Source organism: Colius striatus, chromosome 6 (genome assembly GCF_028858725.1).
Source record: "Colius striatus isolate bColStr4 chromosome 6, bColStr4.1.hap1, whole genome shotgun sequence".
Lineage (NCBI taxonomy): Eukaryota > Metazoa > Chordata > Aves > Coliiformes > Coliidae > Colius > Colius striatus.
In genome coordinates, this window is record NC_084764.1 from 43,274,829 (window position 1) to 43,345,848 (window position 71,020).

General features: G+C 48.7%; 1 protein-coding gene across 1 annotated transcript; it reads right to left on the bottom strand.

Annotated features, from left to right (window-relative positions):
* Window positions 1-29,866: 29,866 nt before the first annotated feature.
* LBHD2 (LBH domain containing 2) lies at window positions 29,867-53,664 on the bottom strand. The gene is made up of 5 exons (XM_061998132.1): window positions 53,553-53,664; window positions 44,051-44,139; window positions 39,011-39,101; window positions 34,647-34,854; window positions 29,867-33,056 (listed from the first exon to the last, which is right to left on the bottom strand). Exons 3-5 carry the CDS (start codon window positions 39,098-39,100, stop codon window positions 32,980-32,982), a joined length of 375 nt encoding a protein of 124 aa, XP_061854116.1. The 5' UTR covers window position 39,101; window positions 44,051-44,139; window positions 53,553-53,664; the 3' UTR covers window positions 29,867-32,979.
* Window positions 53,665-71,020: the final 17,356 nt, after the last annotated feature.

Below are 71,020 nucleotides of genomic sequence, written 5' to 3' on the forward strand. Positions count from 1 at the left end.
GTCCAGCCCCCCTGCAGAAGCAGCTCCCACCTAGATCAGGTCACACAGGAACGTGTCCAGGTGGCTCTTGAAGCCCTCCAAGGAAGGAGCCTCCACACCCCCTCTGGGCAGCCTGTGCCAGGGCTTCCTCACTGAAACACTGAAGTTTTTCCCTATGTTTAAATGGAACTGTGTGTGTTCCAGCTTCATCCCATCACCCCTTGTCCTGTCACCAGATACAACAGAAAGAGTGCTGCCCCAACCTCCTGACACCCACCAGTGAGATATTTGTAACTGAGATCCCCCCTCAGTCTCCTCCAGACTAAACAGCCCCAGGTCCCGCAGCCTTTCCTCATAAGGGAGATGTTCCAGTCCCCTGAGCATCTTGGTGGCCCTGCACTGGCCTCTCTCCAGCAGTTCCCTGTCCCTCTGCAGCTGGGGAGCCCAGAACTGGACACAGGACTCCAGATGAGGCCTCACTAGGGCAGAGCAGAGGGGGAGCAGAACCTCCCTTGACCTGCTGGCCACACTCTTCTTGATGCCCCCAGGCTGCCATTGGCTTCTTGCCCACAAGGGCACATTGCTGGCTCATGGGTAGTTTATTGTCAACCAGGAAAATTTGACTCAAATTTTGATTGAAATCATGTCTTAAAATGTCCAAACAGGGCATTTCCTACAAAGCAGGGTGTCCTGCCCAGTCCAAACTCTCTTCCTCAGGTGGCCCAACCTTTTCACACCAATACTCCCATATTATCCCCCTGCAATGACTCCTGGGTCAAGTCAGCCCAAACCCCATCAATCTTTGGGTTAGTGAGGCTAGGTCTCATTTTAAGCATGGGCTCAGTCTTGATTTCTCCATTTCTCTGCCTATGAGGTTACCATTACCTTCTATGTGCTTGTGAGTTTAGCCCTGTCTTTGTGGTGGCAAAGTCATGGTAGGGCCAAGAGCCCCAGGACACCAGCCAGTTCCTGTGAAGAGCTCATGGAGGGAAGGCTCCTGCAGAGGAGAAGACAATCCTTTTTCATCTTTTTCTTTCTCTTCAAGTGTCCCAAAATAAATGCATCCCTACACAAATATTTCTGCAGCATCACGGGAGAGAAGGAAAGGGATGGGTGGCTCAAATCAGTCTGCTCAGCCCAAAAGAATAACAATTTCTTTCCCCTCAGGTTGCTCCAATTCAGATTACTTAAAATATTTGGATTTGGGATTAAAGCCAAAAGACCTCAGCTGTTTGCACAGCCCTAATTTGAGCTCTCTGGAGTGGGGTGTTGAACCATCTCTCTTTCCAGTAGACAGAGGCATGGAGCCACGGAAGTCTCATCGCTCAGATCTCCCCATAACAGCTCTCTGCTGTCACTCACATCTTGATGTTATCCCACACCACACGTTGTATGTGGTCTCTCAAAGTCTTCTGCCTTATGGAGAGGCAGAAGTTTGTGTGACTAGGGACTCTGTGGAGGTTGGACTGTGTCTGTGTTTGCATCTTGAGCACCTCATGAGAGCTGAGGGCATGGTAAAGTAACAGCTGGGAAAGTCTTGCCTGGATTTCTAGCTCTGTCCTTTTTCCTCACCTCTTCTCATCTTCTGTAGTTTCACTGCTCAGTGCTGACTGCACTGCTGCTGCCTGTCCAAACTTCTGCCACTTATTTCCTGAGGGTGAGCACATGAACCCTCTGAGGAGCTGTGTTGGCTCAGTCACCCAGAAACGGTGGCTGCCATGTGCAGATGACTCTCCCTAGAAAGGAGATGGTTACTCCCTGGTCCTGCTGCTGCCACACCGCTGTTGCAGGACCAGCTGAAGCTGCTTTCCCAGCTCTCCTTGCCCATTTGAATCAGTTGGTGCTAAGCAGGCACAGTCACACCTTGCAGTTTACTATGTCACGCTCAGCCTGGGCTTTCCTCCTGCTTCCTTTCATACAGCCACAAATCCAATAACAGTGCTTGTGATTGCACCAGAAAATGGAGAAGAAAAAGAAGAAAGAGTTGTTAGTGTTGGCTGAGAACACAGTGACAGGGAGACAAGGATCTACAACCCCATGGGAGACCACAGCATCACGTAAAGGCCGTTGGGTTGCAGGAGCCTGAGAAGCTGATGTGGACAAACCTGCAGCCAAATTGGTGGGGATTTGCACTGGGGAAAGGGGAGCCTGGCCCACCACCTTGGAGCATGGAGAGGGAACTGTGTGAGGATGAGCACCTTCTCCTGGGGCTGTTCATGCCACTACTCTGTGAGAATCAGTTGTGATGTGTGAGAAATTTGAGTTAAGACCCTACTGCAGTGGTAGGACTAGGGCTTGGAGCCAGGGTTATGGTACAGGGAAAGGGAAGGAGAGGCTGCCAGGCCTCAGGGTGACATGTGGGGCTGAGTCACCTGTGGCAAAAGATGCACTGGGCCTTCATTAGCATGCTCAATTAATGTTTTGCTGTATTTCGTGGTAAGGAAGCACCCCCTTGTAAACCACCTGTAGGACTTACCTGGAAACAAGTGTCTCCAGGTTATTCTTCAGAAGGATCAGGGTGCTGAAATAATTGGAGAAGCCATTTGTCTGAGCCTTGGCAAGGTGGGAGTTGTTAATTACCTTCAGGAGATCACCCTCAGAAGTATGCTGACTGTTTGCTAACAGGGTCTTCCACCTCCAGGTCTACACAGTTTCTTCAGTCTACTAAATATGGGGTGGATCTTATCTGGCCCACACCTCATGAATGTGCCATTTTCTGAGATCACTGGCATGCTCAGAATTTGTCTGTTTGGGGTAACTCAGGTCTAGTTTGGTTTTTTTCCCCATAGCTGTTCTCTGGTTTCATGCATGATCCATTTTATTGTAGGTTGAATGCCCCTTTCTGTTTTAGCATAGTACACTTTGGATGAGTTGAGGTGTTTAAGGATGGGGATTGCCCTTACAATTAACATCCCACTTGAATGGATGTATAGGCATGGCCTAAAAGTCAAACCAGGAGCTATGGAGCCAGCGGAGATGGTCCTTCGCTGGAACAGGACTGAGATGTGCTGATGGGGTTGGATCAGATCACCTCTGATCTGGTGAGGATGAGTGTGTGGCAGCAGCACTCAACATCTGTCAGGTCAGCAGTGAAACAGCAAGAGACTGAGCTGCATCACAGGATCTCAAGGGCTGGAAGGGTCCTGGAAAGCTCATCCAGTGCAACCCCCCTGCCAGAGCAGCAGCACCTAGAGCAGGGCACACAGGGACTCATCCAGCTGGGTTGGAATGTCTCCAGAGAAGGAGACTCCACAGCCCATCTGGGCAGCTCCTGCCAGTGCTCCCTCACCTCAACAGGGAACAAATTCTTCCTTGTGTTGCTTTGGAACCTCTTCTGTTCCAGCTTGTCCCCATTGCCCCTTGTCCTGCCATTGGACATCACTGAGGAGATGGTGGCTTACAAGGAGTTTATACCAAGCCTGGTCCATTTGCTGTCTCCTCCCAAACACAGGCTCATATGGCAGTCAGTTCTTTGTGGAGAACAATGGCCAGAAAGGGTCAGAGATTTGCAGCCCTGGAAAGTGACAGAGTAAGGCACATGATCCATATTAATGATGGACCCAGGTGATTGCTGGGTCCTCCTTAGAGAGGAGAATGAGTGCTGATAACATTCTCATCCTTAGCTATTGTCTGATCTTTCATTCCTTCATCAGCAACACTTCCCAGCCAGTCTGAGCTCTGTGTCCTGGAGAAGAGTGTGATTAAAGGAGAGGTCAATGCAATTGCAAGAGGTGCTAGAAGAAAAAGTGAGGGCAGGCTGGCAGCCAGGAATGGGAAAATTGGCCCCATTGTTAGAGGAAGAAAAGCACATCAGAGGGCTTTTAAAATGTCAAGGGAGGAGTATTGCTGTGTGCTCTTTGCTTATTGAGTAGAGTTTGAGGGAGGTTTGCCTTAAATATACCTTCCATACAAATATACAGAAACATGGTTTTTAGTGAGCTTTAAACATTAGCTATAATAGACTTTGGATCAAAAGGCAGTCATTATTGCTTTGAGCACACTCTCTACTGCAGAGCAAATGTTCCAATGCAGTAAGGTGGCAGCTTTAAAAATAGCTGCTCACTCCAGAGCCTCTGAGTGTGGCTGGGAGGTAAATGAAGTGTTTGACTGTCAGCAGTCATTGATGTGGTCTAAGACCTGCAGCCAGCAAGCCCTCATGTCACTGAAGCCAGGGGAAATACAAGGCAGTGGGAAGAGCTAGAGAAAGGGAGCTTTGGGCATCTTTGGGAAGCTCCAAAGCTTTTGGGAGCTGTTTTTAATAATCACCATGTGCTGAACAGTTATGACAGCCATCACAAACACCACAGGGAACTGGGTGGAAGGGCACTGACAAGGTGTTATCTTGGGTGACATACCTGTGCCATTTCACAATGTCCTTACCCAGTCTCCTCTTAAACATCCAGAGATGGAGACCTAAAGTGCTTTGGCTCAGCAGTTCCACTGACCCAAAGCTCTGCTGGGTTTTGTCTGAATCTCTCTCACTGTAACTTTTGTCCTACCCACAGTAGAAATGGGGAAAAATGTATTTCTTCTGGTCTTTATATCCTTTCTATTCATCCTCTCTTCTCCAGGCTGAACAGACCCACTTCTGACCTTCCCACACAGTCTGGTTGTGCATCCTTGCTCACCCAGCTGCTGGCTCCTCTGACCTTCCTCCAGTGAGCTCAAGACCTTAAATTGCCTTAAAACTGAACTCAGTAACTCACGTTAAAGTTTTACCAGCGTTGTGTAGACAAATTACTTCATGTGTCTTACCAGAACCTGCTTCTGCCAGGGGGGTTGCACTGGATGATCCCTAAAGGTCCCCTCCAACCCTACCAGTCTATGATTCTATGTCACAGGGTGGTATGTGACTGTTTTTGCAACAGGAACATTGATTCACAATCAAGTTGTGATCCATTAAAACCTTTCAGGTCCTTTCCTCCCCAATTGACACCAAACTAGCTTATCCTCCCTAAACATGAAAGCCTGCTCCTCCTGCACTTGGGGCTTTTGATTTGTCCTCACTGAATTTCATTCTACCTTCTTACAGGGTGTTTCTCTGCTTGTTTTTTTGAGGTTACTTTACACTCACTTGTGAACCAGCCTGGAGCAGCCTGTCCCATGATGGAACTGCAAATATAAGCAACATCTTTTCTATAGTAGCTACAACAGGACAAGGGGTGATGGGATGAAGCTGGAACACAAACAGTTCCATTTAAACATAAGAACAAGCTATTTCAGTGTTGAGATGAGGGAGCCCTGGCCCAGGCTGCCCAGGGAGGGTGTGGAAACTCCTTACTTGGAGGTCTTAAGACCCACCTGGACACGTTCCTGTGTGACCTGATCTAGATGACCCTGCTCCTGCAAGGGAGTTGGACTGGATGATCTCTAAAGGCCCCTTCCAACCCCTACCATTCTGTGATTCTATCCCATTAGCAACATTAGTGCTGAAGATCCTGAAGGATGCAGGACCCTGTGGAGATATCTTTTTGACTCTAAACACCTCCAGTCTCACCATGAGTACAGGTGACTACAATCATTGAGTACTACTGTACTCCTTGGTTATAATGGTCTGGTTCCTGCAGACAGTTGCCCAGTGCAGGGGTCTCCCAGACCCCAACACTCCAGCCTAGGGGAGCTGTGAGCCCACCAGTGCTGGCAGGCAGCATTCCTGCTGTGCTGGCCAGCTCTCCTGGGGGCATGGCAGCATCCCACTCACCGCTGCACCCACCCCTTCCCTGGGCACAGCACGCCAGTGTTGCTTTGTTCTTCATCCTATGACTCCACACATGTACCTTTTTCAATGGGAATATACTTCACAGTAACAAGAGGAATGTCTTTGGTGCCAGGGCTGTCAGGCATTGGAAGGAGGTACTGGAGTCACTGTCCCTGGAGGGGTTTCAGAGCTGGGTGGGTGTTGCACTGAGGGCAACGGGCTGGTGGGTGATGGGGCTGGGACAGAGGCTGAACTCCATGAGCTTAAAGCTCTCTGCCAGCTGCAACCATTCTATGAGGGAGAGAAGTCATGGGAAAGTTTATTTCTTTGGCAAAAACAGTGAATCCATGAGAAATGTCAGGAAATGTGAAAATATTGATTTTGTTTCCACTTGTCAATATTGAAAAGAGAAAACACAGAGCAATTTTCCTTCCAGTCAGGTCTTTCTTTTCCACTCCCTACTTTCATCACCACTCCCCCTCAGCTTTTCCTCCTTCTGCTTGCCAGGGAAAGTACAATGTTCAGATATTCTTTCCAAATCTTCCTTTTTCCACTGCCTAACCTTTCAAAACTGTAAGCTGGAGAAGTTAGAGAATGGAAAGAAGAGAGAACTGTGCAAACTGTGCTGGTGCTTCTAGGATGTGTGTGGAACCATTCTTGTGCAGGGACACAAGCAGGAGAGTAAAGGTAACATTGATGTGAGTGGTCAAGAGAGAAGGAGAAAGCAATGCCAAAGCAAAATGAATGAAAAGGTGAGGAAGGGGAGGTGCTGTGCTCTGACCTGGCAATGCAGAAACTCATCCACAGTTTGAAAGGGATTAGTATTCTCCCCTCTGTCTCCCTTTGGTTTTGCCCCAAGGAGATTCCTCTGATGGGCTGTATCTCCTCAGTCTGGTTCTGCTTCCCATGCTGGTGCCTGTGATGGGGAGACAGGTCTCAGGCACACTCCCTTTCTCTCCCATTGCAGTAGGACTAAGTGCCTGATTTTCCTAGCAGAGCAGCACTAAGGACTTTCAGTGAGCATACCACAGCATAAAAGCCAATCTCCAACCTCTTTAAAAATCATTATTTTCTAAATATTTCATGCAAAGAGCCAAGAAAGAGCTGACTACCAAAGCACAGGGGATAAACTCATCTGTGCACTTAAACAACAGCACTAATACTTTTGGAGAGGGCACCAAACGTGACCCAGAGCAAGACTGATGACTGGAGTTCAGCTGGCCCATGTGTCATCCCTGGGAGCAGCAAGGCTGCTAATCTCATCCTCAGTCAATCCCTCTCCTTGACAAAGGCAGGAATTAAGGGCTGTGTTTTCAGCAGCCCTGCAAGAACAGGTTTGTTTGACTGCAGGAACTGGCTGAATTGCAGCACACGGAGACAGCACAACTGCAGATTTGCTGTGTGCAGACACATGCAGCCAGGCACAGCGAGGCTTAGAAACGTGGCTGCAGGTAGCTGTGCACCCTGAGCTCCAGGTTCTAGCTGTACATACCACCCACAGTCCTGCATGGAGCACTCACTGAGCTGCAGAGGTGACTGTAGGGGTGGCAGGATTTCAGGATTCCCCTTTGCCACCTTGAAATGGAAGTTAGGCTTTGCAAGGTCTCAGTGGCACTGGTGCAGCACTGGGGGATGGGCTGCACAGCAGTAGCTCCCAGTCTCTGAGGACACTGAAGAGGATGGACTGGATGATCTCTAAAGATCCCTTCCAACCCCTACCATTCTATGATTTCTCTGTGTCCTCATGATCTCTACCCTTCCATAGGCTCAGATAGAGGCTATTTAGGGGTTCTTTTTCTCCCTTGCTTACTGTTTAAAGCATATCTTAACTAGAAACACTTTCTGGTTGAAAACATAAGATGGATGTGAACTGAGAAGCTACATTCCAAGCTTCCCTGGAGTCTGGGCCAGGTTGGATCAAGGCTTGTCTGTGCTCTTAAAAACACAAGCCAAGGAGCCCCATCCTGCTTGAGGGATGGAAATGCCTGCCTTGCTCTGCAAAAGGAGGCAGCTTCTTGTGTGTGAGGGTGAGGACAGGGGAGGGAAGGAAGCATCTTGTGGGTTTTTTCCTGCCTCACTGTCAGCTGCTTTGAAAACACTGTTTTGCTCAGATGGGAGTGCATAAATAGGGCAGCTTTTCTCTTTGTGCCCTAGAAGTGCTGAAGCAAGCCACCTTCTGACCTAACTCGTGGGTGCTGGTGCTCAGGTGACTATTGCTAGCCCCTGTGAGCCATCATCCTTTGTTTTGATCCAGAATGCTATAATAGGTGCTCCCCAAGAAGTTTTCAGTCCTGTTTCTCAGCCACCTCATCCTAACGTTTGCTCTTGTAATACCTTGCTGTAGGTAGTAGGTCTTGTTGAACTCTCACATAGAGAACAAAGAGCTTGCTGAGCTCCCTGCCACTGCCCCAGTGGCTCTCTGCAGCAGGGGAAGGAAGCCATACCAGCTTTCATGATGTTTGAGCAAGCTGATTACTGTAGCCTGGCTACTGCATTTTATCAGCCTGTTTGTACTTTCATCTTCAGCCTCTTCCCCAGCACCAAACAAACAGATCAGTGAAAGCCTGTTGCACCAAAGCTGTTGCAGTTTGCAGCAAAAGTGTTCTATAGAGAGAGACAGATGAAAGATGACAATAACTGACCCTACTTGGGCAAACCTTGCTGCAATTAGTCTGGTGTAAATCACAGTCCAGCCACAGGTTCTTAGAGGCTCCTTCAGACTCTTGCCACTTGAAATGACTGCCTACCTGAAATGTGTGCCTACCTTGGTTGGATTTGTTTGTCCTCCAGTGCTTAACAAAGTAGTTAAGAGATTTAGCAGTGTCTCAATATCCTGCCCCCTACCCAGGCCATGGCTGAGAGGGCATTGTCTTCACCTTTGTTCTCTCTTGGCTGGGCATTCAGGTTGTGACTTAAAACCTCCAGATTTCTTCTCATGTTGTGTTGCTACAAAAGGATGCATCTGGCTGTCCTGGGCAGACACGTGTTGTTTTGTGTTCTCTCTCTTGCAAGCTGCCTTCTGCTGCATCCAGACAAATGGCTTGTGTCCCTGCACCGCTGCTGCAGAGATCCTCACCACTGCTTGGAGTGTGCAGCTCCCTTAGCATCCTCCCCTTGCCTCCTTCTTCTCTGTGACCCTGCATCTCACTCCCCTGGCTTCCCTTCCAAGGTCCTTTATAGCCTTCAAGGGAGGAAAGCTGATGCCCTTTGAGATTCAAGGGGTCCATCACTGATGCTGACTTCTGCAGCCTTCTTGAGAAGCTGTGGCCAAGCATATGCATGTGTTAGCTGAGCTGTGAAGTGCTCAGGTAAATGTCCATAAAGAGACATCTTCCTCTTTTCTCCTGCAAACCCAGGCAGTAAGATCCAGGACACCACAGTAATGCTGTTGCTCTACAATAGGAAAGGAAACATAAACGAAGACAAGTCTGTTTTCAGGCAGCTGTAGAGGTGGGGGTTGTTTCTGTGGTGGATTGCCACAGTTTGGAAGGAACTGTCTTCCAAGCAAAATGCCCTTTCTCTTCTTCTGCTGATTTCTGTCTGCCTTAAACGTTTTCTGTATTTTCTCAGTGACCCTGGAAGAACGTTTCTCTACTCTCTGACAGCTGGAAAATCTTACACCCAAATGGAACAGCTCAGGTTAGTCTGTCCCAGTGTTAAGTAAAAGAACTTGATTCAGTTTTTATCCCATTTTATCCATGTGTTTAGTTGTTCCTTTCTTCAGAATGTATTCCAAAGCCTTTCATACCTTTTTTGCCCCCACCATCCTGGGATGTATGTGCTACATTTGCTCTTGCCTAGTCAGATGGGACCACATTGACTTCCCTCAGGAGCCTTGCTACTAGGAGATTGTTTGCTCTTATTCTCTGTCCATTCCTGCCACTACATTTGCTGAATCCAACACAGCATCTTCTCTTGCTGCTATTACTTTAGGTATGATATCAGTGGTGTTGTCTTTATCCCCACCACCTAGCCCACCTTCTCTGTTATTTTCAGCATCAGTGCCCTTACTCAAGCAAAGCATTCACTGCATTTTGGAGAGGTGCCTCAGTTACCTTTCATCTACCACACAACAAAACAGCTCTGTCTTTATTCTCCTTTTATTTATGTACCTGAATGACCTCTGGTTTTTTTCCCCTGTGCAAGGTTTAACTCAGCTGGATTCTTGGCAGTCTTCATCATTGATTTCTCAGCCTTGACAGCCAGAAACATCACCACGAGTTGCACTTACCTTCCAGGCTGCTGCTGGGGCAGTAGAGCCTCCCATAGTGATATGATTCTTTCATCATATTTGTGCCTGGTAACCATTAAAGCAATATTTGCCTGTGACCAGATGAATTTGCAGCAGGGGCCCAACACAGTCCTGGTAGACCATCATTCTCTAAAATAACATGACTCAACCAGTTTTTGCTCTTGCACATTCTGCCTCCTGATTTCTCTCCCATCTTTCACAGCATGACCAGAAGCTGTACCTTCACCTCCTGTACACTCACTACTGCATCTCCAGGAGAGTGTGTTTCCTTCATGTTGCAGGCTGAACCTTCATTTCTTCACACCCCACAAGCAAGACATTTTAACTCTGTATTCATACAGCTCTATCAAAAGAGGTCTTAAACACAAAGCATCTGTTTCTTCCCACTCTCTCCTAAGCTCAGTGTGACTGAACAGATTGCTCAGGGAGGCTGTGGTGTCTCCATCCCTGGAGATATTCAAACCCTGTTTGGGCATGGCCCAGAGCAACCTGCAGGTGATCTCCAAAGGTCCCTGCCAGGCTTGATCCGTTCTCTGAATGGCTCCAGAAACCTCTAGGCACTGTCTCCAGCCAGTTCTGTGTGAAAATGCTCTCTGTGCTGGCTGTTGCTCTGCCCAGGGCACGCTGGGGCTCTTCCTCTGCCTTGGCACACAGTGAGCACCACAAGCTCTGGGATTTTCTGATGCTGAACAACTTGAGTTCCCTCCACTTTCTTCCAAGAAGTCTGATGGGTTTCATGATGGCTGTTGATAAACTGCACTTATTTCAGAGTCCTTGGACATAGCCTGGTGATTTTGCTTTCTTGTTACAGGTGGTGTTGTTTCCATTTCTAGGTAAGCAAGAAAAAACACGACTCCCTCAGCCCTGTCTTGAGATTTGATGTAATCAAGTTAATTACTGACATTCTTTTTGATATTTGGTAGCTTCAGCCTAAAGACAGGTTGAACCTGACAGCTCTAAATACACAGATGTAGTGGAGAGGCCAATCCATTCTCAGCTACACTGAGGTGAGGGCATGATGTCAAAATACAACTCTCAATATGCTGCTTCATTTCACTGTCTCAGCAACCATCTGTTTACCAGATTTGTCCATTGCTTTGGATATGTTTCTCTTTCATTTCTTGCTGAATGAAGATCTCATTCTCTTACCTCTCAATCTGATGGAGCTGGAACTTGTGACTACTCAAGACAGCGTTTGGGGGGATAGGCTGGAGCAGCAGGAGGTAAATGGCTGCAGGCATCTCTGTTGTTGCCTGCTTTCAATTGGCACACCTGTGGCTCAGACCTGTTGGTACCACGGGGTGTAACAGTGAAAGATGAAATCCTGGTGATTGCAAGCTTCCCACCAGCTATCATTTCATTTACATTTCAATTCATTTTTAGAAGTCTCATAGTTATGAAACATGGAAGCAGTTAAAGGCATGAGAGAAGGAACGTGCCAGTGTCAGTTAAGGACAGTGAGTCAAAGAGGAGACTCTGGCTCAAGACAAGGTTCATGTGGAAAGTAAGGCTTTGTAATTTATAGTTACATAGAGTGACATTTTCTGAGTTCTTTGTAAGTATGAATACAATGAGCCATAGTTTTAGAGCCTTAGCCATTTTGACAGATCACTAGTTTCCTCAGCTTTCAAGCAGGGAGATTTGAACATCAGTTTGCTGAGCTTAAAGGAGAAAAGCTGCAGCAGAGCTGGGAGTCAAAGCCTGAGCTCTTGAGCAACTCAGGGAGGCATCTTCCTTACAAGAACATCCTTTCAGCTGGCAGGCAAAAAGGAATGATGAAAGGTGTGTGTGTCTTTGAGTAGGATGATGCCTTTGTTATCCAGATCTCATAACCTGGCCTCTGGCTACTCAGACATTTGATGTGTTGTGTGTTACTAATGAGAGTGTTTCTAAGTCCTGTGGTCTTCATACTTCTTGTTTTCTTTAAATCCCAGTTCCTGGACACAGAAACTTCACCTCTCTTTCATGAAAAGGTTTCCAGCTGTCAGGGTTGTGTCAAATACAAAACACTGCTCCTAATTGCACAGGAACCAAAACACCGAGTGAAGAAGAACTTCAGTGGATGTGAGGATGAGGTTCAGTGTACCTCACCTTGAGTGTTTCAAGCCTCCTTCACCATTCTGCAGCACAGGTCTGCAACTTTTGGTGTTGCTGATGTTGCAGGTCAGATGGGAATGAGCCTGAAGACACTGAGCAGTTGTGATCAAACTGACAGTGCATCATCTGGAAGAGGCTAGAAATTGGCTGCCAAAGAGCAAGGGATAGTGATGGTGATTTCACCTCTTTGGACTATATATTGGTGCAGATTTGAGTGCCAAACCAGGGAAAGAAGGAAGCTGGGTTTGCTCTCAGGAGAAATGCAAATGGCTGAGAATTGGGTGGTTTCAAAGCAGCAGCTGACACAGGCAACTGCTTGTGCTGGTGAGAGGGCTCAGCCAGCAGCAGGTATCAGGCTAAATCTGTGCTGAAGGGCAGATGATTTATGGTCTTTTCAGAAGGAGTTATCTATTCCTATGTTATATTCCTATAAAGGTGGCCAGGAGCAGCCAGGCTGGAAGGGCACTTCTGCCACTAGCTCAGGTAGCCTGCTCAGACGTGCTGTGCATCCTTGCTTGGGCACAGCATCAGTCCCTCAGGGAGGCAGGATGTTCATGCTCTCATGGGGGGACTTGCAGAGCCATCAATGTAGGACTTAATTCCCTTTTTCTGGTTTTCTTCACTGTATCTCCATCCTTCCCTGCTGCTACTTGTCCTGGGCAGGCTTTAGGTTGCTTTACCGGTGTTTAATCTCTGCCTCCTTCCAGAGCCCTAGGGATGCTCTCTCCCTGCTTATTCCTTGCCCAGATGGGCTTGCATTTGAGTCTCTAGTTACCCAGTATTTTCACACCATTGTAACCAGAGAGATGTGGGATCCTGGACCAGTCCTGGGCTGGGGAGAGGCTGTTCTTTGCCTTCACAGCAGAAAGCTGTATAACCAGGTGGCTCCTGGCTAGCAAAGGCTGGGAGCAGGCGTGAGCTTCCTATGGGGTTTCAGGTTGTGTCCCACAGTTGGCTGCCACGCTGGGAAATGGGCTGTGGGGGGGACAGCATGGCACCAGCTGCTGGAGGACCAGCCAGGGCAACCACAAGGAACAGCCAGAAAGAAGTAGATCTTTGTCCTAGGGGGAGGAGGCCAGGTGGAAAAAAACACGAGGTGAGAGGAAAACCAACAAGGAGAGTAAGGTCTGTGGACCAAACCTGTCCCAGCTGCCAATGTCATCAGCAGAGGCAGGGCAGGAGCCACCCTTTCCAAACACTGCAGAGGACATTGGATGCTCTCCCAGAAGCAGTGCTGCAAACCCACCCAGCACTCTCCCCACACAGGCAAAGAGAAATATTATTCCCCTGTTTTCAAAATAACCAGTTTGATGAGATACCCAGAAAACGGTGCTGTGTCAGCACAGCTCCTGCTGCCAGGGCATGCAGCCTATCACCCTGCTCTGGGGACAGGGACATGGGTGTTATGCTAGCCCAGGTGCCTGGGAAACAAAGGGCTGTCTCCTGTGCCAGGGAGAGTGAAGGCAGGATGGGATGCACGAGGCCTCTTGGGTCTTCCATCTGCAGGAGCAGAGCTGCAGCTCAGCCTCACAGAGTAACTCATCTGTGAGCTGCCTGGCTCACTGCTTCAGCACAGAGCATCTAACTCCTCTTCTTAACACAGCACCCTTTCTGATTCTGCTCATGCCCTTACCCTATTTCCACTTAGGTGTCCCTGGGCTGCTGCTGTGAGTGGGGAAGCTGACCTCCCAAGTCAGGCTGGACACGGGCTGTGCGTGTCTGCTCGCACGATTCACCCATTCCCCCTGGATTTTAAGCCACACAAAGCCAAGCTCCCAGTGTCTTCAGCCTTTCCTCCTCTGCCCCTGCTCCCATGCTACCCTTGTGCATCACCTTCCTTGCTAGCTGTGGAGAGATCTCTGTATCTTCCAAGCTCCAGATGCTGCATCACTGACACTTGTTCAGGTCTAACACCGCAGAGCATTGGCATGGGACAGCAGCTTAGTGAGGAGCAGAGGAGATGTTATTGATGCTCTTTTTGTGTTGAAATTACCCTCCTGCTGCAAAGACTGAGCAGTAAAAGAGAAGAGCTGTGTCATTAATCCATTATGGGAGGGGGAAAGAGCTGTTTACAACCATATTGGCACTTAGAAGAGGTTTAAAGGCTTTGTTTGAGGCTGTGCGTGGCTCCAGCATTAAAGTATTATGGGAGGGTGGGTCTTGCAGTTGTGCTCAGAGCACCTCCAGTCACTGTAAGCTACACATAACACTGAGCAGCAGGAGAGTCCTAAAAGGAGAGAACAAAGTGTCAGTGAAGATCAGAGCTCAGGTGCCAACCAAGATGCCCCATTTGGGACTTCCCGTGGGATGCACAATGTGCTCATCTATGCTGCTGGTGAGGAAGAGGGACAGATCAGGGCAGACCTCACTGAAGGAAGAAAGACAAATGTATGCAGAAATTTAATGCATGAGCTTTATCCTTGGGCTGGCCAGAAGGTCCTGAGCCATGTGTGCTAAAATAGAGGTTAAGAGCTGTGGCTGCCTGGTCCTGCAGTGACCATCGCCTGCAAGAGGGACTTGGACACACATCACCTTCAGCTGATCTGTGTAAGCTGGGGAGCATATTGAAAAGAACTAAACCTTTGTGGTTTTTTTTCCTTTCAGATTTTTCAGCTCCTTATTTACCCATTTTTTCCCACTGGATGCTCACCCATGCAGTAGATCTTCCTCGTTTATTTACTCCTCCTACAATCCCAGGATAGTAAGAATTGCTTACATTAGTGTTGAGGCTGTTTATTCCCTCCTTTTTTTAGCAGCCAAAGCCTTAGCAACACTGTTGTAGGTAAACTCCTGAAGCTGCATCATTTTAGGGAAGCTGGCAGGTGATGCAGAAAGTTTCACTGTGGAACTCAGAGATGTTGAATCAAAGAAGAGCATCTGTTTGTCCCCTAAATGAAGGGGGTTTTTGCCATGTAATACCCAAGGTGGTTATACCAGAGAGGAAATATTTCTGTGTTCTTTTCAGTTTTCTTGGCAATCCCTTCAGACCCCTGATGTCACAAGGTTTACAGGTAGTTTTCTTTGTCTGTTTTGGAGTGAGCTGCTTTGTTTCTCTTCATACTTGAAGATGAAATGGCTCTTTCTCTAGAAACTTCTGGTTTTCTCCATTGGCTCCAAAGGCAATGGTTTGGTGTGTGCAAATTGTTGAAGCTAATGTGGGAGCTGCCTATCTGCCTGGATACCTGTCCTCTCTGGCTTCCTCTCTTCTTGCTTTCCAAGAGCTTGCACTGGGTCTTAACCAGCAGCTTTACCAGAGGCACTATAGAGAGATTGATTACTTTGCTCTGCGTGTGGTTTGGGTCTGTCTTTCACTGTGCTTGAATGTGCTTGCAGACCATACAGCCTGAGACCTTCAGTAGCATGGTTTTGTCCCTCCTTGGGCAGCTGCTGAAGGCAAAGCTCACCCTGCTTTGTTATATCCAGCTTGCTGGTTGGTTGATGCTTGAGCAGCGGGTCCAGCAGCAGCCTCTCTTCCCAGCTGCATGGCTACCACTGGCTCAGCTGGTGACCAGGTAGCTGTGTGCTCTCAGGGCATGTCACCATGGGTCAGGGAGTGAGCAAACAGTGTGTGCAGAGAGAAAGCCCTCTCTGACCCCAGTTACATCTGACAACCCTGGTTTGTGTGTCCTTTCTGTTTCTGCCCTGCCATTGGCACGGTTTCGTGCAGAACCTCGGAGGTTCTGAGTTGTTTATTCTGGTAGTTTAGCTGCTCACTGCTCCTCTGGGCAAATCCACACTGCCTCTCTGTGGGCTGGGAGAAAGGCAGGAGTCCTTCAGAGCAGGATGGCAGAAATGAAAGATTGTCAGAGATGGCACTTGATGAGTGACCTCCTTCATGCCCTCTCCACTCTGCATTTGATGTGGGCAATCAGGGGAAGGTGTTGCCAAGGCTACAACATCTTGTCAGTCTGCCTTCCAGGTCCTCTGTGGCTTCCCTTTTCTCCCCTAATTGTGCTCAAACTTTCTGTTTAAATACCATCTGCTCCAGCTGCAATTTGCACAAGTGTCCCAAATGGCTTTGCTCTTGATTTTCTGGTAATCTGCCCTTTGTATGCTAACTCCCTACGAAGGTCTTGTTACAGAGAAAATACACTTGTCTTTGAAGAAGAATAAAGGATGTGTAACAACAAAAGACAAGCAGGTGAAATCTGAGACCCATGCTGCCTGAGCCAGGTTTTGCTGTGGATAATCCTGGAGACAACTTGTGATCAAAGCAGGAAACTGTGATAACCACTGAAAGGGTTAATGGAAGATCCAGTCTGGAATGATGTGTCTATCTGCTGCACATTCCTGCAAGCAAAATACCTTCTGGTGTCAGGGAGAGTGTTACATGAGGAGGAATGACTTTGCTGTGGTGATCCACCTGGGAATGAAACCAGGTTTAAAACTGGTGGGAGTTTCTAAGGTGGGATGCTGCTCCCTCCCTGCTTTCTCCCTCTCTCTTTTCACCCTCTCTTCCCCTAAATTTACCCTCTTTTGCATAAAAACAAACCTGAGGTAGGCTAATGGGCTTGTTGCTGCCAAAGCACATCCCTTAAACAACCAGTCTGATCCTAACATGATTAGAAACTCATTAAAAAGTGGGACTAATCCCTTCCCAGCAGGTCCATGGCATCCAACCAGTACCTGTACACTTCTTGCGGTGTTACAGGAGAAGCAAGTATTCTCCACATCTGTAGAACTCATTAGTATCTTCAGCTCCCTCCTTTATGCTGTTTCAACTCCTACAGTGTGTTTAGGAGCATTTTTGCCTGCAGCATTGTCTTGGAAAGGCCCATTGGCGTTCTGCTAGGGGCTGTCTTGCTAATGCTACCTGGTATTCAAGCTGCTTGCCTGATGCTTCCCATTATAAGACTCTTTTTGTTTAGTTTGCAACCTTTTCCTGGCTGGGCTGAAATGTAACATTAAGAGCATTCTGACTGAGCCAGGTAATTTCCTATTTACTGTATATGTAAGAAGTGTTAACCTAAAGTAGCAGTTTCTGAGAACAGAGCATGAGAAAGTGTGTTGTTTTTGCCCATTTCATGAAACAATTGCAGGAGTGATTTGGGATGTGATGGGTGTGTTGTATCAAGGCTGCCTTTTCTCTTTAGAAAATTCCCCTAAATGGAGCTAAATGTGTGAACCTTCAAAGCAATCACAGTTTGCACAGGAAAGGCTTGCAGGAATTTCACAGCTCAATGTCTTGAGAGGGCTCTGTGCACTGCAGGGAAGGTTGCAGCTCTCAGTTCCCTGCAGCCACTTCTGCACATCACCAGAACTCTGACCCTCCCTCAAGATCCAGCATGAGCAGATGCCTTCTTCAAACATGGCCAGCAAAGAGATTTTTGCTTGATGTCCTGCCTTCTATCACTTTGCATCCTGCAAAATAAGTGGTGTGCCCTGTGGCTTGAGGAAAGCTTGGAGCTGCATCTCATGAGGCTTTGCTTCTGCCTGTGGCTCAGCCTGGCAGGGCTTTCCCTGCCTCTTGGACTTGCTCACTGGTGGTCCCACAGGTCAAGGGAAGAACAGGCCCCTGGACAAGGAGCACATCTCCCTTTTTCTCTGGTTGTTGCTTGAACTTGCTCCTGATGTCTCTATGCTCAGCTCCCTGATTTATGATGTGCCTTCATTCCTGTGTGCTCTGGGGTTTTTATCTCAGCTAAAGAGCTGTGAGTGTCACTGAAACTGGGGAGAAACTTCCCACCATCTATTTAGAATTGAAAAGGAGGCTTTGCTTTGTTTGGACCCAGGGGCATGGGGATTAGCTCCTCCTAACTTGCTCACCCTACTCTTCTTTTGGTAAAGCATATATTACTCAGTTACATACATAGGCATCAAACTTCCCAGAATAGTTATATTCACTGTATTTCCTAGCCCTAACCATCATATTTACACCATCACCACATGTAAGTCTCTGAGGGCTTTCCATGGGGATCTTTGGTGGTTCATGGTGATCTCAGGTGGTCATTTAAGAATGTCCTTTGGCTGAACTTTCCTTCTAGGATCTATGTATAGGGTATAGGTTCCTTATTCTCAAGTTAACTTATGGCTTATATGGCTTTATGCTCTGTAAGGCTGCAGTTTATATTCAGCACCTTACAAACCAAAACACCTACTGCACTTTGCATGCAACTGGTTATTTGTCAGAGAAGAGAAGAGAAGAGAAGAGAAGAGAAGAGAAGAGAAGAGAAGAGAAGAGAAGAGAAGAGAAGAGAAGAGAAGAGAAGAGAAGAGAAGAGAAGAGAAGACCTTGTAGGCTGCTGCTTGGGGCAGTCATCTGGAAGATAAGTGTGAATTAAAAAAAGGTTTTGGAGTAAAGATTCACTAGAGCAAGGACTGAAATCCTGGAGCCTTGCTTTTCCTTGTCCCCACATCTCTCCAGATACCAGCCCCTCATGAGGTGTGCTCATTCCAGCTGACCTGGTGGAGGAGAGGCTCTGAAATGCCTTTCCCTGCCAGTGAGAGCTGCCCCTCTATCATACTGGGAGGAGGGGAAGGCTGGAGTGGCTCCAAGAAGGCTCCTGGCTCCAAGCACTGAGCAGACGCAAACACTCCTTGACCCTGGTGTGTAAGTTGCTGGGAGAGGTGGAACTTGAACCATCTCCTTGTTCACGATTTCTTGCAGCTTAACTTGGGCTTGGCCACAAGTATCAGGCTGGCTGGAATGAGTCCTCTTTCCCAGGCACTACATCTCCCCTTGTGCCTCCTAGGAAGTGTCAGTGTCTCCTTTGGTGAGGATGCACAGGAGTCTGGCACTGGGGCTGACATTCTTGTGTGGGTTTGACACAGAGGGAGCCAGCAACCAGCCCAGCATCACACAGGAGGCTTGAAAGGTGGGGGAATGCAGGCTACCAAGGCAGTATCACAGACTTAGGGTTTATTGCTCACTAGATCATCTTCTCTCATCCTCTCTCTGGATATCCAGCACCTGGAGTCACGAGACTATCATTGAATGTCAATCTGGGGATTTCCTAAAGGGTGTTCTCAGCCCTTTGTGCTGCAGAGAAGTGACTGAAAACGTGGTACCTCACCTTTTCCCCTGCTGCAAAAAAGCAACTAGGGAGGCCAGATTCCCTCTTGTGATTTTAAGCCAACAGCTCTTGAACACCTGGAGCTGACAATCCTACAGCCCAGAGGTCTTTGTGCTTAGACCATCCAGCCTTTGCAAATCTCTACACAGATACATGTCTTCCATTTGTACATCTTCCATTTGTAGATCTTCCATTTGTACATCTTCTAGAGTGCTGAACAGGCTTCCTAAAGGATGCCTCAGTCCTTTTTTCAACCTTCAAAATGAATACCCCAGAGAAGTCTGCATTTCCAGACTCAGAAAGGCTTTCAAGCCCAATGAATCAAAAGGGGCAGGATTTTTAAAGCACTTGTGTGGGAAATTTATGGCTTTGCTTCTTCCAAGGTGAAAAACCTGGTGTAGGTTATAGATTTGCTTAGAGCTTTGCCTTTAAAACTCATCTTGTGACTTCTAATGGGAAACAGGGGAGGGGCAGGTATAAATCAGCCTACACTAAATGCAATGGCTAAACCTTCAGAAAGAGTAACCTGGTCCAAGGGACATGATGTTTGGTGTGGAGTTAAGCTGAGCTTGAGCCTAGTACTATCATTTCACACATCTGTGCACACAAGATGCTCTACAATCTAGTGCTTGGTGGCACTTCCAGCCAGGTGAACTGCTGTGCGTAGTAGAGTCACCCTGAAGAGAGGGTGCAGTCTAAACCCTGCTTGGAGCACTCCTATAATTTTCCACTTGTGACAAGAAAGACAGAGAGGTTTCCCCAGTGCTGAGCAGGGGAAAGAGCAGGATAAAGGCTGGTTAACCCATGGCTCATGCCCAGCCTTGGCTATCTCGTAGCCAGTGATAGTCATCCAGCCTCAACTGCTCTGCTGTCACAGAGAGAGAAGAAAGTTAAACTGCTACAGAGGAGCAATCCCTTGATTATTCCTGATTAGTTTACATTGAAACATGGCTGCTGATGGGCTTGTGGTAAAAAAGGCAGGAGCTCATTGTGTGCCTCTTTCTGCTGCCTCCTCTGCATGGGTGGAGTTTCACTCAAACTGGCTGGAGCCCTTCCACATCCAGCAACGGGCAGGGTTAGCAGTGGTGTTTTGCAAATATCCCTCTTACTCAAAGAATCTATTGACTAAAATGCTCCATTGAGCTGCAATCACTAGGAGAGCTGGTTTAGTTTACAGTTTCTATGGTGAGTAGGGTGTTTCTGGAAGCTGGGATAGACAGATCTTTTTCTTCCTCCACTTGGAGACATTGTGTGAAAGAAAGTGGAGACTATCAGATGGTTTGAGACATAGAATCATAGAATCACACAGTGGTGGGGGTTGGAAGGGACTTTAGAGATCATCCAGTCCAATCCCTCTGCCAAAGCAGATCCCACCTAGATCAGGTCACACAGAAATGTGTCCAGGTGGGTTTTGGAGACCTCCAAGGAAGGAGCCTCCACACCCTCCCTGGGCAGCCTGTGCCAGGGCTCCTTCACTCCAACACTGAAACAGTTTTTACTTATGTTTAAATGGAACTGTTTGTGTTCCAGCTTCTTTCCATCACCCCTTGTTCTGTTGCTAGATACCATCAAAAAAAGTGCTGTCCCAACCTCCTGACACCCACCATTTAGATATTTGTAGCTGTTAATGAGATCCCCCCAAGTCTCCTCTTCTCCAGACTAAACAGCCCCAGGTCCCACAGCGTTTCCTCATAAGGAAGATGCTCCAGTGCCCTGATCATCTTGGTGGCCCTGCACTGGCCTCTCTCCAGCAGTTCTCTGTCCCTCTTGAGCTGGGGAGCCCAGAACTGGCCACAGGACTCCAGATGAGGCCTCACCAGAGCAGAGTAGAGGGGGAGCAGAACCTCCCTTGACCTGCTGCCCACACTCTTCTTGATGCCCCCAGGCTGCCATTGGCTTCTTGGCCACGAGGGCACGTTGCTGGCTCATGGTCAGTTTATTATCAATCAACACTCCCAGGTCTCTCTCTGCAGAGCTGCTCTCCAGCAGGTCACCCTCAGCCTGTGCTGGTGCATGGGGTTGTTCCTTCCCAGCTGCAGGACTCTGCACTTGCCCTTGTTGAACCTCAGCAGGTTCCTCTGTGCCCAACTCTCAAGCTGGTCGAGATCCCACTGAATGGCAGCTCAGCCTCTGGGGAATCAGCCCCTGCTCCCAGTTTGGTGCCATCAGACATGTCCTTCTGCAAAAAAACACTCCCCTTTCAACATTTGATAATCAGCATTCATTTGCAGGATGCTGAAGGCTGTGAGCTTAATTGCATGGCTCAATGATTAGTTAGCAAAAGCAGATGCAAGTTCAGAAAACAAGCAGGCATTGCCTGAGGCTGCAGCTCCAGTCAGTCATCACAGAGCAGAGGACTGGAGGATTTGTGGCATCAGTGCTGAGGTGGAACACCACAAGAAGCAGCAGATCTCAGGATTAAAGCACAGGACAGGGAGAAAAGAGGCAGGTCCTATATGTAGCTCTGACTAAAAGTTTGCTCTGTCACCTGGAGCCATGGCCCCAGCCAGCCCCAGGGAGGGCCCAGGGGTGCCATGAACATCTGCAGGAGGAAGAAGAGAAGGCAGAGAAGAATGGTTTTAGCTACATGTGGACTGCAAAAGGGCATCAAGTTGGTCTGTAAGTCATGATTCAATGGCATTTGGTGTGGGCTGAGCACCAGCAGCTGCTCAGAGCAGGCAGCAAGGCTTCTGTCAGTGGCAGGATTTGGCTCCCACCTCTATAGCTGCAGGTCTGGCTCCTCAGCCCTCTCTTGGCTGTTCCAACAGCTGTGTCCTGTGGAGAGGAGCTGGGTGTGTAGCAACATCAGGAGACTGCTGATAGGAATGTAGAGTATTTGAGCTATCTCTCTGTTTTGTGTGTGGATCTCTAAATCCCACCAGCCTCACCAGTATGTTTCGTGCAGACCATTAGTGTCTCCAGGAGCTGCAAATAAAATCACTGTTGCTTTACTCATGCTCTTGTATCACATATAATGGTTCTTGTCCATCTGCTAAGCAGCAGTGTTCAGTGTCCCATTGTTTTGTCGTTGAAAGTATTGCTGCTTTTAAGTTTGGGGTGAAGAGAGGGGCAAAAAATGAGAAGAGGGTCACTGCTTTTTAGCCAGCATCTCATTTCAATGCCATGCTCTTAGCAGGGACCACTTCACAACTGCTCAGCATCCTTCCTCCTGCCCTGAGAAGAGGCAGCCAAAACCTGTCCTGTGGGGACACTGTCTTCTGGACCAGCTTGAGAAAGTATACATGGCTGTGGATATCAGATGTAAAAATGCAGAGCACTTTACTGAGGAGAGGCAGATACCCCCAGGAGAGTAAAGATGGAGGGGTTGAAAATTTGGGGACTGAACATATAAATCTCTTTGTGTAACCAGCTCAGCAGATGAAGTGGCTACGACTAGCTCTGTGGTGAGGTGAGAAACAGGACAGAGGTCTAGGGACTCCTACAATCCAGCAAGCATCACCTCCCCTCTGGTTAGTCTGTCTTCTGAATCATTGATGGGTATTTGAGGCTGTTTATAAAGTTCACAGGCATTAGGCTGGAGAAGAGAGTGTGGAGAGGTGCTGCATGTGCTGTCAGCCCCCGGCAGCGTGTCCATCTGCTCTCATGTGCTAACGAAGACCTGCTGCGTGATGCCTTTCAGGAAGCTCCAATCTTCAGGGCTTTTTGCATGAATCTTTAATGTGCACTTTGTGTGCATGTCATGTGGGAATTCAAAGGCAGAAAAGGAGCTGCTTAGCAAAGATGGGGCGTATTAGCTGACTTCTGTTGCAGGCTGTGGGCCAAATGCAGCCCTCACTGCTGCAGAAGGGACCAGCTTGGGCTAACGTGCCCTTTTGCTAAGCTTCTCCAAAAAGGAGAGGGAAACATGTCAGCACTGTAAGGGATCCCATCCTGTGCTGTTCAATCCTTCTTTTGTTTGAGCTACCTGATCTCTCCTAGAAGACACACAAGGAAAGTTCTCAGTGGAGACCCAACAAAGCTGCCAAGAAATGCACAACAGAGCATCAGGCCCACAACCACATCAAAAGTAAGCTCCAGTAACAACCCAAATGCCCACATTCAGTTTATTACCCATCTAGAAGCAGGTGCACAAAGCCAAAGGAATTACTTCTATGCATATCTGATCTCAGAGAAACATTGAGCTGGAGGTTCATGAGCACAACTCCACCAGACCTAGCCTAGCAGTACAGATACAGTCAAGGCTGGCTGATAAAAGCTGAGTGTCTGAGTTAGCTGTTTTCACATTAGACATCAGAGATTCCTGCTCTTTCATGTACATGGTAGACCTGTGGACATTTCATGTACTAGGTGACCCTGCTTCTGCAGGGGGGTTGGACTGGATGATCTCTAAAGGTCTCTTCCAACTCCCACCATTCTGTGATTCTGATTGTGTCCAGAGCATTTTGCTTGGAGTTGTTGGCAAATCATTCCTCAGAGACTAATGGTATCATTCTAGGTAAAAGTAATAAATCCACAGAGGGAAGATCTAACTTAACTGTGGGATAACTCACTGTAGAGAGTCTTATGTGCTCCTGGGAGCCTGTAGAGCAACTGGTATATGCAAGTTTTCTGAGTTAGTGCTAGCACGTAGGATCGTGATCAAATTCAACCTGTGCATGCTAGTCATGATCTTAAAGTTTATTAAAATGCACTGCAGAGGAAGGTGACACTGTCAGGCAGAACAAATGATGGTGCCTTGCAAAACCTGAGATATCAACCCCAGTATCTTGAGTGCAGTGCTAAACTCAGTCAATTTGGGAGGGAAATGAGCTCTTCCAGTTTCTTCTGAAGTCTTTCTCTGCAACAGAGCTGATGGTCACTCTAAGAATGTTTAATGTTTGACAGTTGGCATCATATGCTCTGTGCCAACATGTCTCGTTCAGTTTGTGTGCATTTAACTCGTGTAAATGATCTACTCCACGGTGGTACAGCACTTACAAACCTCCCTACTGCGATGCGCTGCCTATAGCAGATGCTGCTCCAGAAGCTCTGTTGGGTGTGCACACAGGCTTGATCACGTTAGATAGCTGTATTCTGCTCTGGTGTAAAGCATGGGCCTCATCCTGCCATCTGCAGTCGTGCTTCTGCTAAGAACTCTCATCCTCTTATGTTCACGGCACAGAACAACGTTGCCTGTGGATTTTTCCTTGTAAGTAAGACTAGTTCCTCGAACAGGAAGGTTTTGCTAAGGTGTAGCAGCATCTGGTTCTCATTTTGGGAACCAGGCATTACCCACTTTTCTAAGACTGAGACACAAATGACTTCAGTTCAGACTCCGAGCTGGTGGGTCAGGTTTACATCTTAGGATGCTCTCAGTTCTCTCCTTTGGCCAACAGATGTTACAAACCACCATGAAAGAAAGTTTCCATTGTTAATGCAGAATTACCTTTCTCTTCCCCTGTAACCTATGCACATCCCTGTAACAAGACTCTGTAAGACACGTGGTGGGGTTTTCCTAAGCCTGTATTCATTTTCTGATTAGATATGTGTGCTGGGTTTAGCCAAATCCCCACTTCAGTGCTGTACTCTGTATCTAGGTCATTTGCACAACAACTTTTATTGTGAATCTGGAATAACAAGCACAGCTCCTGGCAGAGTTCTGCATGACAGAAACACTTTATGTCTTCATGTAAGTGCGTGTGAGCTGTTCTGGAGAGGAAAAAACAAAGAGCAAATGAGTTGGTTTGTCTATGGTTTTCTTGTCACTTCAAGAGTAACCAGGAATGATAACTGGAGAGAGTCAGAGATGTTGGGTTTACCCTACTTTCAGGCAAATGTGTTGGGCAGCTCTTGGACCGTTTCACTTGCCTTCTTTGTTGCCCCAGGCACCTGCAGTGGGGAACACAGCTGAAACCTGCTGGTTTTGTGCTTTCCAGAGCCAGCTCACTCTCCCAGCTCTACTTTGCTGGCAGCCTCCTCCCTGGGATGGCTACAGGGGGGAGCAGAGCCAGTGGCAGTGGGGAGAGGGGTGATAGATATGCCAAAAGCTTTTCTAAAGCAGGGAAGGCACAACTCAAGCCTCAGGCAGGGTATGGACCAGGCATCTCTGCGTGGGTACAGGAACCACAGGCACCTCCTGCTGGCTTCCTCCCATTGCAGGGGACTTCCCTTGCTTGCAGAGCAGGTGTTTCCAATACAAGGCAAGCAAAAGGCAGCTGCTACCCTGAAGGGTTTAAAATGGAGTCATTTGGAAGGAAAGCTTTGGCTCAGTTACATTAGTGGTTACCACGACCGAGGCCACACGCCAGGTAGTGACAAAATCACCTATTGTGAAAACAAGGTAATTACACGTCTGGCTTATTTGTGGGTTGAATCAGTTCTCTCCTATTTGTTGAAATGAAATGCAAGCATATAAGCAATGGGGTTTGCACTGTTCCACCAGTGGGGCACCTCTAGCAGCACTGCTACTCAAACACACTGTGGCTCTGTGTGGTGAGAAGCTCACAGGGCACTGTTAGACAGCAGAGAAGCTTTGAAGGATGCTCTAGCACCTGTACTGCTTGATGTGATGAGCACCATCTCTTGCTCTGTTTGTTTCAATATATCACTGAGCATTTCTGTAAAGCAAGGCTTTAAAGTTCCCTTGTTTTATTCCCATTTTCTCCCCTTCAGTACCCAAGCTCATCCCTCAGCTGCAGTGGACTCAACACCAGCACATTGAGAGAGGACTTCTACCACTGGATCTGCAAGCAGGGTTTGTACCCACATGTGAAAACCTTTTAATAGTTGCTTCTTCTCAGAATGCATATGAAAAGCACACAGATGATTCCTAGCTGGCCAGTGATTCATGCTGAGCCAGCAAGTAAGTTTCTAGTCGTATTTTGAATCACTCTTGGAACAAGTCTTAGCTCTGCACGTACAAACTAGGCCAAAAAGCAAGTAAAATAAAAGGGTGGAGAAAAAGACACAAGGCCTTTTGTCCTCTCTGGAATTTGTTTAAACCTCAGGGTTGAAGAAGGCATTTTATTTAACCCAGCCAGGCTATAAATAGGAAGGAGCACCTTAGCCTCTGCGTGAACTAGGGAATTCATTTGTGTCTACTCAGTTAAAATCACACTTGAGTGGCACAGCTTCAATCTGAGATGTGTCCCTATGTTAAACACCCAGTAAAGGAAATCAAGGGCACTGGGTTTGCTCCAAAGAGAGACCTTGAGCTAGAAGGAAGGTGCTGGGGCCAGCAGGAATCAAATGGCTGCTTTGCCTGTGCTCATGTTGTCTGGTTGTGCTTTAAGCACCAAGTCCTCCTGGTCTTTAGCATCCCAAACCCCACCTCAACTTTTCCTTTTCTTATTCCTATTGGGGCAAAGTTAGTTTCAGCATGGTGGGAGTGACTGTTCATTTGTGTGGTACTTTGAGGGCTTCAAGGTGGAAAAAGCACTGAGAGCTGCTCTCTCTGCAGAGATCCTTCACAGGAGTGGGGTTAGCTCCTGTTTCCCCAAGGGACACCATCCCAGCACCTCTGGGCTGCTCCACTGGGCCAAATTAACCAAAATCAGCATGGAGAGGAACACCTGAGATTTAGAGAAACCTCTTCTGCAGCAGGTGCCAGCCCTTGGGCTCATGAGGAGAGGGAGGATGAGCTGTCCCAGCCATGTATGCTAGAGAACAGGAGGGTTAGTGGCTGGGCATGGCCATTAGCAATTAAAAAACCAACTATGCTGCTTCCAGAACCAATGCACTCCACAGCTATGTGGAGATATTATTGTGTCCAATTCCCTTTGCTCTGCCTCAGTTCCTAATTGGGGGAAAATAAATAGTTGCTTCCCCCTGCACAACCAAAGCTACAGGTTAAAGACCACTACCAGGTGAAACAGCACCTAAGTTGCTGCTTTTCAGCCCATGCTCACTTTCTCCTGTTCTACCCCTGTGTTTGCAGTTCTGTATGTGTGAGGCATCACCAACCTGAAGAGCTAATCCAGGACGATGTGCAGGGCTGCCACGGGAAGGCTGCATTCATGAGGTGGGTGCCTGTGCTGATTCTTGCTGCTCAAATCATCATCAGGGAATATGAAATGTTTTCTGATGTTTCCAGCAGGGTGGTACCTGGAGCTTTCCCCAGCTTTTGGGTCTGGCTGTGTGTCCCAGCAGCATCCCAGTCCCAAGGGTTTTCATGGCTTCATCGCCTACTGAATAGTAACGCGTGGGGGTAGAGTTGTCAGGGGTACAGAGGACACGTGGGGATGTGACAATACCCAACCTATGTTTCATAAATTAAATGACTAATTCATAAAGAGAATTTGTCACACTCCAGGAGCCAGGCTGAAGCTGAATGCTGGCTTGATTGCAAACATCCCTTTAATGGCTGGACTCACTGCAATCACAGGCATTTTAAACATCCATCTAGGCACAAATTGTCAGGCAGGATGAAAAGAATCTGTGTTCTTCATAGTGTAAGGTCTACGGTCTGAAAGCTGAGCAGGAGGAGAATAGATCCTGGTCCACCTCCCCACCTCCTTGGAGACATTGTTCCTTTGCTCCTGCCCACCCTCCTAGCTGGGCTCAGAGAGGAAGGGCTTCCAGAAGAGAAGGTTAAATGTGGTGGTTTTGGACTCTTCATGGCAGAAATGTTGAGAGAAAATGGAGTAAAATGTTTTATCAGTGTTCTTAGGGGAAAAGTGCAACTTTGGAATGGTTCCATTTTCTTTCAATGATTTCTTTTAAAGAGAGAAAAGCAGAAACACTGTTAAAATTCTACTTTCCCACTGTCTCTGAAATGAGAGCCACAATGTGTTCTCAAAGACAAAGGGAACAAGGGTACCCTGCTCTAATTTGTGGTGGGAGTAGCACATATGAGTAACAGCTTTTGTAACATGAATGGGAGGGATGTGCTGTTTGTTAATGGGAGTCGTGGCTCCCTGAAGCTGCCAGGGATCACCTTTCTCCACAAAAGAATTCACACAAATACTGGACTTTAAAAAAAGAAAGGGAGAAAGGAAGGAAGGAAGGAAAGAAGGAAAGAAAGAAATAAGGAAGGAAAGAAAGAAGGGAAGAAGGAAAGAAGGAAGGAAAGAAAGAAGGGAAGAAGGAAAGAAGGAAGGAAAGAAAGAAAGAAGGGAAGAAAGAAGGAAAGACAGATGGAAAGAAGGAAGGAAAGGAAAGAAGGAGAAGGAAGGAGAGAAGGAAGAAAAGAAGGAAGGAAGAAGGAAAGGAAAGAAGGGAAGAAGGAAGGAAAGGAAAGAAAGAAAGAAAAGGAAGGAAAGAGAAAGAAGGAAGGAGAGAAAGAAGGGAAGAAGGAAAGAAGGAAGGAAAGAGAAAGAAGGAAGGAAAGAAAGAAGGGAAGAAGGAAAGAAAGAAATAAGGAAAGAGAAAGAAGGGAAGAAGGAAAGAAGGAAGGAAAGACAGATGGAAAGAAGGAAGGAAGGAAAGGAAAGAAGGAGAAGGAAGGAAGGAAGGAAAGAAAGAAGGAAGGAAAGAAAGAAGGAAGGAAAGAAGGAAAGAAAGAAGGAAGAAAAGAAGGAAGGAGGGAAATAAAGAAGGAAGGAAAGGAAAGAAGAAGAAGGAAGGAAAGAAAGAAAGAAAGAAGGAAGGAAAAGAACCAAATTAGGATTAATTTGATTTAGATGTGACATTTTTCAGTTTAATGTCACAAAAGCCAGTTTCCACCTCTTACTAGTGGTTTAAATTCCACCAGAAATGTTATTTGCTCCTTAAGACAGGAGTAGCAAGCAGAATACACCTAAAAGAAAGAACTACTAAGGAGATGTCTGAGTGAAGATAAAAATGTCTCACACTGTGTCAATGGAATAACAGTAAATGAACCTTAGGCCTCAGTGGATTTAAGTTTAAAATACAACTGTGTTCCCAAGCCTATTCTATATAATTCATTACAGATAAACTCCTCTTGCCTTCAGACTAAAGGAAAGAGAACAGTCAGGACTCAGCACAGGTCTCACAGTAACCTAAAACTGGTACCAGTTGAAATTGCACCCCCCAGAGCCATTGGGTAGCACCTATTGCATCCTTATGTGGTTGCACACACAGGAAAACCCCAGAAGGAAGGGATGGTTCCTAGGGAGGTGAGGAGGAAGCAGTGTCAGTCCCTGTATCACCCCACCCCCATGGTAATATATGCCTGGACTATGCATATTTTCCATGCATGGTGCATGGAAACTCCAGTACTGAGTGACATTAAGCATCAGGTTTGCAAGTGCTGCAGTGCCAAAGCTGGGCTTGTTGCCTCTAGCCTGGGATACCAAAAATGCCCCCAGCTGTGCCCACGGCCCAGCAGGAAACTGGCTTTGACCCCAGGCAATGCTTTTAGCCATGTTGATAGACCCACCTCGGCAAGGAGCAGCTGCTTTTGCACTGGGAAGGTAAGAGGGAGTCTCACCCTCCAGTTATTCGATCCCCCCCCTTTTTGGTAACTTGACATTTTGGGGAAAAATGAGTTGTTCAGCAGCAGACTATCTCTGCTTCTCATCTTCTTTGCCACATGACTCCACTCTTCTTGCACAGGGTATAGGTTTCTAGTAATATGAGTTCCTGCTGGGCTCTACAATAGCCTTCCCAGAAAATGATACAAATGTGCATTGCATTAAAAGGTGAGCAAAGATGAGCCAAGTGTCTTGCTGCTCACACAGCACCCGAGGCAGAGTACTCCCCAGGGCCCAGGGGAGAAAATCCCAAGGGCTTGAAGGAAAGAGATGCAGATGGCAACTGCCATTGATATAAATCAGAATGTCTCTACACGGGATGCAGGGCCAGAGTGGGCTTCAGTCCCCTGTATTCTCTCTATTAGTGGTACAACAGGAGCTGCACACCATCACAAACAACCCTTTGCATTTTGAAACCAAGACACAGTGGGTACAGCACTTCTTCTGATCGGTCCAGTATAGGCATTTAATAGGCTAAATGGTGTCATACATCTACAGGACATACATCAGTTGAGTACTATGTACAGGTGGCATTTTACAAAATTAGAAAGAACTGAAATAGAGCAAAAATCCAACAATGTCTTACTCCATAAAACTTCCTCTCTGCACTACATGAAATATTCTACAAGCCAGACTAGAAAAATATGACTGAATGTCTTTTTTTCTCCCCCCCGCTTTTTAGTTTCTACAAAGCTTTTAATCCAGAAAAAATACAAAACACCTATTGGGTTTATTGGAGACACAACACTTGCAACACAGACAAAGTAAGTGGACATTCATAGACCTGCAAGTTGAATAAATAGGGCTTGTTTGTATAAAACAGTTTTTCTCTCTATCTTGCTCTCCTATTTTAGGGCTTCTGGCCCACGTTCAGGAAAATAAAAATGGGAGGAGGAGTTTGGCTTTGCATCGTTGTTAGACTGAGGCCACGCAGCTTTAGGAGGCAGCTTTAGTTTGAAACAGCCGTTTGCTTCAGGTAAAATCCTTCAAGGGAGCAGGGCAAAAGAAGGAAAAAGGGATGAGTAATTAGGCTGGAAGAAGGAAACCTGGCATTTTTATATGGGCTGTAGCTTTATGTAGTAGGGTGGAAAACAAAGTAGCGCTGCAGGGCAGTTTTTTTTCAGGGTGTATGTAGAAATTTGTTGTTTCTTTGGGAAACTTATTTAGGGAAGTGCCATTGACCTCAGGTGGAAATAGGATAAGGGCCATCCAGAGCAGGAAGGGAGGGAGTGTCTGAAAGCAGATAGAGAGCACATAAAATTGGGGGAAGTGTTTCAAACGACTGGTTTTCCTTTTATAAAAGCGAGAAGCAAATTAAGTGATACATCTAACGTCATTCCTCACGGAGCTGGGCAGATGCAGATTGAAAGGAAATCACACAGCTAAAAATATGTCGTCACCAACGTTATTTCCCCCCCACACACAGACACCCCCAGAGCTTTGTAGAACTTCTTGGTGGTTGAAGGAAAAGCAGCATTTAAAGAGCAAGTGGCATCCAGCCGGCCGGCAGCTCGCCTCCCGCCACGACCAGCTCCAGCCTGTGCTACACAAACACGCAGCTTGAGCTGCTTCTCGCTTCGTTGGCCCTACCAGGAAACTGTCACCAGTGAAAGGGGTGATGGGGACAGCAGCCAGACTTAGGAGGTGCTCTTGAAACCTTCTGGTGGGATTCGGTGCTGTGACCAGAATCCCACAGATCCAACAAAAGAATTCTGTGGCGGTGTAGGTAAGAAAGTCTACATCCAGAAGGCAAACCAGATTGATATATAGGTTGAGAGAGCAAAGTTCAACATATCACTTTATACTATACTACACTGCTTTATAAAAAGGGTCCTAGATCCCAAACACCCGGAACAACGAGCTATAGTTTTGTACATAAATCAGTGTTGCTTTGAAGTAAAATAGTCTCTTTCCTTTGTATTAAACATTCATTGCACAGAATTCTTTGTAAGTAAATATATTAAATTTGGTTGCTAAGAAGGTATAAACTTATGAATACACCTGGCAATAAATTTCATCCACCACCACACAATTAAAAGTCACCATTAAAGAAGGTTATTACTAGAGGAAAGAAAGCACTTGGCAGTCAACTTAGGAGTTAACGCTGGAAGAGATCCTGTTATTTTGTTCCACCTACAGCAAGTGGCTTCTTCCGGTTGCAACGTTAATTGGAAGTACAGACCCCATCCAGCCCTGCAGAGATGGAGAAAGTCAGCTTCATAGCTTAGGAGACACTCGTCACTGACGCAGTCAAACCCTTTCGAGTACATGTATTATCTGTCTCCACCAGCGCTGTCCAAAGGGCAGTGTTTTGGGGCCGAGATGGGTGCTTCCCATGGGACGGTGGGAAGGAGCCTCTGGGAGGTTGGGGGGATTTTGAGCCCTGTTAAAATGGCCCCCCAAATCCCCATGGAAAACCCACTGGAGGCCCAAGGTGTCCAGACACAGCTTGTCCCACCGTGAGCTCTGGTCTCTGAGAGGTGGCCATGCGACCAAGGCCGAGGGGCCTGTGCCGTGGGTGAGGGCCGTTCCTGCCGGCAGTGCCACTGGGCCGTGCCGTGGGTGAGGGCCGTTCCTGCCAGCAGTGCCACGGGGCAGGAGGCATGTGTCCCACCACCTCAGCCTTCCTCCACCCCCTCCCACCATGGCTGGCTCAAGGAGGAACCTGGTGTCAGGCAAAATGGAGGCCAGCTTTTGGGCTGTGCTCCAAACCACCACCCGGCTCGCGTTGAGGGAGGAACACCTGGGCCTCTGCACCTACCTTATGCACAAAACATACCGAAAGAAGAACTGTCACAACAATTTCTATCAACAAGGTGGGACAAATCCAGCCCTGGACCTGGGCCTCTGAAGAGTGCACAAACAGCACGATCCACCCGACCAAGCCTACAACAGACAACCTCACTCCACAAACACCAGCGACTAGCTACTCCGCTTCGTCAATGTACAGCGAGAAAGCGTTTCTCAAAGGCAGGAGCCTTCTGGAAAAGGTGGCTAAGAAAAGGCTGGTTCATCCAAATTTGCACAGATTAGCCTAAAGGGAGAGAACTGCTCCGGGCTGCTCCAGGCTGGCAGCTTGGAGGCAAATCTGACACTCGTGTCTCTATACAAAAGTTACAAATGGTGACGTTATATTACATCTATTGTCCATAGTATCACAGTGCTAGTTTTAAATGGCTAAAAACAAGAAAGGTTTTAGATTTAAGACATCCCTCCTAGAGAAATCCCTTTGTCCTGCTGTCAATACCTGAAAGCAGCCTTGCTTGGAAAAGGTAAACCCAGTGAAATGAGTTAATTGAAATTAGGAGCATTTTCCCCTCTATAATCTCGCATTTCCTAACGCCTCCCATTGCTTCCCAAGCAAAAACTAAACAAAGAATATGAATCCCAGCCTGAAAAATCAAAATGTTGAAAAGAACAGTTCTAAAGCCCAGATGCTTCTTACCAGGTACTAACTAAATAAAACCCTTGCAGATTTAAATACAGATTACTTTGACATGTCTTCAGAGTGTGTTAGCTTTCCAACAACATTCACGATGAAGTTTCACTTCTGAGGCCGTGGGGTCCCTACTCGTCCTCTTCAGTTCTGCTTTCCAGAGCATCTGTACTGTCTTCCCCTTCTTGAGCTGAGTGCACTGCAGTATCTGTAAAGAAATGACTCATCAATACTTAGTTCCCTATACAGGTACGACAGCCTTCCTTTGATTCCCTGCTCCACCAGGCAGTTGATTCATTTAGGCTGATCCGTGAGCACTTTGCAAACCAGTAGTTAAACCTGGAGCAGGGAACTCTGAGTGCATTACAGTCTGACCTTACAGAGGACTTGAGACCTCAGGACACATATTAGTGAGATGAGGTGATGATCCCTATAGACAGACACTGTAGCAGGAGGGTTACCCGCTGCCTTAGTGGAATCTGCTCTAAGTCCTAACATTCATGCACAAAACCAACACAGAGGCCATAATGTGCACCCTGGAGGTCAGGTCACAGATTTCTTCTTGAATGATCAAATCCTGTGGTGGCCACTACCCAGAATTGCCAACTGGATTATTAGGTGATTTGACACTTCAAGAGCAGACCACTTGTCATCAACCCTTTAAAGGCAAAGGAAGGCACACAGAATGATAGATTCATAGACTGGTTGGAAGGGACCTTGAAGATCATCTAGTTCCAAACCTGCTGCCACAGGTAGAGACATCTTCTAGCACACCAGCTTGCTCACAGCCCCATCCAACCTGGCCTGCAACACTTCCAGGGATGAGGCAGCTACAGCCTCTCTGGGCAACTCGTTCCAGTGCCTCACCACCCTCACAGGGAAGAACTTCTTCCTAATATATAAATCTACCCTCTTTCAGTTTAAAGACATTAATCCCTCTCAAAAGTCCCTTCCCAGCTTTAAAACCATGACCTGTGATCCTTCATCCTATCACTATGCTCCCTGATAGACTCCCTCCCCATCTCTCCTATAGACTCTCTTTAGGGACTGGAAGGCTGCTCTAAGGTCTCCCTGGAGCCTTCTCCAGGTGGAACAATCCCCACTGTCTCAGCCTGTCTTCATAGGAGGGGTGCTCCAGCCCTCAAGTCATCTTCATGGCTCTCTTCTCACCCCATCCTGGCTATTGGCACAGAATCAAGGGTTGGAAGGGACCTCGAAAGAGCAATGTTAGTGCACTGAACTGGAAGCTGTGTTACTCTTTAAGAGAAAAGGAAAGCACTAAGATTAAAAAAACCCCAAACCTAAATGAAATAACAGACCAGTTCCACCCTGGAGCATTCCCTGTGCAAGCTACACTCCAACAAGCTCTTAGCTTTAGCCGTGTTTACCCCACAGTGACACTACTGCCATACCTACATATCTGTGAGCCCCTGCTACACTAATGCATCCGTGGGGCATCGTGATGCTTTGAGAATGTGCAGCTGTTAAACCTTTTGTTTCTAGGCTAAGAGGTGAGGAGGCTGATATTGAACAGCATTACTGTTTCCTAGAGTGAACTGCTAATGTGCAGTAAGCTGCCTGTTGGCCATACGAGTCTGATGCTGGTGAAAACACCACGTGCTCAAAAGCTACAGGGAGATGTTCAGGACTCACTCTCCACTGCAAGTGTTTCTGGGCACCCTCAAGCACCTACTGCTCTTCAGAACACTATCAACAACATTCAGTGCATGGCACGGCCTGAAATTGCTATTTTCCTATGGGAAAATGATGAGCAAGGATGAAAATTACTCATTCAGACCTTCCAGATCCATCTGCTGCTGCTGCTGCTGCTTCTGGACACAGACTCTTTGGTCACCATGAAGCCCCTTGTCCTCTGCTGACTTCAGGTCCTCGGGGGGCCAGCGCAGCTCCCCACTCTCCACCTCCCCGGACTCAGTTGGCTCCACCACAATGGACGGCAATCTCTTGGACAGCTTGGGGTACTTCTCACGTGAGTCTGGGAAAGCCTGGGGAGACAATTGGGGACACATCCATCAAAGCCTTGTCCAGGGATGCGTTTTGAGAGCAAGCAGAGCATATATTCCATCCTAGCATCCTTTCCTCATTTGACACGCATTCCCGTGTGCACCAAAAAGCCCCTTCAAAGTGGTGCAGGGCAACAGCCCTGCACAGGGAGCATTTCCAAAACAGCTGAATCCAGTTCCTGGATGAGCAAGCATGGACACAGAGGGGCTATAGTTCTCAGCACACTCTCCTCTGCACATGCTTTCCCTCCCCAGGTAAAGAACTGACTTTGTTCACCCATGTGTCAGGCAGATGATTGTCTTGACTTGCATGATCCAACACGTGTAGTAAAAAATGAAGACTCAGGCAACAAAACTCATCATGATGCCAAACACTTGTGTTTCAGTTCTTGTGGGTTTTGAGGACACAAAGGTCATTGCTGTAATGCTAAGTGTCTGCTGCAGCCCTTCTAGCTTTGATACCATATTCATGCTTTCTGCAGTGACAGTTTGCTAAGAAGCCACCACTCTGCAGAGCTGTTTTCTATAACGTGAAACACTGTGTTTTATGATGGATTCATGCAAAACAGGCAGCCCCAGAGATCAGCTTTACACAGGGGATGGTGCCAGCTATTACTTTCATTTGCCACATTGAAGCTGCAGGTCATACACCACGCAGTGATTAGAGCTTGAAGCTGGACTAAGGTCTTTTTAGTGGAGGATGCTGTAATAACACATAAAAGTGCTTCCTTGTTTTCAACATTGCTGGTTCATTTAGATCTCTCAGGGTACTTTGTTTTGGATTGTTGTGGGGTTTTTTTTCTGGCTTTCCTATGAGAAAAAAATCATTCCAGTTCCTCCAGGACCTTAATGTAAGAGAACTCTGCTATTGCTTCACTGACACCTCATCTCCTGCTTCTCAAACTTCCCCATACCTGCACTAATGGGTTGTAAATGTCTCTGTGCTAGGTGAGTTTCATGTCATTTATTTTTCTCAACAAGAAAATCAAGGTGCAGACGAGGGAACTGAACTAGGGGCTGAGAGCCAGAACCATCTCAGATTAAGTCTGGGCACTGTCACAAGTTTGCTGTGTGCTGGTGGGAACCTCCCCATACACCTGCAACACCTTCACCACTGAGCCAGTGTCTCTGGTTAGGCTGAGCACTGCTGGTTTGTGAGCCAGTCTCAACATGCAGATATTCCTTAATCACTATAAAAATGGGCACATCACCCATTTGCCAGGGACCTGAGAGTGTCATAACCCACTGGAGGTGTTTGCTCCATCACTTTGCACCCTCCCTTCATCCCAGTTAGCTACTCTCTCTAAGATCTTCGAAATTACTTGTCCCACTTGGCATGAGGAGGTAACTCTTATGTGTCTGGGAAGCAGCAAGCACATTTTTAACATTGCTGCAAGGCCTGTATCTGGCCTCCAGAGAAGAGGAAGGCCAGTAATTCTCACCCTCATGCCCTCACTCCCCAGGGGAGTGTTGTGGGGATTCATTACTCTTTGTAAACCTACATGAAGGGGGAAAATGTTGGATATCATTGTTAGCACTGCAAAATGAGACATGATTAAGAAGAAATCTCTTTTGTGAGAAAGCCCCTTGAGTGCAAGCAGACCAAGTGAATCACTCAAGGTAAACCATTCTCCCTGAGCTGCACCCACACAGAACTTGTCCCGATGCTGCTCATCACAGAATCACACAATGGTTGGGGTTGGAGGGGACCTCCAGAGATCATCTACACTGCCTATCAGAAAAGTTCCCTCCAATTTCCCATTACTCAGCCTCCTCCTGAGCTGTTTATAATCTGGAAAGACATTTCCATGGCAGCTCTCTTGACTGGGAGGAATTTTTAACAAGCCATTAGTATGATCCTGCTATTTCCGTACATGAGACAAGATAAAATCTCCTTAGGCAGCACAGGTCCAGAGACAGCCCTGAGCAGCACTGCACTCTTCTTCAGACCCAAGGTGGAGCCCAGCTCTTGGAGCTTCATGGCTCAGATGGTAGCAAACAGCTGTTAAATTGTGGGTAAATCACCTTAATACCTCCCAAGAGCTGCTGCACAAGCAGGTGCCAGTGACCCCTTTCCCCAGCTGCTGCTCAGCGTGCTGGGGTGGCAGAGGGCTGAGTGACAGCCACTCCAGCCTGCTGGCAATCCCCAGATGAGGGATCCAACACAACACAATTTTGGCTTCTTCCTCTGCTTTCTGAAGCCCTAGGAAATGACACACACCGATCTAAAAATGTGCCAAGAGCCGATTATTACGGCTGCAACGAAACCGAGGGAAGGCACCTGTGCAGCCTCAGCTGGGCTATTTTTGTCCATGTCATTCTCATCTGCTCCTTTCTCACCCCAATCCCATAATGTGTTTTTCCACTGGAGACCAGTATTTACCACGTCCCTCCAGGAATGAGTCAGGACTGGCAGGAAGCAGAGCTGCCTGTCGGGCCCCGCTGTGTTTTTCTGCGGAAGCTGGAGTGTGATGAGTGGGCAGGAGACTGCAGGAAGAGAAGGGACTGGTCTCCTGGCCAGAGTGCTTGGAAGTTGCTGGAAGAAGCCTGGTTTTCTCACTGAGTCACTGTGCTATCTCTCATTTCTTTTTGTTGGCTATTTACCTCAGGTAGCCGTCACTAAAATGTGGATGGCACACCTTCTCCCCACGGAGAAGGGTAAGGAGCTGGGGGAAAGCCTCTGGAGCATATGATCAGGGACACCATAAACAGCCCTAAATGCATAGGTGGAGTCAGAGTTGGCACAGAGTTTGGGCAGTGTACACTAACAACAATGAAAACCTGGAACTCGGTGAAAAAGAGGAAAGAGAATATTGAAAGTGTGCTCTCTGAGTGAGCAGCATCTACCCTGAGCACTCGAAGAGGCAAAGGAAAGCCTACAGCATGCTCTTCAGTTGCACTCAGCCCTTCGTTACAGGCACAGGTGATGTGAAAGGAACTGACAGAACTTCAGTTCTGCCTTCCCTGGCTTCCAAACACCTTCATTCTAACCTGCAATAGGCTGCTCCTACAGCACTTTTCTGAGTCTGCTTGCAATCACATTATGTTGAGAAGCAACACAGGTCCCCCAGGACACGTTTAGGTGGTTTGTCCCTGGCAGTGACACTGACAGTCACGAGCACAACAACCAGAGCACAAGCCGGGGCGCGGGGGCTGTCACCGGAGGGGGCCGGGACATCGTGAGCTCTCCTGCTGGCACCGGCAGCGCAGGCGGGTACACGAGCTGCTGTGTGAGGCTGCACGGGGGCTGAAAATGCTCTTGCACCTGCCAGCAAGTGGCCCTGACCACTGCTGCTGCCACGAGGCCACAGCCACTCGTGGGAATTACACAGGCACATCAAACGGTCTCTTTGCTAAACAGCTCACTCGGAGCCTGAGGAAACTCAGCTCGTGGCAAGGGCAGCTGCAGAAAAGCTGTGCCACAGCACTGGCTGGGTGTCATCATCACACCGTAGTCACTCAGACCTGAACCTCTGGTGACACACAGCCTCTTTGCCTGCATCCCTGCAGGGGCTGGGCATCTCTGTCACCATGCCCCAGGGACCTGGCACCTGACAAAACCCTCCTGCCAGAGCTCTTACCCTTTAAACATAAAACCTAAGTGGAATCAAACATGTTTTTCAGGGTTTGTTCTTCTGGCAGCTGTGCTCTGCAATTCAACATCTACATAGAATCATAGAATCACACAATGGTGGGGGTTGGAAGGGACCTTTAGAGCTCATCCAGTCCAACCCCCTGCCAAAGCAGGTCCCACCTAGCTCAGGTCACACAGGAACGTGTCCAGACCTTGAAGACCTCCAAGGAAGGAGCCTCCACACCCTCCCTGGGCAGCCTGTGCCAGGGCTCCCTCACTGAAACAGTTTTTCCTTATGTTTAAGTGGAACTTCTTGTGTTCCAGCTTCATCCCATCACCCCTTGTCCTGTCACTGGATACAACAGAGAAAAGTGCTGCCCCAACCTCCTGACACCCACTAGTGAGGTACTTGTAACTGTTAATGAGATCCCCCCTCAGTCTCCTCTTCTCCAGACTGAACAGCCCCAGATCCCACAGCCTTCCCTAAAGGACATGTATGACAGTTATTGGCTGCATTGAACTGGGTTTGAATATTAGGATACTGTGCAGTTTTTCTGAGGTTACCTGGCTTGAAGGGCCTCCCTCTTCCTCAGGAGTCTGGCTGAGAGCAAATTCCTCCATCACTGGTTCCCGTGTGTTCATCACCTCTGTCATGCTGTGGATGTTAAAGGAGAATGGCAAAACTCAGCTCTGAGCATTGGTCCCACACTTAACAAAACACAACAGCTTTCCATAGTTGTTAGAATATTGTGTTACAGACTACACAGCCCACTGAGAAGTGCTTCCCTGGCCCTCCAAGCCAACTGCTACCACCACGTGCTACGATGCATAGCAGGACATGGACCCCAGCTGACCCCTTCAGAACAGCAGAGAGGATCCCCATAGACACCCAGAGCTGTCAGCAGGAAAGTAGGAGTCCTCCAATCTTACCAGAAACCACTTTATTACTAACATATATGAGCTCAGAAATTACATATGTTGGCCCAAAACAGCTACTTGTGGAAATATCATCCTTTATACTTCCATAAATGATCTTTCTCATTCTTCCTAACATCTTCAATGTTTGTTCTTCCCAGATGTCTCTTCCATTTAGTCATGAGCCAGCACTTATTTTCAAACTGTTAATTCCAGACACACCAGCTGTATCAGTGTCTAAGGGCCAACATTTTCAGTAGCCTTTACTTGCCTGAGTGTTCAGAGAGGTGTTGAGTGGGATTTTCAAATGCATCAGGGAAGGTTTGCCACCTAAATCTCATTGAAATCATAGAGTTAGGGATCTAAGCTGCTTAATGTGCCCATGAAGCATCCCCCTGTGCTATTTGGCACTCAAGGCAGTGTAGTGCTGGTCCTCGTGCTCTCAGTGTACTGATGGGCACTTTGGCACCCAGGAGTAGAGGGATGAGAGCTGGGAGCAGAGTGATGAGGAAATGTAGGAGCAGAGGGATGAGGAGAGCTGGGAGCAAAGTAATGAGAGCTGGGAGCAGAGTGATGAGGAGAGGTAGGAGCAGAGGGATGAGGAGAGATAGGAGCAGAGGGATGAGGAGAGCTGGGAGCAGAACAATGAGAGTTGGGAACAGAGTAATGAGGAGATCTGGGAGCAGAGCAGAGAGAGCTGGAAGCAGAGGGATGAGGAGAGCTGGAAGCAGAGCAGTGAGAGCTGGGAGTAAAGCAAAGAGAGTTGGGAGCAGAGGGATTAGGAGAGCTGTGAGCAAAGCAATGAGAGCTGGGAGCAGAGGGATTAGGAGAGCTGTGAGCAAAGCAATGAGAGCTGGGAGCAGAGGGATTAGGAGAGCTGTGAGCAAAGCAATGAGAGCTGGGAGCAGAGCAATGAGAGCTGGGAGCAGAGGGATGAGGAGAGCTGGGAGCAGCCCTCTCTGCAGGGAGCTCAGCCCAGCCCATGGCTGGGTAGCTGTACATGTCTATGGCATTAGGATTTTCCTCACATTTGAGATTTACAGACATAGCATTGTATTGAGAAGTTTGAGGTAAAATCATACCATGTACTAGGAGTGTAGGAGCAAACAGAGATGTAACCACTCTGACCTACAGACTGAAGGGGCCACGTTCATTTTGGGTGGGAAGACATCAGCCCTGGATGCCTAGTTTGGCCCTGGGCATTTCACTGTCTCTAGCTGGCATTCCTGTGGCACAGCCTGCAGCAGGCAGAATGTAGGCACCATCAGTTACACCACCCTGCCACCTGCCACAGCGAGCACCCCTGCAGGCACGACTAAATGCTGCCATTAATTCTGCTCCTGCTTCACACACAAAAGCTTTCTTTGTGAAGGCTGCTCCTACTGAGAAATGCAAGCTGAAACATCTTAAGGATAACTTGTTTCAGGCTTACATTACCAATTATCCCACAAAACTAAACCTTACAATATCTGCAATTACTACAAACCCTTTCACAATTACTTCAATTAGCTGTAGCACAGAGCAGGGTGATAGCACAGAGACTTTCACTCCCACTGCATCACACTGCAGAAAGAGCATGGCACACCCAGGAGACACTTGGGCTCAGCTGTGGGCCAGGACCTGATGCCATAGGTATCCATCAGGCCTGAAGTGCCAGCCCTGCACCCAACCAATGCTGAATTAAACAGCATGCTTTGCCTGGTACATAAATACCCAAGAGGAGGGCAGAACCAGGCTCTGAACCAAACCCCTGATCTGGGCATCCCTCAGCTTACACAGGCTGAATCCTCCCAGAGCCACAGCACAGCAGGAGAGGAACAGATTCTGCCTACTTGGTAGAGAGTTTTGAGCTCCCTGACCTCGCTTGGACCTGTCTCCCTTCCCAGGGACATCACAAACCACCTCATCAGAAAAAGAGATTTCTTTTCTGGACACATGCTTTTGCTCCTGCAGCACCCAGAGGGCTGTACCCCTGGGCACCTGTGGACAACAGCCCTGTGGGAGTGGGGGTCTGGAAATGGGAGACTGTTTCCCAGAGGGGTAGCCACGGGCCCAGCTGTGCCAGCTGTTCCTGCTACCACACACAGCACTTAAAAGTACAGAGCTGTGCCCTTGCACCCTTCCTTGTCCAAAAGGAGAAGCAGCACTCCCTCTGTTCCCTCCTCCCTGTGATCACCCCTGGTGCTCATGCAGTTCTTGGGCTTTTTTTCCCCACCCTGGTCTCTCCCTTAGCCCCAGAGGATCCCTCCCACTGCCCTTCCATTGCCTCTGTGGATGACCACACTGGGCCACAGCAGAACCCCACTCTCTCACCCCAGGTCTTTGGGAATTGTTGCCCTGGGGGGCTTTTGTACTGTCTGTTGGCCAGACCCAGCCATGAGCCTGGAGCAGCCACCGCTCTGACCATGGCCAAGATGATCTTTTTGGCTCTTTACTGGGGTTTAGCACCCCATTCCCATCTGTCCTGGATTGCAGGGAAAGGGAAGTGAGATAGTGTGTGTCTAGATGGAAATAATCTTACAGGCTTTGTGGAGGGCTGGGATTTATGATGTCTTGGGCTTGGCTACCACAGAGAAGACATGTCCCACTGCTGTGTGTCCTGAGGGTTGGTCCCTGCCAGCCAACTACAGACTCCTCCAGCCACCCCCAGCTGCCTGGATTATTTTAGCAGCCTTTCAACACGTACCAAGTGTTTAAAACACTTCTCTGTCCTCGTTCCATGGGACATTAGGGACATACATCCACACGCACACTGTCCAATGTGTCATACGAGCTCAAAGATCTTGTTAAGACACCACGAAACTCTATTATTGAGCAATAACGGGCTCCGTGCTTCCCTGAGACCACACTACACCCCACAGATTAGTTCTAAATGACAAAGGCAAATGATGCCAGCTAGGGAAATGGTGACAGTCCTGCCAGTGTTACAGCAGATGCCTCAGTGAATCAGCTCCCAAGCTGTTGAAGCCCAGGCCATCTCACTAAATCTGTGCGACTCGAGGCTTTGATTGAATAGGATGGCACAAAGGATTGTAGGTGTTTCAGAAAAGAACATGGGGCCATGCAATTGGCAAAAAGAACCAGGCTTTAACTGGGAGAGATTAATTGTTCTCAGTCTTCACTTAGGAATCAGCCAAGGCAAGCAGAAGAATCTATATGGGTTGTGAAAGCAGTGATGCTTCCAATGAGCCTAAACAGATCCTTAACAGTAAAAATAACTGAAAGTAAGATCAAAATCACCTGGGGGACATCACAGAACTGTTGATAAAGCCACAGAACATTAACAGGGGGTTTGGTGGCTGCTTAGGGCTTTTTTAACTATGACACCACGATTTACGTGCAGGAGAATTTCTTACTCCTCGGCCCGTTTTGATGGCAAAATATTGAGTCACTTTTAGTGCTGCTTTTATGTGAGACTCACTCAGGTCTAACAGGCAAGTGGCTGATACAAGCAAATCATTACAAGAAGTGTATCTCTTTTAAAGTGGGCCTGGCATTCGTTTTACCCACGGCAGATGCTGACACTGCCGGTGACATACAGTAGCCATAGTGATGCAAAACAAGGCGATAGCACAGCACTCACAAACAAAGAATAAATCCTCTCCTGCTGGATGAGTCACCTGCTCTGAACCTCAACGTTCTTGTGGCAGTGAATTAAGAGATGCATTTGCTTCCCCTATGTTTAATTATATACCCATTAGGGGACAAGAAAAAAAAGCAAAAGCAAAATATGTTCTTTCTTTTTGGTGAAAAAATGACATTTAGAGAAAACTACCCTCAATGCAACTGCTGCAGCTGAAAGGCCATTCTATGGAGATGCTTTTCCAGGGGCATGGAGCAAATGTACAGCTCCCTTTCTGCTGTTTGTGATGGCACCAACAAGGTCAAGTAACATCCAGTGCCATATACAGATTGACAAGTGTTCAACCACCTACCATGAGAAAGTACTCAGCAACAACGCACACATTCTTATTTTAGGTTTTAAATAGAGGGCAAAACCAGCCTGTCAAATTCCTGGTGGCAGAACAGTGTTTGAATGGAGACCAGCTTCAGGGCTCAAAAAGGTGAAGCAACTTAGGTGGCTATGGAAAACAAGCAGGTTCGTAGAATCACAGAATCATTTCGGTTGGAAAAGACCTTTAAGATCAAGTCCAACCACTAACATCACCCTGCCAAGCCACATCCCTCAGCACCTCATCTCTGCATACACAAGAAGTTCCACTTAAACATAAGGAAAAACTATTTCACTGTGAGGTGAGGGAGCCCTGGCACAGGCTGCCCAGAGGGGTGTGGAGGCTCCTTCCTTGGAGGGCTTCAAGACCCACCTGGACACGTTCCTATGTGACCTGATCTAGGTGACCCTGCTTCTGCAGGGGGCTTGGGCTGGATGAACTCTAAAGGTCCCTTCCAACCCCCACCATTCTGTGGTTCTATGATCTCTAGGGATGGTGACTCCACCACCTCCTTGGGCAGCCTGTGCCAGTGCCTAACAACCCTCTCAATAAAAAACTTCTTCATAATGTCCAATCTAAACCTCCTCACAAAGTTTTCTTTAAGAAGAGGGATGCAAACACACTTCAGGGGACCTCACCAACCAGGACGGGCAGCAAAGGGGACACCCAGCCGGAGGATGAGGCTCTGTGGGTTAAATGGGAAGGAGAGGGCAATGCCAGAAAGAGAGCACATTACCTTCAATCACATCAACGAGTGTCCCTTCCAAGAACTGTCCTTGCTGCAGGCGCTCACGTCGTGCAAACTCTGCCGAATGCAAAGCGTGCCTGAAAGAGGCAACACAGCCCAGTCAGAACGTGCAACCAAAGCGACAACGCTGGCGGCGACCAGAGGGAAAGCCACTACTGAAAACATCCTGCAGAAGCTCCTACTATGAAGGTCTGTTTAATTCTCTGTCCTGGATGGGATTTGATCTCCCTAAGGATGCAGCTCACAGCATACCTTGGGAATTACAGAGGCAATTAATGTTCCAAAAACACCCAAAGCTCATAGGCGAAACACCTTGCAATCTTGTTGTGATGCTAAACATTATTGCTGCCAAAACTGGGACACTGAAATTCTCCCATACAGGAGTTTTGATGATAGTTAGAAAACCTGAAAGCAAAAATGTATACCCTTATTTGGCAGGGTGTGTTCAGTGAGACATGGTTCTAAACATCAAAGAGCAAGATTCCTGCTCAAGAAGCTACCGGTCAAGACACAAAGACAACAAAGTACGCTGACAGAAGGATATCTAGGATTATATTGCTTCCAGCTTCTTTCAGATGCCAGAGGAGAAGGGATCTTTGCAAAGGTCCACTCCCAAACTGAAGGTAATAAATACTTGGACTCATATCAGGACAAGGAGCCTGGTGAACAGAGGTGAAGATCCCACCATTTCAACATGTGAATCAGTGATTTCTGATGACTTCTCTGTCAGAAAGACTTGGCTGAAGAGCTCGAGGAGTTACAGTGCTGAAATATAGTCAGTATCTTGGCCCAAAAAAATGATTTTCTGAGAAATTTGTTTAGCTCTACAGCTTGCCAAATATATATTCATGCCAGGCACAGCTATTTCCTTGGATGGGAAAAAGGTGTTTTCAGTGAAGTGAATGGCAGTAGTGTATATATTTTATATCCTCCAGTGGTTTGGATTCCAGCCCAAGTGATTAAACAAATCTACCTGCTCTGAAAGCCTTGCTACCAAGATTTATAACACTGGATTAACTGCACATTGATTTGACTCAAAAGCAGTGGCTGAGGGAAAACTGTGCATTGCATTCTGGAGTCTCTTCTCGTGCCATGGGCCACGCTCATCACAAATGAGGGAAGCAGGAAATCACATCTCCATCCCCAGGGTTCGATTCAGAAAGTTTGAATCCTGTCTGGCAATTTTACTTCCTAACCAATGATCAAACCAACTTCAGAGAGGCTAATGTTTTGCCCCTTAAAAATTCATGACTACACTCAGTGCTTGTGTCTTGTATGGAAACCAGACAGCATCTGATACTGTGTTATTCAATACCCTGGGAAGATTTTTATCCCACTAACCCATTACAAAACAGCTGCTATTAAACCTATGAAAATTCATCCCTGCCTTCAAGCTCTCCTTTAGAAAAGATTGGATGTAATAAGAACAATTATTACACCGAGTCATCTGCCAATGAGAGACAAAATGGTGTAAGAGATAATGAACCACACAGGCACCGGTTGGAATCCAAGCCAGGTCAGATGCTGTTTAGAGGTATCTTCATATGCCTTGTCAGCAGTACATAAGGATCCACGCAGTGTTGGGTGAATTAAACTCACAACAATTGCTTTTCCAAAGAACTGACTTCCCATTCTCTCCAGTATTTTGGGTAACTGCTCTACGGTGTATGCAATGTTTGAGAGTGGATGTCAGCTGCTGGGGCCCAGCTACTTGAGAGCTTCCATAAACAGAAAACCCCTTAAGGACAGGAGCATGGAGGAAGTGCCTCCTCCCAGTCCCACAGCCATACTTAAAAACAAAAGCAAACTTCTCAGGCAAGATTGATCTTTATACATTGGAAACACGAAGAGTTTCCAGTGTATAAAACTACTAGAATGCATTCACTCTCCAAGAGGAAATAACTCACTTCATCTATCATTAGGTAGATGTGATTATCTTCTTTGGCTGACACTAAAGGAAACATAAATTAACACCCTTCATTCTATGATGCTGCTTAATCCTTTAAAAAACAAAGCATGGCTACTGACACCACGCAATGAGCCTTCACTGTGGTGGAAACAGCCTGGAAATCACTCAAGTAAAGCCTTTCTCTGATTATCTCTTTTTATCCCTTCTTACTTTTACCTTTGCTGCTTTGCTGATTAGTCCAACCTGAAGCTCGTTTGCTCAATGCATCCTCTCCCAACCTACCCCTCTTCTGCCTCTGAAATAACTTGCCCTTGTTTGCCTCAGCTTGATAACCAGCTGCTTCTTTGGCTCCAGGAGTACCAATACAGCCGTGCAGCTACTACCAGTGACCAAGAAGTCTTAAGTCTCAGAGACCAGTGACACTTCTCTGGGCTCAGAGAGCCCTGCTACACCTCTCAGTAAAGAGCAGTTGATTTAGAGACTACTCCAATGAGCTGGTCGTGCCCTGCCTCTTCAGGAGCTATAGCATCAAGTGAAGTGTGATGAGACACAACCAATGACACGAGAGTTGGTTCCTCCAGTGAGACCAAGCAACACTTCTGGGGTGGCTCCTTTGCCCAGATCATGGGCCCTCAGCCACCCACCTCACACAAACAGATGGATTTCCACCTATGGCCAAGAGCTCAAGCACCAAAAGAGGTTGTCCAGGCTTCTCTCCCACTTTGGAACGCATCTGGGACACACTGTGTGCGTGGAGCTTCTAGACACGCTGTATCCCAGTGGGGTGGCCTCACCACCCACGGGAGGATGACTGGCACATTGGAGCAGGATGCTGAGCAGCAATTCTGGCCAGCCAGGGTGGTGGGAATGGTGGTGTGAGCCCTGGGTCGTGCCTGGCCTTGTTGTGCAGGGAAAAGACTCCACTGTGCACAGCAGCCAAGGCCTTTCCTTGGGATAAACCCGCTGTGAATTGCAAAGTATGTTTCCAAGGTGAGGCACTTCATGAGGTGAAACAGAAATAGGAACCAGGGCTGGGCTGCAATCCAATCAGCCACAGATCAGCCATGGGATAAAGGAGCCCCACATTTCACAGGCACTGAGCCCCAAACGCTTCCCTCGAGGCCACAGCACCTCCAACACCAGGCTGCCTTTATTCAGCATCACCTCTCCTCTCACAGCCACCCCAGTGCTGCAGAGAACCGGGTGGTAGGAGGAGACCTGAGAGGTGCCAGGACTACTGTCAGATTAGCAGGAGCTGTGGGACAGCCTCCTCCCTTCCTGGGTCTCCCAAGTTAATCATTCCCCAACTGAGTGCTCATGGAAATATTATTGTAACAGCCTAACAATACCACATTGAAGGTGCACTTTCTAACAAACAAGTGTAGCTAGGTGGACAAAATTGGCCTTGAACCACTGCTCCATGTGCAAGTTGAGCATTTTTTTCCTGGCACTGTAGAAATGGGAGCCCTCCCCTTCTTATCTCAATGGGGCAATCCCAGGGGCTTTACCAGCCCTGTATTTAAATGGTGCTGGAGAGGCTTCTCCCTCCCACACAGAGCTCTGTGGGCTCTGGGATCACCCCTGTGATCACAGCACACACACAGTTCCCACTGATGTCAGATAGGGCCTCAAACAAACCAGGAGTTCAGAGCCTTGGGTATCCAGCCCCCCCTTTGCTTCACCCCACTAAAGCCTCGGGGATAAATGCAAACTTGTCTTCATTCAAGGAGCTCAGTCTTTGTGTGTGCTACAAAGAAAAGAAACCCCTGCTATTGATTACAAGGGAAATTGGGCCAGAGCATGCATAAGAATGGCGTTAGGCAGGAGAAGCAATGGTCTACTGCTTGGGTTTTGCAAGTGGAAAATTTTGAAGGGGCCACAGTAAACCCTGCTCAGCAGTTCCCAATAAACACAGGTCTGAGAAGGTTTTTCCACCCAGAAGAAGAAAGGGAGCCTTATTTGGGCCACTTTGCTGCAGCAGATTGGGCTGTCAGCTCAGCCAGGGTGGATGAGTGGGTAATCTAGGACAGAGCTACTGTTGTTGTGGTGGATGAAGCCACGAAAGGGCTGCTCACACAGAACCAGAAGGTGCACGTCCCTGCAAGCAAACGTCAATTGGCATTTTCTAGGGCCAGGTGCTTCTGTGGATCCAGCTCTTCTATGCCTCACTCTTATGGAATCACAATGGGCTGGAAGGCAGCTCAAAAATCGTCTACTTCCAACCTTCCTGCCACGAGCAGGGACACCTTCCACTAGATCAGGTTGCCCCAAGCCCCATCCAACCTGACCTGCAACACTTCCAGGGATGGGGCATCTACCATCACTCTGGGCAACCTGTTCCAGTGCTTCACCACCCTCACAGGGAGGAACTTCTTTCTAATTTCTTATCTAAGCCTACTCTCTTTCAGTTTAAAGCCATTAATGCTTGTTAAAAGTCCCACCTCAGCCTTTCTGTAGGCCACCTTAGGTACTGCTGCTACAAGGCCTCTCTGGTGCCTCCCCTTCTGCAGGCTGAACAACCCCAACTCTCAGCCTGTTTTCACAGCAGAGAGCCTTCAGCCCTTTAGTCATCTTTGTGGCCCTCCTCTGGACTCACTCCAACAGGTCCATGTCCTTTTGTTGGGGACCACAACACCGGAGGCAGCACTACAGGTGAGGTCTCACAAGAGAGGAGTAGAGGGGGAGAACCACCTCTCTTGACCTGCTGGCCATGCTGCTTTTGGTACAGCCCAGTGTTATGTTAGTGTCCTAAGAGGACTGAGCTACATCTTAGGCCCTGCAATGCTTCAGGCCACCCAGGCCCATGCCCAGCACCTCGGCTGTGGGTGGGACACCAGCTTCAGCTCCTCCGCACAACCCAAAATAAGCGCTTACCTCAGTGACACCCTGCAGCATCCAATTTCCATGACTGCCTACTGAGCTCAGCTTTTGGACACTCGTGGATGGGAACTTGGACAGCTTCTTTGTTTCCTCTAGTTGCACATTTGTAATGGATGCACTTTATGAAGTGTTATGGATTCCACGGGACTAGTGAAATGTAAATTACCGCCTGGGCCACGGAAGACAACCCGCACGTGTGTGTGAGCTCCTGTTTAATCCTCCCACTTCTTTTTGGATGCAAATCTCTTTCCTAAGCAACTGAGAAAAGCGAGATATGTGTCAGAGTCTGGAGATTAGAGATCTGTTCTGTTCCCTCGTTTCAGAAGCTCTTGTCTTCGGCCACCCACACAGTACTCGAGTTCTGCTCTCCGCAGGCCAATGCCGCTTTCCCCTCCTCGGCAGCGGGTGCTCTGCAGAAGATGTCGATCTTTTCGCAGGAAGCAGTGAGATGAAATGACTCTTGATGTGGAGGAGCAGGCATTTGGGCATGAGACACAGCATGTAGTTTGGGAGAGCGAAAAGAGGTAGGAGGCTGCTATTTGCAGACTGTGCTGCCTCTCACCGCTAACTTCGCAGCGAGATGCAGCTTTTACTTTTCCTGCTCCCGAGGAGCTCCTGGGGTAAATATCACCCTGAGGAATTTCTCAAACACTCATCTGTGGACTCCCAACACTAGAAAACACAGGCACCATTCTCTAACTCAGCCTCCTGGACTCCTGGTGTTGCACAGCGAGGCATCGTTGAGCCCTTCTCGAATCCCCAGCCCCTGGAGCACCGTCACTACACACAACCCTCAACTTCCACAACCCTCCTGTAGTTGTCTAAGTTCCTACTGGCCCTGTTTGCAGAAAAGGAGCTGGAAACTTGACTCATAAACCATCAGGGAAGAAGGAAAAAGCACTGAAATGTGACTGTGTTTAGCGCTCACATATTTTAAAGCAACTTCAGGTTAAGGTTTCTTTGCAGATGATGTTTGCAGTGCTGCTTGCTATGGGTGCTTCCTTGGTCTTTTCTTTGTGTTTTTTTTCCTTTTTCTGGCTGCTTTAGAGAAGCTCATTTATTTCAGCTCTTTGATCTCAGCACTAAACTACCTGAGCTTCCTTTGTGGAAGATGCCACAAGGGATAGGTACAGCAAGGGAGGAGAGCGGGGCAGCCAGCCAGGATGCTGGGAGGTAGCAATGGGGAGCAGGCAGCCAGGAAGCATGTGCAGAGCAATGGAGGGAGGAAGAAGGGAGAGCAGATGGGAAGAATGACTAAGCCAGCTCCTCCAAACGTTGGTAGCCCTCAGTACCATGGAAATCTCCACAGAGTCCTCGTGGAACCACGTGCCAAGAGAAAGTCGGGATCAATTTCTTTAATATCGGATTCAGCAGCTAATTGATGTGAGAGGACCTCATTAAGAGAACAGCCCCATCAAAATTAGAGCTAAGCCTCAACAAGCTGTTAAATGTTTTCAGAGGTATCTCTCCTGGCACTGGCTGTGCAAACATTCTCTCATCTGAGAACTTGCTTCTGGGATCGGATATGGCTGTGCTGAGCAGAGTGTTCCCGAGCTCTGCTCACGCAGTGAACTTTGCATTGGCTTCAGTTTCTCAAAACAACCTTAAGAAGCCAGCACCTTACAAATAAGATACAGTTTCTTCTAATTCCCAGCAACTGCTATTGAAGGGTCTTGGAAAGAACTGGTATTGTTTCTGGGATCTTGCCCTGGATGACAACCATTCTCTCATCCCTCGTATTTCATGGCACGGTTGCCCCTCACCTTACAGCACCCACGGGAACAGGTGAGAGATGAAAATTGTCTTCCTATGCTGCTTTTTACTGTTCCCCAGGCATTTCTGGATGGTCCTGAACTCAGGCCACCATCCCACGAGCAGAAGACGAGCGAGGAAAAACGTTATCTTAGAACATCAACACAGAGGAGGTGATTCTTAGATGGCAATGTCATAGGATTGCAAAATGTCTGATGTCCTTCTGGCATTGTGAAAGAATACTCCAGATAGTCTATCACTGGGCTCATTTCTAGGTAACAGAACAGCATAAGAGGTTAGGTGTGGTTAGGTAGAACAGTAAGTGCTTAAAAGATAAACTAGTTCCTTCCTTGTAACTCTGGGGAAGCTGGAATATGGTGCTATCAGTGCTGTAACATGACACAAATACCGAGCATTTAGTAGAGAATTTAGTGAAGCCAACACAGCGAAAGGATCAGCTTCTAAAAAACAAGCAGACAAAAAAACCCACCAGACCCTCCTAAGAGAACAATGAAGAGACTTTTCATGCTGCCCTGTTGGTGTGACGACATCACAGCCTCACACCAGAGATGCAGCTGCTTTCCTCGAGGAGCTCAAGCTCCGTCAGCTTAATTGAACTTCCGAGTCTGGGAAGTTGCCCCAGCCTGAGAGGGTGGATACGAGAACACCGTGTGCTATGGCAGTAGGGATGGGCACAGTGGAGGGTGAGGACAACACACAGCTAAAAATAAAGAAATTGTTCAAAAAAAAAAAAACAAGGTGCAGTGTGGAGGGTTTTTTTTGGGGGGGAGTGAGTCATTAAGGCTGGAAGCAGATATGCACTAATAGAGCTGCGAGTCTTCCTGCCAACCAATTCACCAGCACCGGCCGGATCTAGGGGTCTCCTCAGTATTTGCACACAGGTTGTTTCTGTGTGTGCACGGCAGAGACAGAACTCAGCTGTAAATTCAGGCTACATCTTGTTGCAGCGGTCTCAACAGAGGAGCTGGGCTTGTACTACTCTCCTTTAACCTTGTATATAAACACCTTGGGGCAAAACACTGTGGGGTGGGTCAATGCACCCTGATGAGAGCAGGGGCTTGTCCTGCTGGGCCACAGCCTCTTCCAACACTAGTATCTGCTCTGCAGAGGACAGAACCAGTCATGCTCTTGTCCTTGAAGGAGAGATGATGCCAGCCTCTAAGGACTTGCAATCAAAGAGGGACAAAGGCTGAGATAAGGTTTTAAAGACCTGTTGGTATCCATCAGTGGTTTCCATTCTAGCTGGTTGTTCCAGGTTTGCAGTTTTCCTGAGGTTTGCAGGAAAGCCTTCCTTCAAAGATGGGAATACGCAAGAAACTGATTCATTTACAGATTTTTCCAGAGAACATACACATATCTGAGAGGCAAAGGGAAGGAGAGCTCGTGCTGAGGCAGATGCTGCTCTCCTTGAAGTCCCAGAGCAGCTCCTCCTGCCTTACATGACATAGGACCTGCCCCAGCTCAAGGCTTCTCTGACTGACCCCTCCAAAACAGACCAATGTGGTTAACTAGGCTCAAATACAGGAGCACAGTTTCAGAAATGAGAGAGAAAGAGCAATTCCAGCCCGTGACACCGTGGGTTTGATACCTGATCTACGCAAAACCCTGTTGCTTAATACAAAGAGATCACTGTGAGAAGGGAGGGGAAGTAGTCACTATATTTGCACATTCATTTCTTCTCCTAAAGTAACATACCAGAGACGTTAGGGGAAATTCCACTTGATTGACAAATTGTCAGGCTAGAATGTGGAAGCAAGGAAACCTGGTCAAGACATTCCCTGTTTGCTCATTTTCTCTCTGTAATTGTCATGTCAACTCTCAAACCAGGGTTTTTTAAACTAAATGTTACTTATCCAAACCCCCAAGCTGTGAGGTGGATTCTTTTCTGGGCACAAAATGTGTAGCTTGTAAAAATCTACAAGATGGAAAACGCTGGCTTGAGCCTGGTCGTGTGTAGACAGATTTCCCCTCTCCACCCTCATTTTCAGGCTCTGAGGAGGCATTTTGCAGGGAACCAGGCGATGGGACAGGTGTCACCACCAACTTCTGGGTCATTCAGTAAGAGTTGAACCATTCTTCACTGTACTGACCATGCAACTGCAGTCGAGGTGCCAGGCAAGGAAAGACTGATGGAAACAAATTGCTCTCTGTATATTGCTTCTCGTGGCTTGTGGGGGGAGTTAATGCTACATCCAGGCTAAGTAACCTAACTGCCCTCCACGACTGGAGCCGTGTTCAGAGATCTACAAACAGGGCTCTGTCCCTGATGAAAAGAAAATTTTTGTGGTATGTTCATTTGGCAGCAGGAAAACATTCACACCCCTTGCTCGGAGTGAAACATAGTCCTCATTTAACCGAGGAAAGTAGGCTCTTTCTTTCTCTACGTGCAACCATAGGTGTGGTATTTGCTCCCCGATGGCAAAAGCAGGATTCCAGTGCTTAGCTCAACTAGGCTGCAAGCAAAAGCATCGTTGTCTGAAACTTGCGCTTTGCTACCCCGCTCCCTCGCTTCAAAAGTTGCCTTGGAAAGAAACGACCAGCTGAGGCGATGGCAGACCACAGCCCAGCAACTCCCGAGAGCTCCCCAGGATTCCTTCACACAGCCCTTTCGCCTGCCGAACTAGTCGGGTGGCTTTTTTTCCAACGGATAACCAGTTCTGAAGCAGTCACTCAAGTGAATTCTCCTTAACGCCCTTTTTACTCCCAAAACCGAGCATCTGGCGAAAAAAAAACCCCAAGGCGGAGCCGCCACTTCCAGCCCCTCCGTGGCCCCGCAGCCGGGCTGGCAGCCCCCCGCTTTGCCCCGGCCGGAGACCGGCCGCCCCCCGCCCCGACCCGCCCCGCCGCCCCGGAGCCGCCGCTCGTCCCCTCCCGTCGCCACCCGCACCTCCCCCGAGCCCGGCGGAGACCCCCGACCCCGCGGCTCACCGGCGGGGCAGGCGAAGCGAGGCGAGGCGAGGCGGCAGCCGCCCGCCGCCCATGCACGGCGGCAGAGGGGAGCCGGCAGCTCCGTCAGCGCGTCCGCATCCTCCCGGGCCCGGCGCTGGCACCGCCGCCGCGGCACCTCCCCGCCCGCAGCCCGGCCCCGCCGCCGCCAGCGCGGGGAAACCACTCCCCCGGCAGCCCCGGCGGCGGGGCGGTGCGCAGGCACGGCCCCCGGCACGGCACGGCACGGCCCCCGGCACAGCCCCCCGGCACGGCACGGCACGGCCCCCTGGCACAGTCCCCCGGCACGGCACGGCACGGCCCCCTGGCACGGCACAGCCCCCCGGCACGGCACGGCACGGCCCCCCGGCACGGCACGGCACGGCACGGCACGGCACGGCACGGCACGGCACGGCACGGCACGGCCCCCTGGCACAGCCCCACGGCACGGCACGGCACGGCACGGCACGACACAGCCCCCCGGCACAGCCCCCCGACACGGCACGGCACGGCACGGCACGGTCCCCCCGCGGACCTCACAGTGCCGGCACTTTCCGGGGACACACGGTGCCCGGCGCGCACCACACGGCGGCCCGGGAGGGGACAGACCCCCGGAGCAGTTTCCTCCCCCCCCTTGCTCTGCTTACGGGTGAGGGGGCTGAAGACTCCGAGCCCTCCCTGCCGCAGTCCCTGCTGAGGGAAAGCTGAGTTCAGCAGGCACAAAGTTGGTTTGAAGCTGTTTTGAGGGCGGGTGCTCCCCACAGGTTGAGTTTGGCAGAGGCATCCCCTCTGTGGCCTCCATCCCTCGCCCAGAGGGGCCACGGAGCCGCGCTGGAAGGCACACGGTGCCAGGGCTGTGGCCAGGGGATAGCCCCTGGTGGGGGGCTGGCAGGAGCCCACCTCAAACCCACCAGAGAGGAGAGCGTTTGAAGCTCTGTTCGTGTTTGGGATGCTGGGTAAAGGGGCAGAAAAGACCTGCAGTGGGGTGAAGCGCTCCCACAGTGGGAGCCTGGGGAGCAGAAGTGGAGGGATGTGGCCCTGGGGAGCTGTACAAAGCAGCACGGGGCCCCCCACAGCTCTGTCTCCCCCTGGGAAGCAGCCGAAGTGCAGGCAGCAGGATGCAAAGTGGGGCAAGCTCTGCCTTCGTCCCTCTGCACAGCCAGCCATGGGAGCTGCGGGCACAGCCAGCCATGGGAGCTGCAGGCACAGCCAGCCATGGGAGCTGCGGGTACAGCCAGCCATGGGAGCTGCGGGCACAGCCAGCCATGGGAGCTGCGGGTTCAGCCAGCACTGATGCAGCCCCTGCGGGCCCCTCTTCGCCCAGCCCCAGGGGCAGTGGGGCTGCCACAACGGGCCTTTCCTTTGATGCCGTTCACCAGAGCAGCACTGCCAGCACAAGCACTTGAGGGCACGATGGAGATGGGTGTTATTAACCAGGGGAAGGCCCCTCCAGCAGTTGGTTCCTGCAAAACCGATGCCAGTACACGCAGCTGGCACAGGCACGAGCCCTCTGTCCAGCCAGTAGCACCCAGGGCAAGAGCAGGAGATGTGGAACCTCCCTCTAGACCTTTCTGCTCAGGCTGGCAGTGGGTTGTCAGAGAACAAGGAGCCAATAACCACCCAAGAACTGGTTGTTTTGGCTCTCCCTGGGGAGCTGCTCCTAAGCTTTCACACACAGTGCACTTCTCACAGGTGCCTTTTGCAGGTGTGGCTATTGGTTTAAACCTACACATGCAATATATAGCTTCAGTGGCTAAAGAAGGGGTGTGCTGGGAATGAACTCTGTAAGGGGAGATTTGTGGTGTGGAAGTTAATAACAGCTTCCTGATAACATTGGCAATGGCAGGAAGTCTTTAGGAAGAAGGAAGGTGTCTCTGTGACTAGAACCCCAGGGTTTTCAGGTAACAGGTACAGCTTGGAGCCTCTCTGTGTGCTTCCTCCCCAGCAGCACATCAGGGCCCTTGAGGACTGGGCACTGGTCAAGGGCTTATCTTCTCTTCTTTGGATGTCACTGGGCAATGGGCCACTGCTAGCTGAGACTGATTTAAGAGCAGCTGGCTGGGACACTACCCAGCTAGTGCAGCAGGGATAATGAGGAATGCTGTGGACAACTAGAGAGGATGGTTGAGGTCCCTTTGAACCATGAGAAATCCCCAGGTGTTGTTTGCCCATCCTCTTGTAGCAATACCCCCACTGGTGAAAACATTCAGAAGCAGCAACCAGCGATGAGCTCTCCAGCAGGGCTTTGGAGCTGTGGCTGCAACCTTTGGTGCCTCAAGTGAAGAATTCACTTCCCTCCAAGGGCAAGTTGGTCAGACACCACTTAGGAAAGCAGAGGGTGTGGATGGGATATCCTCTGCTCAGGCTGCTGCAAGCCACACACGGGTGGCTTCTGAAGTCCACTGCAGTTCCTAAGACAGGCTGGATGGCAAAGGCTCTGTAGATGATGAGGAGGGTGCCAGTCAGCCAGTGTCATTCCTGCAGAACTGATTTGAACAATACAAAGACTGAATCTCATTTCATGATTACTTGTGCCAGGAGACCCCAAGTATTGCTCAGGTGCCTTTATTAAATAAATATCATGGTGGTAATTCTTCATTCCAAGAGAAAGCATTTTCACCTGCAGACCTGCAGTGAGGCTGGTGTGGAAAGGGCACTCATCCTGCACGCTAAATTAAGATGACAACACAGGAGGCCAATGTTGAGGCCTTGGGTGATGTGATTCTGGTTTCTGGGAGGAGACCATGTGCAAGCCCTTCAGTGCCAGGACTGATGCATCAGAGAAGTCTCTGCCTTGGGCCGAAATCTGACTTGTTGCTATGACCAGTATGCCCCAGTTGCAGCCAGTATTACCCTGCTGGAGGCTGTGGGCTGCCTGTGACCTCTCTCCTCCCAGCAGTCCTCCTTTGGCCCCGTGGGCAGTGTTTGCTGTTGAGGTGCAGATCTCCCACACGTGACATCTCATTGGTAAAAGGGCTGCTGAGCCTCACATGGACAAGTACTCATCTGTGCAGCACATATATAAAGCTGTGTCTGACCATAAACCTTTTTGCTACAGATTAAAAGAGACCCATTTCTTTTGCCTGTGTTGCAGGGTAATGTCAGGAGCAGGGACAGCCGTGCTGGTGCAGACAAAGTGGAGGAATGGGAAGAATATGCACGATGCTAAACCCTTATTAACCTTGTGAACATGATCCTTCTGCTCCCATCCTGCCTCTGTGCATCACTCCTGTCCCTCCTGGACACACCTCTGGTTCTGAATGGTGAGGTGCCACACCTCAGTGTTTGCTGTGCAGGTCACCTTGTGAGGGCTCTGAGATAATTAATCACCCCAGTCTTGATTGAAAATGCTCAGTCCTTCAATTTTCTGGTTGCATTTGACTGAGTAATCTCTTTGCAGAGGCAGCAGAGAGAAGAGTTTCCAATTCAGTTTGCAGGTATTTGATTCTTGTACGATGTGTTTTTGTGAAGCATCTCGTAACACATCAAGACTTGTGGCTATATAACCTGAAGGAAAACCCAGGCAGCATGCTTCTAGATCCAAGCAGCCACAGGCAAGCAGGCCAACAGCAGATTCAGCTCTCACATGAATCAGGCAGCAGCAAAAGGGATCATTTCCCACCTGATATAATGGATTTGGGGTCATAAAATCTGGTCACGCCGTGGTGCTGCTTGAACTAGGGAAGATAAGGTGTGTTAAGATGCACTGGGCATAAGAATCAGATGCCAGGGCTTTGAGCTGGGAAAATAATAAAGCTCTCACACAGAGCTTTTTGACACTAAATATCCAAAACTTACTGGAAGGAGCAGAGTAAGTTTTATTAAGACAGCTGCTTTTCCTTGGCTGTAGAGCTCCTATACACACCCTTTCCCTGTCCCTCCAGGCTTCACTCCCTGATATGCTTTTGAGGCCACACATCTTCATCCCTTGCTGCCATGCAGGGAATGTGGCCCTGCATGCCCCCATCCTGCAGGGGCTGATGGTGGGGTAAGACCTGCAGGGGTTGCTGTGGTGGGGGCCTCTCTGTGTAACACCAGAAGTTTAGTTAAGTTGTTGTGCTTAATGTTGGCTGTGATAACGAGTTACTGTGTATTGCAATACCAGCACCATTTCCTTCTCCAAATCTGGTCCCTTCTGGCATTGGGGCAAGGTTTTCTCCATCTGAATCACTGCATCATCATCAGGTGTGGTCTATAGGCACAGGACTGTCCTCCAACAGCTCATGTCCCCTCCTGGAGGCTGTGGCTGGGAGTGTGGTTGCTATGGTGGTAGCAAGACAATTCAAACGGCTTTATAACCAGCTGAAAGTCCTGGCTGTTTCCAGGATACCATATATCCTAATCAATCTCAGCTCTGACAGACCTTGGAGTGAAGCCAGGTCCAATGACAGCAGTTGGTGGTGGTTCATTTTTGTTCCTTCCTTCTTCATCCCTCTAGGGTTAGCATTCCTGTATGGGTGTGAAGATGCAGTTCAAGGTGAAGAAGCAGCTCACAAAAGCCCGTCCTTCATGGATGTGGGATCTTTCATCCCACAGCCTTTCACTTTAACCATGAAGTACACAAAAAACCCCTTGTATAAAGTTATCACCACTCTCTGATCTCTTGACCTGCAAGGAGCTGAACTGACTCCTTGCATTGACTGATACGAGTGCTGCCCTTGAGCTGCGTGCAGGGAATGAGGGATCTCTTTGTTAGAGGCTCCTCCTAACAGGCTGTGCTGCTCCCCCTGCCAGGCCATTCCCTGTGGGTGGTGGGGGATGGAAGCAATATGTTGGAAGTCTCACTGTATCCCAACAGCTTGGGATTCAGAGCTGTCAAGCAGTGGCTCATTGTTAGTACAACTTCTTCCAGAACACCAGGAAAGAGAAAAGGCGACTTAAAGCTTTTTATGACCTGCTGACACGAGAGTCTGGCAGGAATCTGTCTGAATCAGGAGGAACAGTCAAAGGGTTTGGAGATCTGCTGCTGCTGCTAGTTACAGATTTAGTTTTCCCTACAGGTAACCATGTGAGCTGAAGGGCTGCTCCAATTTGCATCTGGTTCTTCTAGATGGCTTACATGGATGTACGTTGCGGTGCAGGTGGTGCCCTGTTGTCAGTCAGCACTTCAAATCACAGGATCATTGTGGTTGGAAAAGACCTTTAAGATCATCAAGTCCAACCACTAACCTCACACTGCCAGGCTCATCATTAAACTAAACCCTCAGCACCTCATCTATGCATCTTCTGAATACCCCTAGGGATGGTGACTCCCCCACCTCCCTGGGCAGCCTGTTCCAAGGCTTAACAACCCTCTTGGTGAAAAAGATCTTCCTAGTGTCCAATCTAAACCTTCCCTGGTACAGCTCAAGCCCATTTCCTCCTGTCCTGCCATTCATTACTGGAGAGATCAACCCCCACCTTACTACAACCTTGTGTCAGGTAGCTGTAGAGAGTGCTCACCTCTCCCCTCAGCCTCCTCTCCTCCAGACTAAACACCCCCAGCTCCCTCAACTGCTCCTCATCAGACCTGTGCTCCAGACCCTTCACACGTTTGGAAGAATTTGCCTGATCCAGGTTAGAGGGCCATTGAAAAATCCCCAAGGTAAACTAAAAAACCTCATAGGGAAGCTTTTTCTTCCTTAGGAACCAGCTGCCTTCAACACTTCCTCAGGGACCAAAGAGGACAGGGTGAAAAAGCCCTGCTTTTCCAAAGATAAGCAACTTAGCTGTGTAAACAGCAAGTTATGGGCTGCTTTAAAGGCTTGAACAGCTCTTTTCCTTGACAACCCCCTTGACATCATTAGGTCTTCCTAGCTGTTTTGGATGTTTAGAAGCTTAAGGTTCAGTAATTACCCAACTAACAATGAACTTAAACAGGCACTGGGATGATTTACTGCTTTCCAAGGAGTTGATGGTGCTTTGCCTTTTGTCTTTCTACTTAATGCCTCCCTAATAGTCTTCTCTGGGCACAATGACTTTCTGAATTGGTTTTACTCTTTCTTCTTTTATTGTGAAATAGAATACTAAGTCCCTCCACCACCTAATTCTCTGCACACAAAAGAAGATTTAACATCCTCTGAGTGACTACAGAGAACACACAGAGCAGATGGCAGACTCCATGAGTCTGAGATGACTCCTTGAGTCTGAGATGGCAGACTTAAGGGGGATGCAGGCTGCTTTTCTTGGAGAAGCATCTCAATGTGGCTTTGAAAGAGAGAGTCCCTAGATGTGTTAATCTCTTCCTTAGTGGGGTGCTGTGATATAACTGGGGAGAGGTGCAAGGAAAGGGAAACACAGCTTGTGACCCAACAGAGGAAACAAAAAGCTGCATGAGGAACATTTATTTTGCTGATTTCTTGAATCCTTTTTGAGGAAGACTTTAACTATCACCTTGGGCATCTCTGTTGAGGTTTTGAGATGCAGTGTCTGGATCCTAGGGATAACTTAAACTTGAAGAGAGACTGAAGACAGTTACCAGCATTCAAAGACTACTTCTCCAGGTTTAAAACGAGGATGTTGCTAACATCTAATCAATGCTCTTCAGGAAGAAGCTGGTCTTCATTATCCTTACAGGTTTCCTATGTCAGAAGCCAGCTTGCTAATGAGATTAGTTGATTAAGAGGAGGAGCTCTTTAAGAGCAAATGTTTTGCACCACACTTGCTTTCCAAGTATTCAGCTGAATAATTCATCTGATGTGTAGTTAAATAATTTCTTTACACAGGGTATCTGAGAGCTCAATATTTATACTTGGGCCTATTGTTCAGGTTTATTTGCTGCATAATGACTGGAATAATCTGTGCTCTGTGTCTCATTTGTGGCCAGTTCCTTGGGACATGTTACTCTGCTGATGTGAGACGTTTCTGCTCCCAAGTGGGTGAGTGTAACTTTCTGGAATTATCTCTTGATGTGAGTGGTTGTTATTAAGAGTCTGAAATGTGTTTTCACGCTGAATTCACACTTGGTGAATGTTCCTACCATAAAATGTGCTCCCTAGGATAACTGTGGAAAGCAACCACGAAGGAGGAAGGAGCACAGTCAAAGCAAGTCCATAAAAAGATTCAGGTGACCAGAAATGTGATTGCAGGTCAGGCTTGTCTCTCTTGTGAAGCAATGTGATAAAGGAGGAGACCTCAGATTTACAAGGTAGAGATCGCTGTGTGCCAATCAGCTGCCTGTTGCAGGATCACAGAGTGGTGGGGGTTGGAAGGGACCTTTAGAGATCATCCAGTCCAACCCCCTGCAGAAGCAGGGTCACCTAGATCAAGTCACATAGAAACATGTCCAGGTGGCTCTTGAAAACTTCCAAGAAAGGAGCCTCCACACCCCCTCTGGGCAGCCTGTGCCAGGGCTCCCTCACCCCAACAAGGAAATAGCTTTTTCTTGTATTTAAATGGAACTTTTTGTGTTCCAGCTTCTTCCCATTGCTCCTTGTCCTGTTGCTGGCTACTATAGAAAACAGTGCTGCCCCAACCTCCTGACACCCACCCTTTAGATATTTGTAACTATTAATGAGATCCCCCCTCAGTCTCCTCTTCTCCAGCCTGAACAGCCCCAGGTCCCACAGCCTTTCCTCATCAGGAAGATGTTCCAGTCCCCTGATCATCTTGTTGGCCCTGCACTGGCCTCTCTCCAGCAGTTCTCTGTCCCTCTGGAGCTGAGGAGACCAGAACTGGACACAGGACTCCAGATGAGGCCTCAGCAGGGCAGAGTAGAAGGGAAGCAGAACCTCCCTTGACCTGCTGCCCACACTCTTCTTGATTCATCCCAGGCTGCCATTGGCTTCTTGCCCACAAGGGCACATTGCTGGCTCATGGGTAGTCTATAATCAATCAAGACTCCCAGGTCTCTCTCTGCAGAGCTGCTCTCCAGCAGGTCACCCCCAGCCTGTCCTAGGTACATGGGGTTGTTCCTCCCCAGCTGCAGGACTCTGCACTTGCCCTTGTTGAACCTCATGAGGTTCCTCTGTGCCCAACTCTCAGCCGTTTGAGATCCCGCTGAATGGCAGCTCAGCCTCTGGGGAATCAGCCCCTGCTCCCAGTTTGGTGCCATCAGGGAACTTGCTGAGGGTCTCTCTGTCCCCTCGTTGAACAAGACTGGCCCCAGATCCTATATGGACAACTTGAAAGACAATCAGCTGCCAGACATGCTGCCAAACAGATGTGACCCACAGTCACTTGTGATCTCCTTGGGCTATAGGTTACACAGCAAAGTGCCAAGCAAAGCCAAGGGTACAGTTACACATTAAATAAATGAAAGCAAGAAAGGATAAGAAGGGCATATTAATGGGATGGCAACAATCTCAGTAGTAGAGATGAAGAAAACAAGTCATTTCATGTGTTTCCAAAGTAGCACAATAGCCTGTAGTTAGAGCCACTACCTGATACCTTGAAAGCAACAGAGTAACTTCCATCAGGTTCTAGTGATCAGCTTTCATGCTGAGTTTGGAGATCTGATCCCCTTTGCAAGTGTTACTGGGAGACCTGCCTGGCAACAAGGAAAGAATTCAACCTAACAACAGCCCATTCATCCTGGTGCTGTGTCAGGCAAAAAGCAACCCTTTCCCTGGCACGTTAATTCTCTGCAGACCTTTGCTCCAGAACGTGTCTGCTGGGCATCAGGGGGTATATCCATATAGCCAGAGGCCTTGCTCTCACAGAAACTCAGCTCAACTATGCTTCTGCCCACTGTGGGAGAGTAGATCCACACGGCCTGCCTGTCACAATATGGTTCTATAGCTCCATAGGAGAAAACTACAGTTCTGGCTTTAATCTCAGCCATCCATTGGTAGGACAGGTTGCAGTTTTCTCCCTCTCCAATATTCACATCTTTCTCTAGATTCTAAAGGATGTCTTTGGGCCAGCTAGAAAAGACACTGGCTGTTTTAGAGCTGCAGCCTTTGGGGTGGTATTTTTCTCTGTGTGTATATATATATGTGCACATTGTACACATCAGTCTGCTTGGGCCACTCTCCTTGTTGTGTTAGTCTAAGGTGCTTTCTTGACAACACACACCTTTGCTCAGTACTTGGGAGATGTCCTGGGGTCCTTGCTCTGCTCTGTGCTCTACAAATCTACTGGCAGTCTATTGTGGGATGCCTTTCTGAAACTCCAGGAATACTGGTCTGGAGGGGTAAGTCCATTAAACTGCCAGACTCCCATGATTCACATCCTCTCCTGCCATCCATTAATGTTCCTGGCACCATTTGGAGGTGGAGGACACAGATGGAGGACACATGCTGGAGGACATGCTGCTGAGCACTGTGATGATGAGATTCATTAGTATGGATGGGATTATGCACAGGCATTTGCAGTTGGGCAAGCAGAAGGACTCGCCTCTAGGGTTTCCTAAGACGTTGGATACTGAGGTGATACAGCTGTAAGAAATGATGCTGTAGGAAGAAGAGCTCAGGTTTTGTGGAGCACTTCTGTGAAGCAGTTTTACTTGGCAAAATGTTTGTTTCACATTCACAGCTAAATGTTTGCTGCTCACATAGGCAGCAACAACTAGTGGGACACAAGTAGTGGTGTCCCACTGGATGGCTGCTGCCAGTGGCATAGCTTTTGGATGACAAAGAGCAATTAGAGATGTGAACAGAGCCCAGAGCTACAAGAGAAGAGCACAGCCATGAATGTGCCCATCCAAGTGAGCAACCACAGCCTCTGGGTTCTTACTGCTGACCAGGAACTCACCAGCTGGGCTTGAGATCAGCAACGGTGTTGTCATGGGGATTTGAAACGAGGAGGTTTCTGCTCTGTCATGTCATAAGCTTGGAAGCATGTAGAGTTGTTGCTGGTTTTAAGGGGTTGTAAATGATAGACACACTTGCCTAGTCTTTGCCAGTGGGACCTTGCAAACCTGTAACCTCATCTAGGTGGGACTTGCTCCTGCAGGGAGGTTGGACTGGATGATCTCTAAAGCTCCCTTCCAACCCCTACCATTGTGTGATTCTATGAAGATAGGTCAGCAGAGGCTGACTGCTCATTATAAAACATCCACCAACAGTAATGTGATGTGGAAATGTCTGTGAAGCTCTGCCAGTCCCAAAATTGGGTCTGGGTGCTGGGTTGGAGAGGGACTATTTGCTTCTAGAGATGATACAGACATTATGGTTCCTCTTCTTATTCTGAGCATCTGGATTCAGTGTATGCTCTGTCTCCCTGGCCAAGGAAGCTCTTTGTTGGTGGTTTCAGCATGAAGGAAGAATTACTGAGCTCTGTGTGGAGTGGTTGCAGATGATAGCTGGCATGTACTTGAGGAAGATGGATAGGAGGGAGGTGGTGCTTCATGAGAAAGGTGGGTGTTTCTCATCATGATGTGCCTCGTGGCAAGTGCCTGAAGGGTTTTTTGCACACCCCTAAGAAGAGAGACATCCTGAAGGAAATATTGGAGCAGGAATTTGGGTGGAAGCAGGAGGCAGAAGTTGACTATTTTAGGCAGATGGAGAGTGCATCTCTGCAAAATGACCACAACATATCTGCTGTGCTGAGGACACAGAGTGATTTTTGACCTATGGATGCATTTTAACCAAGGAAATGTCTTCCTATTTGATGTATTGATGCTGTGTGAGCATGATCTGTCATTTAGGGGTTGAGCTGGATCTGCATGACCTTTTCCAGTCAAATGCACCACAATGAATTGGAGTGAGGCAAGTCATACGTGACGTGTTGAATAAAAACCTGCAGCGAGGCAATGCACAAACATAGCAGCTGTGAAAGCAAAGTCTGGTTGGCCTAAGGATAAGTAGCACCACAGAAAGGCACCAAAGCAGGGCTGGCAGCAACAAGTGCCCCTAGGTGACACATGCCCTGATTCTTGCCTCTGCACTGCCCATATAATCCTTCCTTCCAGGGTGCTCCTTTCTCGTTTGGTGGGAGCACCTCAACAGCCATCTCCCTGCTGTCTCTGCAGCCCCTCTGCTGGGATGTGTTTGGTTGCCCTCACACATCTCTCCCCATTCAGGTGCCTGCCAGCCTCCCTGTGTGTGATAACGCTCCTCTTCACACAGATTGTGTGCTACAAGTGCTAAGGGAAATTATCAAACCTCTAAGTGCTTATTGTCCATTCCCAGTTTCCATGGCAACTGGGATGAAATGTTTCTTTTCCCACGTTTCAGGAATGCCATTCACCTCCTTTCCTCCCACTCTTCTGTTCCCTTCAGGAGGAGGTGATGCCTTCCCAGCTGCTTCCCCAGGGACAGACCCCTATGGCAAAGGCTCTGTGCTGCCCATGCCCCTGGGGCAGATGTTACAGCAAATGGGGCAGCACTGGGTAGCTGGAGGACTTCTCCTTGGTACAAACTCCCCAGACCCCAAACAAGTCTTGTTTGGTTCTGCCAGAACCATGCCAAGGGCCAATGGCTGCCAGGTTGGCTCTCCTGGCACCTGCAGCTCTGTCCCAGGAGAGCATCTTTGCCTTGCAGCAGCGTGCTGTGCCATATGGGTTTTGCTTTCCCTCACACAGGACCTACAGATCATCACAGGCATGCTGCAAATCAGCTGAGTTTCCCAACAGTCTTCTTAAACACTTCACAGCACCTTAAGACCTGCCTGCATCTTGGAAGCTCAGTTGCAGGAGCTCACTGCTGACAGCTCACCTTTTTAATCAGCTGAGTGAAATCATGAGCCAGAGAACCTTTCCTAGAGAGTTTTCCTACCTGGGATGTAGTACCATTATATACATACTGGCTAAGGGCTGCAGGGTGCACGTGGTGGGCTGCACACCTGGACATCTCAGATGAATCCATTTGGAGTTGTGGGGTGCATGTACAGAGGGAAAGGGGACTCAATGCTAAGCAGATGAAGAGCCAGTACCTGCAGAACAGAGGTTTTATACACTGTCTAAATATTTAAAGAGGCATTATATTGTGTGCATGTGTTTCTGTGTAGCTGCTGCTGGAGCCTGTCTCTGCACTGTGTTCAGCAAGGCTCTTCTCAAGGCATCTGAGTGCAGTGCTCAAATCTATTAGGCCTTTGCCCATCACTGGCTGCCTTTGCTAGTGTCCACCTTGGCAGACCCTGAAGCACTTCTGAGGTAAAAGACAAAAAGATGCTGAGGGTTACTTCAGTCTTGCCCCTCACTGGCTCTACAAAAGCAGCCTATCCCACCACTGGCCTCTGGCAGCATAATCTGGACAGCACACTGGCAATATCAGGGCTGTTATCTGCAGAAGCACAGTCCAGCTCCTCATGAGCTCAACAGACTGAGATCACTGCCTGCCTGAAAACACCTCTGCCAGAGAGATCTTGCCTACCTGCAGCACCAGACCATCTCCAGGAGGGCCACTCCTTTCCCAGGGCTCTCCTTGACCTGGCAGTGCTTCTCCAGGTGGACACCAAGCCTGTGGCTCTGGAGAAGCAGCTTCTGTAGGGCCCTATGCAGGGTCTGTAGAGGAGCTGTGGGGAGCTGTTAGATGAACATGTTTCTCTCAAGCACTGGGACATGGTAGCACTGGAAAGGTGGCATCTAGTTGAGGTGTTGCTGGAGCTGTGCTGGGCACACAGGGCTACCAAGAAAGTCAGACCCAATAAGGAGCAGTGTATCTTGCATAATGTTTGGAAACTACCAGAAGTGGCAATGCTGGTAGCAGAGCTGGTTGAGGATCTGGTTCTGGTTCATTAAAACCAACATTTTTCTTGTCTTCCCTCCACCTCCACCCCTCACCTCAGACTTTCAGCAAATCGAGGCCAAAGAGCCACAGCACGGGGGCTTCTTATCCCAGGAAAAGACTTCCCAAATATATCATTCTGACCCCACAGTTTGCACTATCCCCAAGTGTGGGCCATCATCCATGCTGTTTAACCATTGCCTTGCTCCCTGGCATGGCATGGAGGGCTGCAAGCCCTAAGGCTTGTCCCCAAAGGAGCAGTAGGGGCCAGGCTGCCCCAGCTTCAGCACCAGCCTCCCCACACAGTCTTCCATCAGTGCCATGCTTTTTCAATACTTCTGCTTTCACAGTCATAAAATCTCAACTGCAACACTGTTTCAGATGCTTTGAACTGAAAAAAAAACCCACCACAGAAGGAAACTACTAGTAATACCATAATAGGGCCATAGGGGAAGGTCATGGGAAGCAAACGAGACCCAGAATCTGATGTGGGATGGACTGGAAGTGGCTGATCTCTGCCCCTTGGCTTCAAGGGCAGGGAATGGTCCCTGACCTGATTTTACTTCTTATTTCAGACCTAGACTAGACAGCAAGGTTGGCATGGAAGTGGGCAGCATGAGGATATCAGGCACTTTTCGTGCAAACTAATGTAGTTCCTCTGGTGCAACATCTTAATGAAGGTTTTGTGGGGACACTGGAGGTGCAGATGTGTGGCTTCACCTGCATAAAAGGTTCATAAGGGTGCTCAGGGTGAAATATGCTGCACTAGAGGTTCTTCAAATTGCCAAGGTGACCAAAAGCCTCAGATTTACCCAGCTCTTCTGTGCATATTGTTTGTCATTTCAGCCGTGGTTTCACCACCCATAGTATTCCAAACTCCTCACAGACTCATTCTGGGACAGTTTCTACATGGACTTACCCCCAGGATGGTCAGTGTGCACAGGGCACCATCCAACGTTGAAGGATGGTAACTGACATGGTTTCAGATTGTCACTGTTCTTTGGAAATCAATCTGGGATTCCTAGGTCAGTCTGTTGAAGGAAAACCATTTGAAGAAGAGGGCTAAAGAAGGGATTGGCTGCACACATCTCATTCCACATCACAGCCATGAGCATCTCATCTATCTCCCAGCCATCCCCACTACATCTAAACAGACCTGCTGTCATGAAGGTGAAAGAGGGGGGTTAATGCACTAGTCTGTTACTGCTGGAGATGCCATTTCCAACCTGATGGAGGTCACACAGTGTGGTTGTCTCAGCTGATTCCTCAGGGCTGGCTAATTCTCCTGAAAATCTCCTGGCTTTGCATTAGTTAAGAATCTGCAAAAGTGGCTTGGAGAGAGGAAATTGTGTTTCTATCTCCTTGGTTTTATTCTCCTTGCCTGGGCTTTACTCTTCTGGTGGGATGCATTTTCCCCTCGCAGGTAAAGCAAAGTAATAGTTACCCAGAGGCTTGTAAAGTATACAAATGGGGCTGAGTTGGAAAGGTCAGCCCTACAGATATGTTGGACCGTGCCAAAGAGCAAGGTGAACAGATTAAGCTATATAAATATTTAAAGAGTGGTAATTAGGACTAAGGTGGCCTCACTCCCAAGGTTCATTGTTACACAGGGAAAAGTAACTGAGCATGACCTCTTTCCATTTGCCTTTCCTTATGGTTTTGAAGGTGGGTTTTGCTCCCTAGGATGTTCCTGGCTGGCACTGCCTCCTTGGGAGGGGACAGGAGAGTTGTGATTACTTTCCATGAGGCCAGGAGGAATCCCAGAGAGGTTTCAGAAGCAAGTGAGGGGGAGATGTTCACTTGCCCTCAGGTGTTACCCTGGACTGCTGGGATCTGGGACAAGCAGGCAGAGGTTCCCCAGCATGATGAAAGCTCTCATCCAAAGCCCAGCAGGGCTTGAGGACCCCTTGCTAAGGACTCCAAGTGTCCCAGTGTCTCAGACACATAAACACACCCCTCCTGGCAGGATGACTCCAGCTCATCCTTGGCCTCAAGACCATGTATTTGCAGCTCCTAGTCTCAGCTATTACAAGTCCCCTCAAGGCATGCAATCTCACAGGCTGAAAACACTCTAATTGGTACAAAGCACAATATCCTCTTTGCTTAGCAACACACATTGCCATGAACACCTCATACCACGAGGTTCACTGCTGCCTCACCGCCCATCAGCCGAGCCCAGTGCAGGGTCTGCATCCTTGGAAGGAGACACACATGGCACAGCTCCCACTGCCATTGCTGTGTCCTGCAGCAGAAGCCACCTACATGCCCATGACACAAGAACCAGCCCAGGGGCCAGGCCACCGTGGCAGCCAGCCTGGGTTTATGCTCCTTGAAGTGCAGCAGTAGGTCACCACCTCAGGTGTCACCACCTCTAGGCAGAGAGGGCACAGGGGGCACATACTGAAGGAGAGTTGCTGCCTTCTTCAGAAGAGGTCTGAGCTCACCCTCAGGATAAAAGGGTGAATGAGGGTCAGCTTTCTCCAGATTGCCCACAGACAGACCCTGGTGCTGGGTGGAGAACAGGCCCATAAACACTCTGTGCAGCATCCCACAGGGGATGCTCTGGGTGAGGACCAGCCCCTGCAGGGCTGCTGGTGTGGGACAGGGCTGCGGGCACACACACTGTGGGAACACAACAGAACATCGGGAAGGAGGACTGCAAATACACTGAACTGACCTGCAGCTGGAGTGTCAGAAAACACATCTATCAAGGATGCTAATTGTTGCTCAGCCCTGTGTGCTTGGCAAGTAGAACATCCTTGTTTAGCTGGCACAGGCCTGTGAAGGACTCAGAGGCACCTATCAGACATTCTGGAGACTCCTGCCTTGCTGTGGGAAAGAACAAGGCACAGTGGAAAATTACACCTAAAACCCCAATCCCTGATCCACAGGTGAAAAGCAGCAGGTTCAAAGCCTTTGTTTTTGTGCTCTGCTGCTGGCAGGGCTGAGCTCCGTGGTGCTGTGTCCCTGCTTATGTGCCTCTGCCCAGGTGCACTTTTGGAGAGCCCCTGGATCCTGAGGTAGGGAGAATACAGTTGCTCTTGGGATTTTGTCCCAAGATAGACAGAAAGAAAAAGAGGGAGGGAGAGAAAGAGGGAGAGAGGGAGAGAGAGAGGGGAAGAGAGAGATGGAAAGAGAGAGAGAGAGAGAGAAAGAGAGGAAGAGAGAGATGGAAAGAGAGAAAGAGAAAGAGAAAGAGAAAGAGAAAGAGAAAGAGAAAGAGAAAGAGAAAGAGAGAGAAACGTGGGAAAAGAGGAAGAGAGAGATGGAAAGAGAGAAAGAGAGAGAGAGAGAGGAAGATGGAAAGAGAGAAAGAAAGGAAGAAGGGAGAGGAGAGGAGAGGAGAGGAGAGGAGAGGAGAGGAGAGGAGAGGAGAGGAGAGGAGAGGAGAGGAGAGGAGAGGAGAGGAGAGGAAAGGAAAGGAAAGGAAAGGAAAGGAAAGGAAAGGAAAGGAAAGGAAAGGAAAGGAAAGGAAAGGAAAGGAAAGGAAAGGAAAGGAAAGGAAAGGAAAGGAAAGGAAAGACACGTCCCCAGAGAGCCTGGAAGCTTGCAAGCACACCTATACTGCACCAGCCAGCAGCCTGCACCTGGACACACATCTCTGAAAGTGCCCACAGAACAAGCAAATTCACACACATGCACGGGAGGAAAGGCAAAAGAAAGCAATAAAGCAGCTGGTTTGCTGCCCTGCTCTTCCCTGCGGCTGAATGACTTGGGTCTGGCTCCTGCCGCCTGTGTGCCGGCAGCACTCCCACTGCACCGACTGTCACAGGAGTGCAGATTGCAGGATCAGGCCCAAGGATGAATAATGATCACTGTGTGGAGAAATACTGCAGTTTGCCACTCGAAGAACACTTTGGATCAGCTTAAGCAGTTTGCAACGCCCACAGCAGCACACTGTGTAACGCTGCGCTTAGGAGACAAAGCGCTGCTCCACCAGGCACGGCCCTCGGGCTCCCTGGGATGGAGGGGAGGGGAGGGCCACGGAGCCTGAGGCTGTGGGAGAAGCACAGAGGGTGAATTTTCCCAGCAGCAGCTGTGGTAGCCCGTTATGGTTAGTTCTGTGGGCTTGCAGCAGTGAATCCCACGCTGCCCGACTCCCACGGCTGTCCGTCTGCAGCTGGGCGTGCTCCCTCAGCCCCAACCATGGCTCAGGGCTGGTGACTTGTGTTGCAAAGCCTGGGAGAAGCAAGCTGTGGGAATTTCTCCAAATTGTGTTGTTTTTTATCAAGTAGAGGTCTCAGTGTTGTTTGCAAAGGCTTTCCTGTTGGTATTGTCTGTGTCACCCAGTGTGCTGCGAGCAGTGAGACCTCACCCGCACCTCAAGCGTCCTTCTGCCACGCCAAAGCACACCAGTGGCGCTCTAAGAACTCATTTGAAGGGCTTTCACCTTCCTTATTTAAGCCTTTAACATCCTGCTGACCTTCTGGAGGCAGGAAACATCTCCTGATATATGCCTTTGGTTGGCTTGGGGCTGTCTCACACTGAGCAGCAGGTGCCAGCCTCAGCCACCACAGCCTGGTGCAATGAAATGCTGTGTGATCTGCACTCACTGCTGCCCTCTCCGTGAGGAGAGCAGGCAGGCTGGGCAAGTGCTGGGAGCCTGTGAAGAGAGGACTGCTGGGAGGCCATGCAGGGAGAGAGGAGTGCTCTTGTTGGAGCTAATCCTCCCTGTTGTCATGAGAGGATCTGGGGAACCTTGGGGCAGCTTGTGAGTGAGAAAAGTCTCAGGAAAGAGAGCTAAAATCAAAGAGGAGACACTGAAATAAGCCAAGATGGGCCAAAGAGAGACTGGCTCCAGTGTTCAGCCTCCAAAGCAGGTAAAGGCAGTATGTTGTGGCAAAACAACCCTGATCTGCAGGACTGAAGCTTGAACTCACTCTC

What these genes read in the sequence shown, in the direction of transcription:
- LBHD2 (XM_061998132.1), bottom strand. Translation starts at nt 39,100, where the DNA reads ATGACAGAGGTGATGAACACACGGGAACCAGTGATGGAGGAATTTGCT. An exon ending in AGGGAGGCCCTTCAAGCCAG is followed by an intron (nt 34,855 to 39,010) that starts GTAACCTCAGAA and finishes TTGTCTCCCCAG; the next exon opens with GCTTTCCCAGACTCACGTGA. An exon ending in GCAGCAGATGGATCTGGAAG is followed by an intron (nt 33,057 to 34,646) that starts GTCTGAATGAGT and finishes ATTTCTTTACAG; the next exon opens with ATACTGCAGTGCACTCAGCT.